At 37.6% G+C, this 72,089-nt stretch overlaps 4 protein-coding genes across 5 annotated transcripts; 3 read left to right on the top strand and 1 right to left on the bottom strand.

Annotated features, from left to right (window-relative positions):
• Positions 1 to 17,083: 17,083 nt before the first annotated feature.
• LOC139114799 (uncharacterized) lies at positions 17,084 to 39,509 on the bottom strand. Of its 2 annotated transcripts, XM_070676731.1 has the most exons (4): positions 39,352 to 39,509; positions 35,235 to 35,396; positions 22,975 to 23,109; positions 17,084 to 19,834 (listed from the first exon to the last, which is right to left on the bottom strand). In XM_070676731.1, exons 1-4 carry the CDS (start codon positions 39,485 to 39,487, stop codon positions 19,686 to 19,688), a joined length of 582 nt encoding a protein of 193 aa, XP_070532832.1. In that variant the 5' UTR covers positions 39,488 to 39,509; the 3' UTR covers positions 17,084 to 19,685. The 2 variants fall into 2 exon arrangements, with proteins under 2 accessions (XP_070532832.1, XP_070532833.1); XM_070676732.1 differs by lacking the exon at positions 22,975 to 23,109.
• A 13,391-nt stretch (positions 39,510 to 52,900) lies between these two features.
• LOC139114011 (uncharacterized) lies at positions 52,901 to 53,437 on the top strand. The gene has a single exon (XM_070675484.1). The coding sequence runs from the start codon at positions 52,901 to 52,903 to the stop codon at positions 53,435 to 53,437; it is 537 nt and encodes a 178-aa protein (XP_070531585.1).
• Positions 53,438 to 53,443: 6 nt separating this feature from the next.
• Positions 53,444 to 54,529, top strand: LOC139114010 (uncharacterized). The gene has a single exon (XM_070675483.1). The coding sequence runs from the start codon at positions 53,444 to 53,446 to the stop codon at positions 54,527 to 54,529; it is 1,086 nt and encodes a 361-aa protein (XP_070531584.1).
• Positions 54,530 to 54,598: 69 nt separating this feature from the next.
• On the top strand, positions 54,599 to 56,275 carry LOC139114009 (uncharacterized). The gene has a single exon (XM_070675482.1). The coding sequence runs from the start codon at positions 54,599 to 54,601 to the stop codon at positions 56,273 to 56,275; it is 1,677 nt and encodes a 558-aa protein (XP_070531583.1).
• Positions 56,276 to 72,089: the final 15,814 nt, after the last annotated feature.

Raw genomic sequence — 72,089 nt, 5'->3', positions numbered from 1 at the left:
CATGGTAGCACCAAGATAATAAGTCCTGTAACTTACCAGGTACGTTCCTTTCTGTATTCTAAACGTTTCTTTCCAGCACAGATTGCAATGTAAGGTTTTTAGTCAAATCCACCTGTACTTTTTCAAAGTCTTCTTCACAAGCAATGTCATTTAAAAGTCTTCCACACCACCTATGTACATTTTGAAGCTTTCAAAAACATTCATCTAACTTCTGTGTACGCTGAATTGAACAAATTCCACTGACAAGTTGTAATGCATAAACATACCGAGATCTGTCTTATTACTCTCTTTAGATGTATACATACATAAGGAAGCTCTAGCTATAGAGCGAAACGCCATACGCAAGAAATACATCTAGGTCTAGACGAAATAACCAGTGTATCAGCGTCTTTTTTTTCAACGTTTATTCATATATTTTATGCAGTTTTCAATGCTTTAAGTAATACAATTTTCAGTAATTAAACATGAAGGGAGCTGATTAACATTATCGCTTTTCCTGCTGTGTAGATTTCAAAAACAAATCCTTGACATACATATGATTGTATATTAGGGAAACATCTGTGTTGCTGACCACTTGATGAAGTTACACGATGACATATTTATCAAAAGCATCAAGAAAAACCGCTGGGTCAGCATTTTTGCAGTTATTTTTTTTGTATAGAAATGAATACTCATTGGATTTTGTCTTTAATCTACCACGGTGACACCACTTTGGAATATAATTTTCAAAATAATTTCTACTGTTAAAGTGTCAAGAAAATTACGATATTGCAAGGATATTTTCTTGTATTTAGACTTGCAAACCCATGGAATTGGCTGTTACTCTATCCATAGGTATTCTCCACCTTAAAAGCCGGGGCGGGGTATACATAATTAGCTGCCCCTGTTGGAGTTAGTTCATGCAAATCGTGGCTTGGGTAGCGTCACGCCCGATCGTTCCGTAAAAACCATGCCAAAATGGTCACAGTTGAAGAAACTTCGGCGGCCATGCACATATACCCTACTGTGAATGTCTTGTGATTGAACGTATGTTATGATTTGAGCATAAAAAAGCTTATTTTCGATAGATGAAGGTATTTCTCTTTGTCTTCAACCAGTGTGGTAAGTAGCCATTACGAAGGAATGCAAGCTGTCAATAAAAAACGATGCGCTACAGGTGTGAATCGGTAAACGTTTGCGATGTCAACATGATGTTAGATAGGGCACAGCATTGTAATTATATGGGGTGACCGCAGTGCTGTTGGAGGGCAGACCCGCATGTATGTCACTCGGTCGTACAGAGACACGCTGCTATTTCCGATCGTTTCTTCCACAGAACTATCATTTAAAGCTCAGATTCAAGTTCTTTTAGTTGTTTGCTGTCGTGAAAAGTATTATTATTATCGTCGTTTTTAAAGATTTTTGGGGACCTAAATGACATCATTTTGCTCCATTGCCATTGAATCCGATGTCAAGGAAAGGCGGTGACTTTTTTCAAAGTTAAGTAAATTTTCCTTTCTGGTTTTGTTAGTAAATCAATCGAAATACTTTTGTTCCCAATTGATCATAAAACCATAAACAGTATCGATTCTCCCGTCTATGATTTGATACTTAGTGATTCATTCTTTCTCTTCTTTGTCGATCGATGAAAGCATTTTCATCTTCTATATTCTGTCCTAATTTGACAGCTGTAATATCCTAACCTATAGGCATTTGTCATTAGTTTCTGATCAACGTGCAAAGACTTGGCCCGTTCGCCAAAGCCCGCATTTGAGATACTTTGCGAAACGGTGAATACGGGGATGTTTAGGCGATAACAGAGGTGATGACTCAGATAGCTGAATAAAACAAAACTTTTCGGACACCATATTTTTATATATACTTGTCGTTTCAATGTGCGACCGTACGCAGATCGATGACCAGTTATTGTCCTCAAAACTAGTCAAAACAATTCTGCGACGATGATAGTGTCTCCTCGTGAACGTCCTTGGGCCGCGACATTGTTTTTGATGTGCTCCGTGGTTGATGATTGGTAGAATTAATTTATCAAAATTTGAAGAGACACGTGACTAGATCCTGTGATTGTTAGGCAACTGACGGTGTGTAGGGGCGAGACGGACGGCAACAGTCCACGGACCAAGGAAGCATCAGCGGTACGCAGTAAATCGCATGCTTTCTGAGAATGAACCGCGTGTTTCCATAGATACCATGCGAAATCTGGCTCTGGCCAATGTTCCTGTCCTGTTTCGGAGGATAACTTTCGAGCTGCGTAGCTAATGTTGAGGTTCAGATATCCGAATCTTTCGTGTTCAAAAGGCTTATTGATTTACAGAGAATACAAAACTTTTGTTATTAGTTTAAAATTACGCAGACTCTCTGAAGTCGGTATCATTGCTTCGTCATGTTTATTGTTGTTTGTACGACTAGTTTGAAAGTCATAGATTTTCTTAAAGTTGAAATTCATGTTGCCATTCAATACTTCACGCACGAAGTTGCCTGTGCATTTAAAATGCGTAAATTTGGAAGAAAAAAAACGTTTACAGACTTTCGATGGTGATGACTAGCTCCAGGCCATGACATGTCTCCAGTTACGAAGTTTGCCCGGTAAACTTCGTAAATCGAAATCGACACCAACATTGAGCGGTGATCGTGAACCGTAAAATAAATGTCTGAAAAAAAAAACATCAAATGGTTAGACTTGTCTCCAGAGAGAGGAGCCGGGGAGGGGGGGGGGTATGCAGTCGCGAACTGATCATGATCTTTAGGATGGATGGATGCAGTGTCGGCTTACACATTTGCGCTGTACTGATACTTTCCCGAAATTTGACTAATTTTATAACAAGAGTAGAACACAACCAAAAGTGTTAAAGTCACTCTTCACATGTTTAATCCGCAAGTTTGCTAAGAAGTTAGTATACCTGCAGAAAATGGCCGCCGTAGTCTTCTGTTCAAAAATATGTTCTTCAACACCATGTTTCTTATGATCGGTGATGTCACACATAACTATAGATTAATGCATCAAACGACTTTGGACTATCTTACCTATCTGTCAATACCATACTATATATAATTATATATTTCCAATGGCCGCACACGATGCCAACTTACTGATCGACTGAGTGACGAATTTGTCGACCTCAAATCTCCATATAAAAACATGTCTCGCGTAAATTTCATGATGGTCCTTTATATTCATTCAATCATTGATTTATTTCAGCGGTGTTAATTTCCGATTAACTCAACGATTTAAAACCGTAAGTATTTTTTCTGGTCGAATTGAGAGGGTTTTTAGTAGTTCTGTAGAAGAAACGTCTGAAAATAGTAGAGTATCTCGGCTATGGTACGACGTCTACGCTATCGTCTAGATGCAATAATTGAACAATTGTAGCCCGCGCCCGGGCCTCGGCTAAGCCTTATTCTGAACGTAATAACGTCAGCTGTAGCGGCGTCGTGGATTGATCGTACCTTTGTCATTACTATCGAAGTACACCTGTTATTACTATCGAAGTACACCTGTTATTGCTACAAGCAATGCGGGATTCATGAAACGTTGTGTCTAAACACTGCACACTACGAAAACAACCATACACTGACACATTACTAGGGTAGCGGTGACTCAGTGATAGACAAATTTATCTAAAGAACGGGCAAGGTAAAAGTCCAGATAGTCTAGTGTATAGACTTCAAAACTAAATGGAAAATACTAAAGCCCTAAATTTTTGGAAACTGACAGACGCCTACATAAAGAATCTTCCACATAACCGTCCTTTGCTGTGTTGGATTTCCATCGTCCGTGGCGCTTCCAACAGCGATCATCAACTCCCGCGTTTGCAGCTGCAGTAGCTCCGCCTGAACGCAAGGAATGCAAACCAAATGACCTTCCCTGACTGTCTACCTCTTTTAGCCTGGTAACAATAGCTGTTTTGGTTCCGCTGTAGCTAATCTTTTTGTTACCTGAGACAAAACCGCATGTATCTCTAGATATAAAAATTGGCTTAAATAAAAAATCTTCAGATTGTGCATCAATCTTTCCAACAGTAATGTACCGTAGCAACATATCATAAGGGCAGGCAACTGAATTTAACTTGGCAATGACTAACTTATTGCCCTGTCGGTACTGGTCTGTTTTACTACTTTGAATAAAAAGAGTTAAGAAATCTGTACTGAAAGATACATCACAACATCTCAAATGACTAACTTCGTCGAATCTTAGAAAACCAGTAAAACTCAACAGAATTAAGGCTAAATCACGCAGAACTAACAAATCGACCGAAAATTGATACTTGCTGCAAAGAGTTCTAAGTAAAACAGCTGAAACTGGGTCCTTCTTTGACCTGTTAACCGAACAATGTCTTTTGGCAGACTCCGCCAAATTTACAACAAAAGGATGAGATGTCGGGTCCGCATGTCCTGCAATGTCATGGGCCCATTTAATAGCATAAATATAAGCTTGAATCACACTGTGTGACGCACTCTGCTCAATAAGGGAAGTAATAAAAAGGGCAACATGAATGGCATTGGCAGAAAGAGCAGATTCACCTTTAGGCTCAATAAAGTTTTTCCATTTCGTGAAGTAGCTGTAATATTTCTTGGTGGTATTTTCACTTCTGACATCTACAAGATAACTAGGTAACTTCTTAGCGAGTTCAAGCAAATCTGGATGTTTGATTGACAAGGCGCACTCACTGGCGGCATTCGTAACTGCTTCGTCCAATTTCAAATCTGTAAGTAGAACAAAATAAACCATCACCTTCATAACAGTGACTTACACAAAGACTGTTTACATCATCTCATTGAAGTTAATTCTTAGAACCACCATATCAAACTTTAAAACACGACTCTTGAAAATACCATTATGTCCCCTCCCTGGAATAACAGCATCTCGAGGAAGGAAAAGAAAATCCAAAATAAATGATGCAAATAGTTTTCCACCTGGACAAATCACAGGCAAAAAGGGAGCAGAGCTCCAATGCGGTACAACTAACGTACCCGTTACCCTCTCAGATAGCAATTTGTTCAATATTTTAACAACTAATTTTAATGGCGGAACCAGCCAATTATTGTCATCCTTCCATGACTGAGAAAAAGCATCAATTGCCTCTGTACCCTCGTTCCAACATTTGGAATTATACCGTGTACACTTAGCGTTAATATCGCTTGCAAAACGATCAACGGTATGTGGCCCCCACATCTCATCTAGGGTAAAAAACACTTTCGCTGCTATACCCAGTCATCATCATCTCCAATTCTACTGAGCAAATCTGCTCTCACATTGTGCTCTCGTGGCACCCACTGTGGAATGAGATCCACATCAACTTCTTTACATAACATGGCTATTTTCAAAGCCTTTTCGTGCAGCTCGGGCACCTTGCTACCGACTAGCAATATTCTGGTGACATTCAGATTGTCGATTTTCAGGTTTACTGTTGAACTTTGTATGTTCAACTTTACACTCTGCAGTACTCTGTACACTGCCTCCAGCTCTCTCCATGTCGAACTTTGTTTACTTTCTATTTGTGACCAGATGCCACAGACCTCCTTACCTGTCTGTTTATCGAGATATCCTCCGAATCCAATATCTGATGCATCAGTGAAAATGGTATGATAGCAACCTTTTTCACTCACCAATGCTGTTCCATTTAATTCCTTAACATTATTCAACCAGAACTGCATTTCAGACAATGCCAACGAATCCACACTTACTGGACTGTTCCAGCTCGCCCTCTTCTCGAGACGTGCATACATGTATCGAGTGCGAAGTCTTACTAAAGGTCCTATGGCCACCTTGCATGGAAATAACTTGACCAATAACCGAAGCAAGATGTCTGGCTTTAACAAATAGGTTACCTGTACAAACTCCGCGAGTCAAGCGAGACAAAGCACTAAGCAGTTTTGCGATACGAGATTCAGATACAAATACCAGACGAGTTTATTAATCATATCAAATACATGTCCAAGCCAAGCCATTATAAGTTGAGGCTCCCAATAACACTTCTCATCGGCCAGCAAGAAACCAAATTCATTGATGTCGGCTTTCACCTTGCAACTTACCTTTCGAGCAAGTTCTTTACCCGAGGCTCCACCTATTCCATCATCATAAAACATGAAAATATTGAAACCCTGCCTGCGCCAACATGCCACCATTACCCTCGATATCTCTTGGCGAAAATGTACGGAGCCGTTGCAATTCCAAAAGGAAGATCATTGAAAACAAAATACCTCAGAGTACCATTTATGGGCCAGGCAAAGCCTAGAAAAGTTCTATGCTCCGAAAAAATCTCAATGTGGTGATATGCCGATTTCAAATCAAAAGAAAACAAGGAAACACCTACCTTGAAAACTTGTCTAGCAAGAGAGACGTCCTCGCAACGAAATTTAAATTTGTAAAGATACAAATTGACTTGTCTACAATCCAAAATCAACCTTTTCTTACCCCCTTCGTTTACCGCAACAGCTAGTGGGTTGATAACTTGTGAAGGCTTGCCTTTTTGTGTAATACAACCCTTTACGAGCAATTTTTGAATCTCTTCAAGGACAAAATCTACATGATACAGAGCTGACAGATTATTATTCGAAAGTAAACTGACAGGCGTTTCTTTTAGAGGCAATTTATAACCAAATTGAAGTACGTCCAAAATATGCGCACTTGCACCTTCCGCTTTCCATTTGTTCAAAGCTTTACGTAACCTGCCTACAGGACTCATTACCTTGATATCTGAAGTGACAACGTTAATATTGCTAGGTTTCACGTCCCAGTCAGTGCAATTATTTTTGCACTCATCTATTGACAAATGTGAAGGATCTAAAAACAAATCCGACGCTACCATGTCCCAATCTACTTCTAAACCTCCACATTGCGAATGTGAAAGCATAGATTTCAAACAAGCTATTTCTAAACATCCAATACTGTTACTTATCGTTTCTCCGGCATTGGTGCTCAGGCCTGCCCTGTTAGAAATCTTTAATGCTGGACAATCTTTCCTCCAATGGCCCAGTTTTCCGCAAGCAAAGCACGACCCCGGCTTCCTTTGGCCTGCTTCTGTCGACGTTACTGTGGAGTCGCTCCTCCCTTTGTCTATAGTGTAGGGATTCCAACGATAATTCCAGGAATTCCATCCCCTTTAGCGCTTTTTTGATTGCTCCCTTTTTCGCCTAGCAGCTCTTGCTTCTGCCTTGTATATTTTCTTTTCATCCTCAGAGCTCGTGGGTTTCGTACTCCTCGACCAATAGCCAACCTTGGTCGGACTTGTCAGCCATACGGATAAGTTTCTGTCTGTGAGCAAGAAGCTCCATACCTTTTATAATACTGTCTTTTGCGGATGAAATCTCCCTAGATAGTGGCTGTGAAATTGATGAAAGGTGCTGATGAGCTTCGTCCAGTTGGTCAGTGACTTGTTGGTTGAAACGATATTGCAGCTCGCAGCCTCTTTTCTTGAATACTGGTCTTTCGCTGTACTTCATATCTTTCATGGCTGAATTTGGCTTTGAGCAAATTCACGTTGGTTTGCCTGAATACCTTGCTCCAAGCCTTGAAATCTGGCAGTCATTAACTTTTCAAGGTTGGAAAGTAGTTTGTCGGTGTTTTTACCAACTGCTTCTTGGACCTGTTCTTGTATCATAGTTTGTAAAGTATGCATGTCGCGTGGTAAAGCAGGCTGAGGTTGAGACATTGTTCAAGAACTAAACTGTTGCTGGACTTTAATTCAATTATTACCAATAGTGGTAAATGTACATGCTTAGTGACAAACTGAATTTTATGTGTTTGAGCATGCTCTAGAAAGACAGCAAGAAAATGTATTTGATACAATGCATAAAAATACGAAAAAATATTAATAGTCGCAGCTTCTGTTCGGTTACGTCTACTTGATTTTTTTATGAAAATTTAATGACATTCATATACATTTAGATTTTCAAAGTAAAGTCATGAAATGCGACAAAAGGGTTCTAAATTTTTGGCAATTATTACTAATAAAATAATCAATACCTTCAAAGTATCTTATACGATAACTATGACAGTAAGACATATTTTTGAATACAGTCAATCTTAAATAAACTAGTCAAGGGCTATTTCAGAAGAAGCTCCCTACATGTTTAAGGGCTGAAATTTTTCATAATAATAGCGTGAATTGCAAAAAAGCAGGGAGGGATAAGCCGTATTTCGATGCAACTTGTCTAAAAAAATAGAAAGAAGCACTACCCTTTTGATCATATTTCTTGTGTGCTCACTGTACCCTATATCATATGCGATTATAAAAATGAAGACGCGAAGCCACCTCATATAAATGAAATATATTGAATAATTTTAATCATACTATGTGGTCGCCATCACAAACATGCATTTACAAAAATAATGAAGTGATGCCAAGAAGTAAAAGTCTGAAAATAGACATGATAACACGTCAATGAATACAAACTAATGAATTATAAGAACGGCCAAAGAAATGCGTTATATTGTTAAAATAAAGTCAGAATTTACGTGTATTTCCGTATGTATTCGTGGACAATTCAAGCACATATGTGAGTATTAGTTGTAGATACACAGCACTATATTCTGTATTTACGTGGCAGGTATATTCACTATAAATTTGGGAATAACAAAGCTCTCTACAGTTACCTGTATTAACCTGTATTGCTCAAACAGGAAAATCCACTTTATAAATTCACGACTGCAGGTGTCCCTAACGAGCGTTTTATGAAATTTTTTATTTAATATTACATCTTTTATCACTGTCAGGTATAGTCATCGGATACTATATTTGTAATAGGTATTTTTCCCTATTAATTGATTTAAAAAACCCATAAGGTAGCATAAATATTGATTTTTTTTCTTTATTTGTTCTTCCAATCCCTTAAACGTAAATAAGTAATTTCAATCATCAAGATCTTAGCGTTCTTCCACTGGTCAAATTCCGCCCTGTGAATTGAAGACTCGTATACTTACCGTGCAAAGTTTTCTTTTGACGGAATCCCAGACCAAGAGCACAGGATACCACATCCTAGTGTAACATCAATTGCAAATGTCACGAGCTCAGGCTTCACCATGAAATCTTTTGAATGCATATCTTGCGGGTCAATGATGGGATCACTCCAGAATGGATTTCTATAAGTTGCAACAACAAAGTTGTTGTCCACTGTTAATCCCACTATAATTACTTTGTCAATACTGAAAGCTACTTTCAAAACGCTACCACTGTTTGGTATCGGCTCTCCCCAAGACGATGTTTTACTCGACCATGTATACAACACATTATCAGTTCCAACCCCTAGCAATGCATCTCCGTTGGAAACCGCCACACAAATCATAAAACAGGAAGCTGGCAAAGTACGTGTCCATTTACCATTTACTCTGTATTTTACCTCGTCTGTTGTGTCTAACGCAACAATATTGCCACTGCTCAAAACGTCCATGTCAATGATTGGCTCTTCATCTTCTAGCCTTATATTAGTGAATTCTTCATTTTCGGGCAATTCAGCCGTGTAGAGCTTATTGTCGTCTTTTATAAGAAGGGCATCATCTTCTGTAGAGATGTAAAATACATATTTTACAGAAAAGTTCTCCCCTTTGAATGATTATGACGATACATCAACATTAAACATTCAAAACGGGCGTTCAGGATGTCTTACCAGTATTATTCAAAACCTACTGGCTTCTTTATAACGCCTTTCTAGTCACTTCAGGTCATAAATTTCAAAATCTCTTTTCATTAATTTTTAAACAGGGAAAAGGTATGTTGTTGGCGATTTCATCATTTCATCATTTATTTAGAATCATTTCTTTCTAACATGCAGATCACCATATGAATATTCATCCACTTTTACAACGTGCCATGAATATTTGACAAAATTACGCTAAACAGCTTCTAGCTTGTCTCAGTATACTCTGCCAAATACTGTTCAAAATATTCAAGTTAAGTTCGATGTTAGTTTTGTAAAGCAAAAGCAGGGCATCAACCAACAACTTATTCCCAAAACTTTTTAGCACGCCAAGCAGTCTTCGAGCATCAGTAATAATGGAACAACATGGATTACAAAAGTTAATTTGGTTTATAGCATCACTCCTAGATCACTATAAACTGTCTCTAATTCTGTTCATCAATACTATAAGCCCTGTCAATCGGCAATTTTTTAAAGAAGGACGAAGTAACACACACGTGACATAATTAAGGTGCATTTTCCATTTCTTAGACCAACGGCACAAGTAACTGGTATGCTCTTGTAACATTGAACAGTCATTCAAACACACAAACACACACACACACACACATATATATATCTATCTATCTATCTATCTATATATCTATCTATCTATCTATCTATCTATTATCTATCTATCTATCTATCTATCTATCTATCTATCTATCTATCTATCTATCTATCTATCTATCTATCTATCTATCTATCTATCTATCTATCTATCTATCTATATATATATATATATATATATATATATATATATATATATATATATATATATATATATATATATATATATATATATATATATATATACTTTTTGCACAACTTTTACGCTCATTTACAGATTAATCACATTATCACATTCTAAGAACCACAGTCACAACGTATGTTCAAGCAGACTTGTAGTTTCCAAGACGCCTGGGGTATGCACATCTGTTATACTCTGGGGTTTTTTTTTGTCTTGAACATACGGTACGGGAATCGTAAGGTACATTTCGCTGTCAGCATTATATTCAACACTTTCTTGACGCCACTACATCTGAGTTGACAGATCTTTAAGTAGAAGTGGAGAGGGCGTTTCATTGTTTTGAAAATTTGGTCTTTTACAGCAGCCTTTGAAAACAAAGTCTCACACTGCGATAAACTTAGGAACGCATAATCAAGGAAATGATTTACTTTGGGTTATGTTTGTATCGGGAACCTAGTGAGACGTAGTTAGGAATAATCGTCCCATGAACCAATAACCGATAGTGTGATTTTTAAATCTTCCTTCATCTGTTGAATCTTAGTCTTTTGATCATGTTATTTTAACTGCACCAAAACGCAACAATACAGATAAATTCACATCAATAAGTTGCCTGTATTATAGAATAATACACTTAAATTCACATGAATCAACATGAATATGGGCTTGCTGAATACAAGCAGTGGATTCTTGACTGTATTCATCTGTATATGCACTAAATTCAGAGAAAAAAACAGACAATAATCCATGCTAATACATGAAGTAGTGTAGCGTTTTCATGCAGTGCTTCTGTCCCACATTTGTAATACCTGGCAATCATTGTACCAGCGCCGATTATCTATGATTGGCCTTATTTGTGACATTTCTAACTACTGGTTAGTTGGTAAGTGTCTGACTTATTCTTAACATGCATGCCCTAACGAAAAAACACTACAGCATGGGCAAGTCAGGAAACTGGGGTTGGTGCACTTTTTCAGACTGGAATCTCTCTATTGGTAGCTATTGTAGGAAATATTCGAACAATAACAAAGATGTGGTAAAATGAAGCTACTGTAAAATATTTTTCTCGAACATAAGGTCAGAAAACGCTTCGCTCTCGATAGCAGTTACAGCTTTGGCTTAACTTTAGATTCAATGTAACGTACCTGATCAGACTAATCCAGATTTTAATGTAAACATGACAACGAGTAGTTTTTCACTTTCAATGCAATCTTAGTAAAGGTTATTCACAGAAACAGTAAACAATTGTACACTAAGGTGAACCACTTTTTGTGCAGATGTAAATATTTATTTTTCTCTATTGATACAAATACTGTATTCGTCACATCCCTTACTAATAATCGTAAGATCTTTGTTCAATGTCGTCGCGATTTCAGAAACAATAACACCATAAATATTTGGATTTATATGGCGTGATGTTGTGAAAATATGTGAAGGGCAAATAAAATTAAGTATCGGCCCTACCAGATGCAATCTGAAAGATTGTGAATACTAAGTCTGGCATAGGAAGTCTATGTACGGGCGTTTGACAATACACTTTATGGTACGGTACAACGATCATACTTTTTCTTTTCTCCCGAAGCTTTTCTTCATAAACAGCACATCAGACATTATCTGGAGTAGTTGTCTTCCTAAGAGATACCTTCTAGAAACGTAGAGTTGTGACGACAGCAGTTCTCTAGGCATGGTACACTTGGTATTTTCAGTTGTTTCAGCAATTGGCAAAGCAGCAGAGTGTTAAAATCGTTCCATTACTGTAACAGATTAGTCTTGTCGCCTCCTCTTGTTGCCTCCTGCCAACAGGTGTTATGGCCGCCTCCAATCAATAACGCAGTATATGTGGCATCACGGTCGAGAGATCAAAACGAGACCCGACAATAATGGACATGTCGAGAGGGGAGCCAAAACCGATCAAGCAAATCAAGTGTCACACACAGTACTATCATCTAGTTCCTCAGTGAAGTCTACTATGTCTCCCATGTGTAGACAAATTCATAGAGTATTTGTAAAAATTCTGAAAACTTAATTTTAAGCACACCATCATGCATGATTGAGAGAGAAGATAGCATTTTTGTAAATGTACTTTTACTAGGTGTAGAAGCGTTAAAATATCTTGCAGGATTTTTAAGTGAAACTTTAAGCACCACTATCAGTTGAAGTGTAGTTTCTTGTGACTTGAAACTTCAACAATAAAAGAAATCAAACAAGTCATGCCGTCATTCTCTTGCTAGGAACAGGTCGACATTCAATTCGGATCGAAATGATCGACACGGCCCGAAAAATATCATCAATGGTATTGTAGTTGACGGACATTAATGTTCGTGGAGCAAGGAATGTTATAAAAGGAACCACATACCTTTAGTATCATGGACTTTAGTGAATCAATGGCAGTGGATGGTGCATTGGGCTAATGAATGGAATGAATGCCGGTAGAAGGCTTGAAAATAACATATTTCACCAACCCAGGTTTGCTTTTTCCACGTTTATTTGCAAGCAAACACATGATAACTAAACAAATCTTACCGATTCGAGATTCCTAGTCACACACAAATATATGTTGATGAGAAAAACACTGTTAAAATACAATGATTGTGACTGTTGTCAAAAAACGCAGTAAATGCTAGAAACTGTCAACAAGATAATCTATTTAGTAAGTGACACTAGAATACCATGAGCTGTGAAAATATGATATACGTAATTTATAAATCGGAATGAATTCAGAGAGATGAAAACTACTGTACAGTATACGACAAGATGAATTAAATAGCTTTGATAAAAACGCTGACCTCGAGTTGACCACTAATCAAAACAAATGAAGCCTTTCTTCATGCCAGTTCATGCTTCACTTATTCAGCACAGCCAAAATAACGTATAACGTATTTTACTTACGTCATGATCTCCTGTACGAAGGTTAACCATTGGCCAAATGTGACTCTCCTTACCCGACGCTTTTTCAACGACAAACGTGCCTTTTTGTCAGAGAATATGTCATTTTTTAATGTCTACATACGTTACATACGTCCTCTGATCGATTATAACAACAAAAGTATACAACCAGATATGAACTGAATATGCTCACGTGTTTTACAACAGTGTTTTAGAACAGTCTGTCCGTGTGTGTGTGTCTGTCTGTCTGTCTGTCTGACTGTTTACACGATAACTCAAAAACGCCTGAACATATTCAAGTCAGATTTGGTACACAGGTACCATATGCTACTTGCAAGAACTGATTAAAGTTTGGTTGGTGTGGCTTGCATATTAATGAAGTTATGCAACATCATTTTTTCCGTACGATGGTTTCCCTATGGAGACGGTAATGACAGTGTAGACATATATCAAGAAATACCGCACAAAATTTCATGAAACTTTTCACAGATGACAATTTCAGAACATTATGATGATACTGTGAATGCCATGTCAATTATCTGCTCATTTGCATATTTAATGAACTTTTGTAGGTAGTGACATAACTCTCAAATTCCTGCACCGAACTTGATGATACGTGCACCAAATATTGATCTGATATATATCTAATTATAATTAGAAGCATCGGGCACTGTCAAGTTAATAAATAGCTAATTTTCATATTTTATGAAGTTTCATAGTTAGTCATATAACTTCGATATAACTGCACCAAATATGATAATGTCTGCTGCAGATACTGATCTGACTAATATCTAAATGTGGTGTAAAGCACTTAGTTGTGTCAAGTTAATTAAGGATTCATTTGCATATTTAATGAACTTTGTAATTAGGTATATAACTCTGAAATTACGGCGCCCTAGTCAGTGAAATCTGGTACAGATATTGATCTGATAAATACCTAATTGTACTGACAAGCATTTAACAGTGTCAAGTTAACAAATAGCTGATTTTTATATTTCATGAAGTTTTGTAATTAGTCATATAACGCCAAATAACTGCACCAAATGGGATGAAATCTGCTGCAGATACTGATCTGACAGATATCTTATTGTTGTGTAAAGCATTTAGTTTTGTTGAGTTAATTAAGGGTTCATTTGCATATTTAATGAACTTTGTAATTAGTAGTATTACTCCAAAATAACAGCATTAAATTTGATGAAACTTGCTTCAGATATTGATCTGATAAATACTTAATTGTACTGAGAAGCATTGGGCGTGTCAAGTTAATAATTAGCTCATTTGCATATTAAATAAAGTTTTGTAATTAGTGATTTAACTCTGAGAGTACTGTGCGAAAGTTGATAAAACCTGCTATATATAATAATATAACAGATATGTGATTGTTCTCATTACACGCCTCACACGGTTGTCGATTATATTTGTATGAATAGGGTTTATTGACACGAATATTGAAAAACATAATACAATTAATCCTCGTCAGAGATAGTTACTCTGGCAGTAGACCGTATACACGTCTACTCTTAACTATCAGTGGTCTGTCTGCCACTGCGCGTCGTGTGCTCAATTGAACTGCTGTCAGAATATACAATGTCTGTCTTTGTTCTTGTTATTTGGTTAGTGGTTATCCTGAGGTCTGCAAATGTTGCGTAACATCTCCTTCCACGTTGATTTGTCACTTTAAAATGAGACAGGTCAAAGGTACAATTGTTTTACCCAACTTCATAACAGTCAAAAAGTATGCAGTTATTGATGTCATACTGTATTATTTCATGCGTCCAGTAGTGGCTGATAAATGTCAATACATGTCGAGTCATAAGCAGTCAATTTCAATGCTTGATAACTAAGTTTGTAATTTTGTCAAAATTTTCTTTTCTGTTTACTGGATATCAAACATTATGTGGAGCGTTAATTAATGAACCTGTTGTAAACACATGAGCATATTCAGTTCATATCTGGTTAAAGTTTACAGACGTTGTCCTCTGATCATTTATATCAACGACAATAAACAGCAAAATCAGTCAGCAAATATTGTCAATTTTCTGACTTTTGCATGTTGTACTCTGATCATTTATATAAAGATAAGATAGGGATATTTATTTCCCAATAGAACAGAAAAGAAAAATAGAAGAATACAGACACAGTAAGGATTAGTAAATTGGATAGGGACTGGAAAATAGTTTCATACTAATCGAGTCCAGCACCCTACCATTCACAATCGCTCAATCTACCATTTTGCCACAGGGCGCCATGTTGAACATTGTGGCCTGCATGAGAGAAAATGCCAAGAGAGTTTGACCGGTTGACCTCGCTGTTAATTTTATGCAGGAAATTACAATAACAATGCTTGGTCGAATGACGCAGTGCCTTGAGGGTGGGATCACCAGTGGTATATGGGGAGGAGTACCTTCCCGATGGTGATAAGTGGTGCAGATTACCGTCGCCTAGGTGACTGGCGTATACGCGTGCCAAAAGACACCTGTGGTTGATTTCCTGTTGACCAGTCGGATGGCAGAGTTGCAAATACCTGGACTGAACCATTTCGTTTTTGTGGGTGTCGGTGGTACTTTGACAATATAAGTAAAGATGCACATATATTGAGTTTATTGTCTTGTTTATGAGCGGCCAGTATTTCCAACAGCATAAATTATGTGCATTTGCCCTTGAAGGAATAAATAATTTTCGAATAAACATCGCGAATGTAACTACATTCCTTAAGCTCGACGTACACTTAAGTGCCCCAAAGAACCATGAAATCGCCCGACTTTCGATTGAAGAGATGAGTTTTGCCAAACCGCGTATACAGAAAAAGTGGCAGATGACTTTATTTTTAGAATCATAGACAGTATAGCGAGATGTAAAAAATGTGAAACAGGCTCCCCACCTAACTATCCTAAATGTTTTTGTGTCGAGTTTGTGTTTGATTCGTTTCGAAAATGTGTTCCTACATTCTTATCCGATTGTTTGTGTTAATGAAATGTTTGTTTCGCTTTGGATATTTGTAGAGAAGTTTGGATTAGTGTGTACGGTAATGTTTTGTTTGTGTGGGGAAAGCTTATGGCGAGACGCAGCCGGACCTATGTTGTTACAAAAGTTGATAGAGTCGCCCTTTGACGCTTGCGTTTCGAAACCCGAGTGTGGTTTCTCATCAGTCGCAGTGTAGATTCTTTCCTTAGTTTGTGTTTGTGAAAATTTATTTTCATGCATTTTTAGTGGTCTTGCTTTCCGATTAGCGAGGCAAGTATATAATTTTGGTCACGTTGTGAGTCCGTTTGGTGGTTCGGTTTGTTTGTTCTATATTCTTTACCTCGGTAAATTTTGTTTTGACTGGTGTGTCTTTTAGATTTTTGCGGAGGTTTGTGAATTTTTAGGCAATAAGTACCACTGCGGGGTACGGATTTTATGTTTATTGGATCAAGATACTTACAAGTATCCTGGTTGATGTGCTTGTTCTCGTACATTTTAATTAATAGTTCGTTTACTTTGTTTACTGTTTGTTCTGGCTTGTTGTGTATAATACTCAGTGTTACGTAATTGCCTTTCGCATTCGAGTACGTAATCGTTTGTGTTGACAATAACGAAAAACCGACCCTTGTCGAAGGGTTATTTTCCCAAAATTTGTCCAATGTTTGCAAGCTGGTTTATCGCGATTTTTTTTTTTTTTTTTTTTTTTTCAGTCCATCATCCAACGGGTGCTTTGCCCATTTACAGGATGAGGTACCCATAAACCCACTACCCCAATGGAGCACGGAGGCACGCGACATGTTTTGTTTCCTTGTTTGAAAGGGTATCTCTAGAAGTGCGAGTTTAGAAGCTTCAGATAGCTTTCAAGTTTTTGTTTTTTGTTGTTCGTGGAGTCCAATTTGACTTTTCTTTGAATTGGTGTTGTTGCGATTGTTTGTGTCTCACGATGTAGCGTAGTCACATTATACGACTTTATTTGTTGAAATCCTGAGGTGGTTTTATTCTGTTTGGTTTTGTTGGTGTCCGAATGAATTTTAAGGCTTTTGCCTAGTACTATTTTTCGGAGTTTCATAGTTTGAGCGATGGTAGGTTGTTGTTGAATTTCATGTTGTTGTCGGCTTTTCTTTGGAAATAGCTGATTTATTTCCACGGCCATGTTTTCTGTTACGTTACTGTGATTGTTTATTTTGTATTCAATGTTGTGTTTCAGTTGTTTGTTATGTGTACGATTTTTGTTATTTCTTTTAAGTGTTTGTGTGTTCTATGTCATTTTATCGTATTTTTTGGTAGTTCCCTTTTTGGAGTATTTGGTGGCCCTGAAAAGGGCCGCTTGGTATGGGTTTTTGTTAGCGCTTGGCGCGTTTGTTTTGGCGATGAGCCTAGCTTTTTTATGCTTCTTTTCGCCGATTCGATGTGCTTGGTGAGTAGGTGTTTGCCGCCTTCTTGTCACTGTGTGTGCGTACATGGACAGTCTGCATCGCCCTTGAATGTGGTCTCGATTTTGATCAAACTTACAATTTAGGAGTATATATCAAAACTGATAAATGATTTATGTGATTACTGTAGCTATAGATAGGCTACATTCAGGACGGGCAGCGACGGGCAGTAATTAGTAGGCAAAACAGGTGGTTTTCACCGTGGGCAGAACTTGGTGCAATGATACTGAACATTAATAGTAAGCCTGTCACCTTGAAGGTAATGCTGTATTTGAAACAAGGACTTCAAACACACGATGGTACAAACAACACCACAAGTGAAACGTACACATAGAAATACACGCGTTCCTACGTTGTGCCCACCCGGGCCACGCGATTAAAATATGACTGATACTGCTGGATAGTGTTAATTGGGTCGGTAAACAGTCAATTAATAGTTTAATTGACTACCTGGGTGATTGGCAGGTCGTGTCCAACGGCGCATATGCAAAGCAGGCCAAAAGACAAAAGCCCCCAAAGTTATTGACAGCTGGCCAGGGGTCACCATGAATACGTAATGAAGCTTCACTACGCAGAAACTGCGTAGTCAAGCCCTTCTTAACCGGTCAAACTCTCTTGGCATTTTCCGGCATGTTCTATATCAATGTAAGTACATAAATTATAAACCTTTGTGGTAGAAAATATAAATGAGAGAGAAGAAACCTGTCAGATAGACAAGAGATGACGTTTCAGGTCTCTTTTAACTTTTGACTTAGAGCTCAAAGATCTTATACTTTCTGGGATTTCGTTCCAGAGTGTAACACCAGAGTATTTCATCGAACACTGTCCTATATTAGTAGTATATCAAAAAAAAAAAGAAAAGATAACGGGGGTTTCTTTTTAGGCGGGCGATCCCAAGTCACCCTACCCCACGTTTTCTAATTACAGAGAGGTCTTATTGTCATTTTCAGAGGTTTCTTAATGCTTAAAATTATCAAGGAATATTGTCTTTTTTCTGATTTCTGCATATGTTGGGCTTGGAATTTTTCTAACATCAAGATAAATAGAAACGGAGGATTCCCGTCCTACTTTTTGATTTAAGGGTACCGAAACACCCTACCCACGCTTTTTCTGCTATGAATAAGCTCTTTTTTGTCTCTTTAAAGTTTCACCAAAACAGACGCCTGTTTTAAAGTTTCAGCAAGACAGACGCCTTTAGCTTGGCATGGAATATATTGTAATTTTTCTGATTTTTGTATATGCTGTGTAGAGTATAGAAAGTAGACAAGAAAAGTGTTAAAAGGAGTTAGTGTACAATCTTGCTTACTGTTAGATTATATGACGTAATTGTTTGTTGCTGACCACTTGATGAAGTGTAAGAATATATACTTATTAAAAGCACACTAAGAAAACTGCTAAAAAAAGTAGACAAGAAAAGTGTTAAAAGGAGTTAGTGTACAATCTTGCTTACTGTTAGATTATATGACGTAATTGTTTGTTGCTGACCACTTGATGAAGTGTAAGAATATATACTTATTAAAAGCACACTAAGAAAACTGCTAGATCAGCATTTTTTGCAGGTTTCTTTTTGTATAGAAAGGAATAATCTTCGCATTTTGTCTTTAATCTACCACGGCGGTACTTTTTGAATACAATTTACGAAATTACTTCTCATTCGTTGTCTATTGTGAAGGTTTCAAGAAAGTGACGATATTGTCCGAATGTTTTATTGCATTTATACATGAAAACCCATGGAATTGGCTGTTACTGCGTCATCCATAGCTAGCCTCTAGCTAAACAACAATCTTGTTCTTAGTAAACTATGTATTGCACGTATGAGTTTTTAACATGTCGTACAGTATACCCTATTCACCGTGTGATTGATATGAATCTAAGTATATTATATGGATTTCAAAAGCGTATATTGAAAAGATATCAGCAGTACATGAATTGCTGTATCTTCACCCAAAATAAAGTGTCGAATGTTTTGTCTTATATAGATGCTATATCTCTTGTGTTTGAGGGTGTATGGCTTCTACTTCTGTCGGTTCTCTTCTCTTGTGACGTCTCATCACTATGCCTAATATCAGTAAGGCTCCAGTAATGGCAGATGCAACTATCCCAAGAATAACAAACATGTCCGCAGCTCCAGCTGAAGAAGAAGAAGAAGATGCAATATGTATTTCAATGGGTATCTTTGGTCGCAACGGACAATTGATAGCAGCTTTAATGCCGCAGGGGTTTTTGGCAACTAATTTTGCAAGGTTGCGGTATTATCGATATGCTCAGAAAAGTCCATGGAGCTACAAAGGATGACGCCCAAGTCCTTTACAGATAGATGTATATCGTGCAATCGGTACAGTATCAATAGAATAATTAAAAGAAAACTTCTTAATTTTATTCGAAAAAGTAATGCAACAACATTTCTCAACATTTAGTTTGAGCTTCCATGTTGAGCATCAACAAGTAACCCTGACCAAATCATCCTGCAACAGTGCGCAGTCATAAATTGACTTGATTGTTTTATAAAGCTTTGAATCATCAGCATATAAAATGACATTCGATGACTGGGTACATTGTGACAAATCATTTATGTACAAGATGAAGCTCCCTGAGGTACACCGGATAAAACCGGACACCATTTCGAATAACTTCCCTCAATAACTCGGTTCCCTGAGAGCGATCAGACAAATATGACTCAAGCCACTGCATACAATTTCCGATGAAACGGAAGGAAGATTTATGAATTAATAATTTACGTAATATTGAATCAAAGGATTTACTAAAGTCAAGATAAATTGAATCAGATTGTAATTTATTGTTGAATGCAGTTGAAATAAAATCTGTATGAGTGACAAGATTAGTCTCAACGCTCCTCCAAAGAACAAAACCATGTTGATAATCGGAAATAACATTAACGACGTGACTACACAAACTTTTTAAAAACTATCTTCTTAAAAACCTTACTGAATAAAGGTAAAAATGAAACTGTCCTGTAATTGTTTATATCCTACTTGTTTCCCTTTTTAAAATTGGCACCACACTACTACGTTTAAAAAACGTTGGGAAAATTCAAGATCTAAGAGATTTATTAAAAATATAAGTGGGAGGAAATACTAGTTCCTCTGCACAATGTTTCAGAATAACGCCTGATATGTTATCAAATCCACATGCTTTGTTGACATCAGTAGAAAGTAACAATGTCAATACGTCATCATAAGATGCATAAACATTACTGAGGATGTCATTTTTAACTGGAATTATGTCAGGTAAGTGCGGATCGTCACATTTGCTAAAACCGATTCAAAAACTCATTAAAACCTTCAGCAATTAAAACTGACGAGTCGTACACAGTATCAGAGTGTTTCAGTAACTTTGGAATAGAGCTTGGCTTTGATTTAGTAGCGACAAACCCTCTCGGACGATTCAATCTCACCTATGTACTCGCAATATTTGATGTTTTTGAGTATTTTAAATTCTGTCCGCAGTTTTGAAAATATTTCATAGTCTACTGGATTTCCAAACTTTATAAAAGACGATTTTTTCTTAACAAGACTTTGGCATTTCGATTTTAACTTGATTAAGTGTTTGGATGATTTAACGTTCGTGACAACAATCTACAAAGATACTGTGTTATGAAGCCAGAGGGCTATGTAGTCCTACATGCCTTGTTGCTTGCAAACTTACATAGGACGTCTATGTGATCAGATGGTCAAATATGCCTGGAAAGACTTGTCAGTCTCTCCGACTTAGCTTTGAGGCTTAGTTAATAATCCAAACGAAACCTGCGTATCCTGACTCATATCATATTATTTTTGTAGAATTGATAACAATTAAGTCTTAATTGTACAGAAGACATTACAAGAAAGAGTTTAAAGAAGAACTTAAAGAATTACGGCCACTCTTTCTTACAGTGAAACGATTTCTTTACTGTACCTAGAAATCTCCAAACAATATTTCTGAAGATTTCCACGAAATGTCATAAGGAATCTTCTGGCCCAAAACAATACCTGAGCTAAACATTACTTCAGCCACCGTGTCACAGGCATTTAAAAAACATTGAACATCGCGCATTTCAAGATATCAAGGTAAACTAATTTACAACTTTGAAGAATACTTGTTTTTACCAAACTACTACTACTACTACTACCAAATTTTAAAGCCTGTTACAGTTCTCCGTTATCATCGAGAGAAGGTGTTACCTGTGGCGGATCATACATGGCGCGTCTCCACTGAGAGGGTTTTGTTCAAAATGGGGTTCAGTGCAAGCTCTAATTGCGTTTTTTGTGGCAAGCCTGACGATCTTCTTCATACTTTTTACGAATGTAATTATAATAAAGATCTTATCTTAGCATTGCAAACATTATCAAAACTTCTGCTGAATGATAACAGTATTTCCATTCCCATTCACTGGTTAATTTTAAACCCGCCCAACAAATCGGGAAAATTTATCTCGAAACAAGCAAATCGTCTCTTTGTCTTTATCAATGCTCTCGCGAAAACGTCGATTTACCTTTGTCGTAGAAATAAAAGAATTATGAATAGTCTCCCTACTGACCCTCTACAAATTTTTAGAACTCGTCTTAAATCGCGGATTCAAATAGAATTTTTGCATCACAAACTTAATAATCAGCTTGCCATTTTCAAGAACACTTGGACGACTAATGACGCCCTTTGTAGAGTTAATGATAATGGAGTCCTTGTCATTAATGATTTAATTTAACCTTGGTTTCTTTCATGTTCCTGTCTTTTTCCTGCACACATATATACTGACAGTTCCTTGTTTCCTGGTCGTTGTCGACTTTTAATCCTGGGCACCGTACTCCTTACGGGATCTTCGGATCGGTTAAAAGTCTGATGGAGGGTCATACATACACTTAACAACATAAGTTCTGTTCTCTCAAGTAGGTAATGTTGAACTGTAACCCGAAACTAGACCCTCGCTTATCATCAATATCTGTCCACGTAGCTGTACCTAAAGTATCTTTCGTCATCGGGATTTCGTCTTTTGTTCTCACTGGTTTTGAATTTTTTCTGTACTTATATTGTAAATATTTGTAAATTCATTGTATTTCACATGCTCTCCTTTTCCGTTTTCTCCTTTTTTGGAAACCAGTCCGTTTTCTGAATTTAGTCCTTGTACAATTTTATGTATATAGTGAATAAACGATGGTTTGAAAACTACTACTACTACTACTACTACTACTACTACTACTACTACTACTACTACTTATACTGCTTCTAGTACTACAGCTAACATTATTAATTCTAAAAGAGTAATGAAGTACTCACTAGGTGTGGGAACGTGTTCGCCATGACTGCCTCCGAATTGGCGTCTTTGAGAAGTGAAAGGACGTTGAGTAATTTGACCCGAAATCCTCACAGGTTTGGTGAATGTGTTATATTCAGATGATATTTGCTCATCGTCTGGTAAATTAAGAAAATAGTGAACAATATGCACGTGTTATAAGATACTACATTACTACTACTACTCTTACTACTACTTATTACTGCTACTCTACGTTGTCTATATTTTAAAAATCACCGAATACGTAGTAATTCACGCTTTGCCTCATTAGTAACATTTTTCATATATGCCATTACTAACAAAAAATTAGACTACTGAATTTAATTCCTGTAAATTGAATTCTTCAGAACTGCATCGTTACTGAGAATTTTTGTTGAATGCTTAATGGGACCAACTCATCTGGACTTTGCACATCCAGAAACATATTTTGCTCATGTGGCATATCTTCTATCACAGTTGATATCATGTGTTTATCAAACTGCAATATTCGGATGACACTTTCCATTGCTGTCAAATAACTTGATGACCCTGATATATTTCGTTACTAGACTATCTAGTTGTTGAAATCAAGGAACAAGTTGTAGATAGTGTTATATTCGTATAATTGTCCATGGTAAGTATTTGTGTTTTGTATTTACATAAGTAACACATTGTGTTCTTGTGCATTTATGGTGTTACGTCACTAAAAGAAAATAATGATCAGTAGTAAGTACAATTCGGCTTTCAAAAAAGATGTATTGAACTACCCCTGCGGTAGGATGCGTTCACAAACAATGATTAGGGGATGGGCTGGAGGTATCGCGATCGAAACCTCTTTTTTTTCAGAGCCCCTTAAATTCCCTGAAAAAAATTCAAATACCCGTCTTTATGAGCAAACATTTTTTCAAGTCCCCTAATCTATCACATAGGGAATGTACGCGCAGCAAAAATAAACATACTGAGCAGTTCTGTCCAACGATGTCCTACGCTACGATTTTTTTGCTCATATCTTCTGTAGAGCCATCCTGATCCTGACCACAGTTTGTCTGACTGGTTGTTTCCTTCTGATTTTCTGACACGGTGATAGGTACAAAATATTATGCTATAATTTCACGATAGTTATACAACATAGCTTGCATTTTGTTCACAGTAGAACTGAGTTTTACATGTAAGATAACTTTCTCGTAAACTGTAAATTCTGGCTTCTGGCAGCTCAAACGTCGCAATAATACATTTTTTGTTATGATATGGAGTGACTTGCACACATATGCAATATGCAGTGACAGTCGATATATTCATAGTAAGAGTCTACTACATTCAAGCATAGTGATGTTGACAACTACATGCATGCCAGTGCACGATTTCAAAGTAGCCAGGAGGAAATTCTAATGGTTTTTTAGTGGAAATATAGGTATTAAACGACGGTGAAACAAACAACATTAGTTATCGTGACCTTGCTAAAGTGCAATCTCGGATCATGTATGATCTGATGATCATGCCAAATTACCATGTCGGATTATGCCGTGATTCTGATGTGCGCGTACTTCTAATAGTAAATCGGTCAACATAAGCACACACTGTCTTTAGCGATCGAAGTCAACAATGATGTCAAAATCAATGTACAACTGTCGAAATTACCCAAAATAAGCAACAGAAAACTAAAAGTTATCGCTGTGTCGAAAGGACAGTACATCAACATAAAACGACGCTAGTTTGTTATGACATGGAGGAAGAAGGACAGAGCGTTCCCTCGCGCTCACCCAGCTATTAGTACGGGCCGCCGGTGGGATTGCCTCGCTAAAGCAATGAATTCGCCGGTACTGGGGAGTACCGGGTACGGAGGCCATCATTCTTCAGTCTATCGAAGGAGCGTTTCGTGCAAAAAAATACATGACAGCAACAAAAGTACCATCACTGTGAACTTCATATTTACAAAACATCATCAAATACACGCTAAAAACTTTAAAACGTCACAATTCGCAGCAGACGCGAGAAACAAGATGGCGTCGTTGATTTTTCAAAGTCCTTGCAAAACAACGCTAACTTGTTACATGCGCATGCGCATATTAAGGGGAGACCCATTTGATTTCGGGGGTACGCAGGAAGTGGGTATGGGAACTTTTTTTGGTCAGAGAGACAGCATTTTTTTATTTCTACTGTCAGACCTGCATCAATTTTTTTTTCAAATGGAGTAGCAGTGCAATTTTTCAAATTTAAGCCAGTGTTTCACATATCACAGGATGGTTTTATGTATTCATTTTACATTCCAACAAATGAAAACAAAATGGAAAGTCTAGTATATATACAACTTTAAATTGTAGAACACTTTTTTGGCAAATCAACTGTGATCAGTACTATACCTGCTTTTCTTTATAACAGTCAATTCCTTTTTAAGTTCTCGGGGGAGATGTTATCTTTTGTGGTCAGAGAAACAAGGCTCACACATTGTATTTCATTATATTTGTTGTTCCTCAATTTTTCAATGTCAACTTGTAATCTTTCTAACATATTTATATTGAGAGAATAATGCATTGGTTTTAACACTAGTTTATTGACTCCTGTCTTGTTTTTTTAAATTTTCACAATTTACAGAAGTCAAATAGTCCCATCTAGATATTGCCTATGCCATTGAGATATTGCAACGGAAATCCTGAAATATGATTTCTTAGGTCAGAAAAGGGAAGGAAAACATCGAGTGCACTGAGGTGTAAAGTAGTGAATGCTTGTATCATAAGTGCTGGAAAAAAAACACATAAAAATTGCTTGTGGTAAAAACATTTGCGCTGCCTATGGCAGCATGCCAGCAAAGAATACATGAGAATGAAGTTTCCAAAATTTTGCTCATTTCAACTGCATTGTGACAGTTCCTTTTTTATTACTGTCTGTTAATATGAGAATTTTTTTTCTCAAGCCAATACAGGCTTAATTTTTTTCTTTTATTTCACCTGGTGACAATTTTTTTTTTCAAAATCCTCCATACCCCCCTCCCAGAAATCAAGTGGTTCGCCCCTAAATGAGCCCCTGACCTATACGGGCCATTGGATTACTTCCTCAGCAGAACTGATATGCCTTCCGGTACCGGTGTTTATCGCCTACGGAGGCCATCATTCTTCAGTCGATCAAAGGCGCATTTCGTACCAAAAATTACACGACAGCCGCAAAAGTGCATCACTGTCAACTTCATATCTATAGAACATACTGAAATACACAGTGAAACGTTTACAAGGTAAAAAATATGCACAGACCGAGAAACAAGATGGCGTCCGTTTCGATTCTTCAAGTCAGATTTTGTCCTACAGTTTTGCGCATGCGAAGACGGTAGCTTTAGCGAAAGCGAATCAAAATCAAGTAAATATAAAATAAAAATGGATAAAAATATTGTTTAAAAATAATACAAGACATGTATCACCAAATTTTGAACATTTCTGACGGCATTCCAACTATACGAACACCCATGCCAAATATCACAATAATCAAATCAGTGGTTTTGAGGAAAAATTGAAAATAGTGGTTTTCACAAAAAAGCTAAAAAAGTGACTTTAAAATGATTCAATCAAAAAAAGAAAAAAGACCGTTTGAGATACATGCCCAAGTGACCACTAGACCAAATTTCAGAAAAAGTTACTGAAGCGTTTCTGAGATACCTGCGTCCACAGCATACGGCCCACTGTATGCGACAACAGAGGCCGCGTCATCACATTAGTACTTTGGGCCAAAGGCCCAAAGGACTAAAAACTGAACATGGTGATCTAGTGAACAAAGCTTTTACAGATATATACGACCTTTTACAACAGGTTCATTAATAGTAGTATTCTTCACAGAATGTTTAATATTCAGTAAACAGACCAGAAAATTTTAGCATTTACTCAACACAACAGCTTGACATGCTAATGTGACCCCTGAACGGCAGGAATGACGTGTTAGCTTCCAGATTTTGAGTTGAACAAAATTACAAACTTAGTTATCAAGAATTGAAATTGACTGCTGATGACTCGAATGTATTGACATTTATCTGACACTACTGGACGCATGAAATAATTATGAAAAGAATTACTGCATAATTTTTGACTGTTATGAAGTTGTGTAAAACAATTGTACCTTTGACCTGTCTCATCTTTAAAGTGATAAAAATAACGAGCAAGGAGATGTTACGCAACATTTGCAGACCTCAGGATAATCACTAACAAAAAACACAAGAACAAAGACAGACATCGTATATTCTGACAGCAGTTCAATTGAGCACACGACGCGGAGTGGCAGACAGACTACTGAAAAGACTTGACGTGTATACGTCTTGTGCCAGAGTAAATATCTCTGACGAGGATTAATTGTATTATGTTTTCAAATATTCCTGTCTATAAACGCAATTTATAACAATACGTGAGCTAAAAATGAACAATACTGGAAGGTTGAATATTCCATCAAATAAAACTCTTAATCTCTAATATTTTGAGCGTAATAATGGAAAATTTGCTGAAAAATAAAAAAAAATTATTTATTAATACATGTTTTTCTTTAAATTAGAATCTTTTCTGTTTAACGTGTTACTTTTGTATCATTGTAAGATGAGAATGTGAATACTTAATTCACTGCATGAACTTGAAATGAATTGCTTTATATATTGACTTTGAGTGTTTTTCATGAAAAACTGTGACTTTTGTTTTACGTATGTAGAAAAGCAAGCATTGTGAACACATCTTTTTCTTTAATATTTGATTATTCTTATATTCCAAAATTCAAAACTCTATAATGCAAACGTATAACATTTGCTACAATATTTCTGATCATACACCCTTTAAGCAAACAATATTACAAAAATTAAAGTTTCATCTTTTTTGGCATTTTTAGCTTACACGTGAGCTAATGTCATAGCGATGTCTATCTGTGTGTCCTTATGAGTGTTTGAGTGTGTGTGTGGTGTGTTGTTTCTGTCTGTCTGTCTGTCAGTTTACTTGATAAATCAAAAACGCCTGAACAGATTAAAGCTAGATTTGGTGGAGAGGTAATATTTGCTAATTTCTAGAATTGATGAGATTTTGGTTAGTGTGGTATATTAATGAAGTTATGCAATATCGTTTTTTATATAATGGTTTCCCTATGGAGACAGTAATGACAGTGTCGACATATATGAATGAATGAATGAATGAATGAATGAATGAATGAATGAATGAATGAATGAATAAATGAATGAATGAATGAATTCACCAGATGCTTCATAGTATGTACAATAATGAAAATGAAAAGAAACTGTGTCTTACTGCAGGTTGTAAAGTCAAAAAAAGGAAAGAACATTGCAGTATTGTATAATCTGGTGGGGACCCTGAAAATAGTCCAATAGGACTAGTCGAGTTCATGGCCCCTGAGTATACCAATAATTATTCGGTACAAGCTTAAGTGTGATGGAGGACAGACACAAACACAGATTCAAATGAAGATTCAGTACGTGATGTTTCAATGAGGACTTGAAAACTTTTCTACTTGACAATTGTTGAGATACTAAGGCAGGGAATTCCAGTGTTTCACAGCTTCATACGTAATGTTATGTTGTGAAGTTGTCAAATTTGAGCCTGGAATACGAAAATTTTCAACTTGTGTTAAAAGTGTTTGATACAAGTGCTTTGGAATCTCAAAATAGTGTGCAACTGCATAAGGAAGATTTTTATTTTTCAAATCATAAACAAACATATAAGTTGATTATTTAGTCAGTTTGTAGATATCTAAAATATTCAACTTGTAAAGCAGAGGTTCGGAATGAGCAATAAATTGAGAAAAGATAATTGAGAGAACAATCCGTTTCTGAAAGCGAAAAATTGGCTCCAAATTTCTGGAAAAAGTGTGTCTCCAGATTTCCAGTATATTATATGAGGTAGGATTAAAGCATTATATAGTTGAATGAGAATGGATTATGGAACATAGTCGTTTATTATACCAATTTCGGGTGTAATTTCTTCAATGACCTTTCGTATATGATATTTTCATGACAAAGAATCTATCGTAACCCCTAAATAGCTGGCACAAGAAATAGTTTTATGGTATCATTCCAAATTGACAGATTTCCGTCAAATACGGTGTTTCGCTGAGTTGTCTTTAGAATCATATTATTGGTTTTGTCAAAGTTGACTTTGAGGTTGTTCGTTCGGCATACGTAAACTGATAATTTCATGAAATTTGGTGTTAATTTGAGTTAGATTTACATTCTGGGTTCGTTAAGATTTAAAAATGTTGGTATCATCTGCAAAAAGTGTACAATTAAAATAGTCAGTTGAATTACACATATCATTAATATATACACTGGACAAAGTGATGATATACGTTCAGTATATTTACGTATATTTACGTATATGGAACACAATATTTATTGCAAACGTAACGTATATCTTTGTATATGGAACATTCCAATATGTTGATATGCGTAGTGCATATCTATGCAGGTCATGAGTATACGTAATGCAGATCTTCACACACCAAGCATACACTGTAGTTTTGCATTTTGTTAGTATACGTACGTGTATACTTAACGTATTTGACACATGTACAGAATCAGTATATGTGTATATATTGTTGTATATCAAGCATTTTGCCCAGTGATATACCAATAATAAAGTGGGACCAAGAATGGAACCCTGCGGTACACCACATTTGATTTGCCTATAACAAGAAGATTTACTATTGGCGATTACAAATTGATTACGATTGTTAAATAACCGCACTCCATAATGATGCAGTTTGTGAAGAAGGATATCATGATCTACAGTGTCAAAGGCTTTTTTCAAATCAACAAATATACATAATATAACATAATCAAGGTCCATGTGTCACCTTTCACTGCATAAAAAGCCAAATAATACTTACAGGATAAGCATGAATTATTGCCTGTATTTTAACTGAAGAGTGCATATACAGATGAATACAGTCAATAATTCATTGCGTGTATTCAGCAAGCCTTTATTCATGTGGATTCATGTGAATTCACGTGTATTATTCTATAATACAGACAACTTATTAGTGTGCATTTATCTGTTTTAATCTGTTTTATTGCGTTTGATGCAGTGATTAGGATTGTACTTTTTGCGAAATCCATACTGTGTATAAATTAAAATATTGTACTTGTCAAGAAAAGAAACAGGCTGTTTTTTGATAACTGCTTCAAAAAATTTACTAAAGACTGGCAAGATTAAAATTGGCCTGTAATTTCCACCATCAAATGGACAACCTTTTTTTAGAAAGAGGAGTAATTTTTGCAACTTTTAGACTATCAGGAAAAACACCATTTAAAATCGAAAGATTGATAATTTGTGAAGGAGGGCCAGCGATATACTCAGCTGCATGAATAGTCAAAAGAGGATGAGTAAAATGATAACCAGGTGTTTTTTAAGAAATCCAGGGAAAAAATAATGCACAAACTTTCATGAAACTTTTCACAGATGACAATCTTAGAACATTATGATGATACTGTGATCGACATGTCAATTATCTGCTCAGTTGGATATTTAATGAACTTATGTAGCATGACATATCTCTGAAATTATTCCACCAAGTTGGATGATAAATGCAACAAATATTGATCTGATGTATATCTAATTGTACTGAGAAGCATTGGGCAGTGTCAAGTTAATAATAGCTCATTTGCATATTTTATGAAGTTTTGTAATTATTCACATAACTGCAATACCTGAATCAAATTTGATTAAATCTGCTACGGATACTGATCCTAAAGATATCTAACTGTGGTGTAAAGTATTTAGTTGTGTGAAGTCAACTAAGGGTTAATTGGCATATTTAATAAACTTTGTAATTAAGTATCTAACTCTGAAATTTCGCCACCAAATATAGTGAAACCTGCTACACATATTGATCTGATAAATATCTAATTGTGCTATGAAACATTAAACTGTGTCAAGTTTATTAAGCGTTCATTTTGCACATTTAAAGAACTTTGTAATTAGTGATATTACTCTATAATTACAGTATTACATTAAATGAAGCGCCTACATATGTTGATGTGATAGATATCTAATTGTACTGAGAAGCATTGAGCACTGTCAAGTTAATAAACAGTTCATTTGCACATTAAATAAAGTTTTGTAATTAGTGATTTAACTCTGACAGTACTGTGCGAAAGTTGATGAAACTTGCTATATAAAGTGATATAACAGATATCTGATTGTTCTGTGAAGCGTACTACTATTAATGAACCTGTTGTATTGATAACTTTCAAGTCTCCCAGTCTTTCATGTGTTGCTCTCTGGCTGATCCTGTGTACAAGTATGTATCACCGTCATGAGCATCAAATGACCAATACTCTTCTTCAACTACATCAGAGTCAAACCTATCTCAGTCACTGTCACTGCCGGTATGCAGTGAGATCGACACTGCTTGCAGGCAGTAGCAGGGCAGTTATTTTTTAATACTGCGTTCTTGTTCTACTCAGTACGGCATGTTTAACTATTTAGCATGCAAACACATCCTGTGTAAGTGTACTATGCATTTGTATTATTGACAAACGAATTTCACTTTTGACTCTAATGATCACCAATAGTGTTACATTTACAGGTTTCGTTGGAAAACTAAATAACGTGTGTTATTATTAGCATACTGTAGGGAGACAGCAAGAAACTGTATTTTATATGTAGCATAGAAATATTGAAAAAAGTATCAACAGTCTCAGTTTCTGTACTGTTTCATTGTCTACTTTTTTATGAAAAATGGCATTTATATTCACCCTAGTGAATATTTACAGTTGATTGAACATGGTAGAAATGCAAGATTCAAACTACATGGAAATGTATCTATTCCGAAAATGCTCACAGCTGCAGGTGAATTTTCTATTCATTATGTAGGTGCAAAGCTATGGAATAAGTTACCAATACATTTGAAAACCCTTACATCGAAATATCGCTTCAGGAAAGGTCTGAGACAATAACTTGTTGATGAAATGTAATAAATTCACCATAATACCTTGGCAATTTTTTGAAAACTTGATTACGCTGCTCATGTATCCTTTCTTTTCTTTGTGTGTGCTATAAATCTATTATGTAAAGAAACTGTTCGCCATCAGTATGGTATTACATGCAAACTAATTTTTGAGATGGAGCCACACTTGACTAGCGAAAGCTATTTTTGGACTCCAAAATTGCCATTTCAGTATTGTGCTGTGCATTTTGGATAAAAATTATAAGTAATTTAATATTATATAGTTTTCTTTGCTTCAAAAATATATGCAACATATGGAAAAGTCTAAATCAATTATCAAATATAGATAAATGCAAAGATATTGTTAGTTTATATTTGAAAAAAAAGTGCATAGTTCTCTCATAGACTACCAGTGGATCAACATTTTAGTGAAATTCAATTAACTATGGCCTTATTACCACTCTAGTCCAATCAAAAACATTAATATCAATAATCAAGTGTACATAAATGCACAGATTCATCTAGTTGCGAATTGGAAACAATTATTCTTAGTTTCATCATAGACTACCATGTAGAGTGACTCAACATTTTAGTCTTATTTCAAAATCAAATTTCTTGCACAACCTTGGACTTGAAACCACTCTAATAAACATTAATACCAATAATCAAGTGTACATAAATACGCAGATTTACGTAGTTTTGAATCGGAAAATACTCCAAAATTAATTTGTTGTACACAAATGTACATGTTACTTTCCACTTCAGGCTACTTTAAAGTACATTTATTATATTATAAAACATACATAATATACGGATATAGTATGTTTTGTTTCTGTTTTGTTTGGGAAAATTGTCAATAATTTGCCTGATAGACTCAATGTATTATGGTTTGATATTTTGGATGAAGCACTGGTCAGCCACATTGTGCCTTCTTATTGTTGCACAAAATATGGTGACCCTCCCTAAAATTTATAAAATACCATATCTCTTCAAAAATGCTTGCCTGATAAATCGCGACTGTCCACCCAAAAACAGCAGCCCACCCCTCAGTAATTTGTCCCTAACTTACACAAACATTTAAACCTATTTTTAATTGGCTGGTACTGTTTCAGGTATTCCTGGGGAAAATACAGCAGTGGATGGAGGAGGGTCCAGTTTTAGAATTTCGGACGTGGGGGCGTCACAGACAGGAGGATGGGGAAGGTTCACATTTTACGGTACGGGTGTGCGTGGAATTCCCAACAGCCCACCCCTGTGACTACTTGAGGTTCCCTTAAAGGTATACTGTCACCTGTTCCAATTTTGCCACAGTTATCATGGAAAGAGAAAATCTAACCAATCACAGATTTTAAGCGGCTGGCCGCTTTTTAAAAACATCGCCCTCACATGGGCATTGTGTATACCAAGGAAGGCCCCTTGGACAAAATATGGACATATTTAGATTACAGGTGACTGTATACCTTTAACGCAAATTTCAATTTCGTTTTACGCGTGACATCGAACGATGGATGTAATGTTTACTCAAAGTAGTGAATAGAACAATTTATTATAGAAATAACGGACGACGCGCCGACCATTAATGTCTATTTGTTGGCAAGGGCGAGAGAAAAGCCAAAAATTAATGCCTAGCCCGTTAATTTTGGCTTTCCTCGAGCCCGCACCCATAAATACAGTAAATGGTCAGCGTTGAGTCTGTTTTTTCCATTATATTATCAACGAACCCCCCAAAACAGTAAAAATTTACGAAAATTTTTCGTGCGAACGACAATAGGGCCCTAGAACTTGTCAGTAAGTAGTGCATGCTGCAAACGTTTTGCAAATCCGGATATTTTTGTGAAAAAAGTGTCCAAAATTGGCCCACAAGTGCTCCTTTTCATTTAATAGTTGATAATGATCAATGTATAAATCAATATTTTCGTTTTACCTTCAAAGCTATTATGTTTATGATATTATCCATATTCATGGGCATGTAAACAGGCCATTACTGTGTATTTCCGGGTAGTCAGGTGGTTCAACTCGACCTATTAAAATGCGATGGACAGGGAATGGTAATATAATGTGAAATATGATATTTCATGGTATTAATTAAAACTTTGTGTAGAAGTGATTGTCTATAAAGTTTAAAAAATATTTTTGAAAAGGTCAATTATTACGTGTCAATTATGATGTTATTAACATTAGGATCACTGTTTTTATTCATGGAAGTTGTATTATTCTCGCAGCATTTGTTTGAACAACACTTGATTGCACTCAGAACCTGTAATTTCTGTCATTGGGCCCTTAAGTCTTAGAAATAAATGCCACATTTTATTCATATCTATAGCACTGCACCTCGGGTTAAAGTTCAATTGGTTGCATATTTTTGTATTTTGCCTTCCACACAAAATAATGCAGTCTTTTGAGGCATGATTGATGATCACTCCTAACATCGGGCAGTTAACTAGGCAAGTCTCTGATACAGTGGCCGCTGATGTATTGGTATACACTGTCAAAGTTGATGAAACTGTGTCTTGACAACATTCTACTCACTTCCAGTAAGAATTCCACAAGTGCCCTGGTTAATGGTGGTCCTGTCTGTCACGCATTTATTTGACCCGATCAAACACAATTTGGTGGATAGCCCTAAACTAAACAAGTATCACTACAAGGTGCCATTGAGAAGTTTCTATCATGTGTGTCATATTTCTTCACTTCCAGGTATTGTCATTCAAAATTTGATATCAGTTATTTTCCTCATAAATTAGGCTAATGACTTACACTTTCTACACGTTTCTTCCCATTTTCTTGGTTTCTGGTTATCTTTTTATTAAATTATCTATTAATATATATTGAAGGGTCAACAGGCTAAAAGACCCAATAACAGACTCCGACAAAAGAAACAATGGAATAGCACCAGACAAGCAAAAAATAACAAAGGATTTGAATTACAATGCTTACAGTATCAAAACAAACAATATTCCCTAAGAAAGAATTATCTTGAAACAAGTGTTTTAAGAGCAGTATGAGGTAAAAATGATATCTACAAATATGTCATAATACAGTTGAATAGTCCTAGGGATAAAAGCAAATTTCCTTATATTTAACCTGTAACGTGGAACTTGAAATAAGATTGGAGTCCTACGGCGTCTTAGTGTCGCATATAAATTGGCAATCGGGATAAAAAATAGGGACAAGAACATCTCCCCGAAATAATTACATTTAAAAAGTTCAGATCTAAAATGTTCCGCCGTAGCAAGAGAGAAGAGTAATTTAAATGCATGCAGGACTCTTTGTAATAACCATTATAGTACCCAATAAACATCAAACACATTTATTTTCTTAATCATGATAATAATAGTGTCATTCAACTTACATGAGTGAAGCCTAGCCGTTGATCTATCAATCTCAATTGGGAATTTTGATGTTCCTGTCCAAGATTTAGCATTCTCTCGATCAGATGTACTGGCTATATGAGAAACTTCCACTCCACTCCCGTATTCCTCAGGCATATTGTGACCACTGAGAGTACTTGCAGCTTTTTGGTAAAATGATTTCATACATTAAAAATAACTTAATGTGATTTGCAAAGCAACAAAAATGACTGCATAATATAACACGGAAATACATGTAAAACGACATATAAAATATACGTATATAGTATGTTTTGTTTAGGAAAAGTGTCAATAAAATGCCTGATAGACTCCATGTATTATGATATGAGACTTCTGATTGAAGCACGGTATCAGCCACATTTTGCCTTCTTATCGTTGCACAAAATATGGTGACCTCCCTAAAAATGTAGGAAATACCATATCTCTTAAAAAATGCTTGCCTGATAATTTGCAACTGTCCCTCCCAAAAGAGCAGCCAACCCATCAGTAACGTGTCCCCTTACTTACATAACATTTCAACCTATTGTTATTTAATTGGCTGGTACTGTTTCAGTTATTCCTGGGGAGAATACAGCAGTGGATGGAGGAGGGTCTAGTTTTAGACTTTCGGACGTAATTACTTAAGGCTCCCTTAACGCAAATTTAAATTTAGCGCGTGTTTTACGCGTGAGATCGATCAATGGACCAAATCTGGGTCTACCATAGCCACCAAGAGCTTAAAAGCATCACGAGCGGCATTATGGAAACTACGCACCGGCTCATTCCAGCCGGGGACTACATAGAAACCCTGTTCGGAGGCCGAGGGCTTTGAATGGCTGGGGAATGCTATAACAGGAATCAGATTTGACCTAAGAAAAGCATTTGATTCCTATAGTTTTGAAGAGTTGCTTTTTTGGGGGGAAATGCTTAATATTTTTTGCAGGGAAACAATCTTCGTATTTCTGCCTTCGAAAAGCTGGGTATGAAAGAATGACGCGTAATCAGGGTCGAAATTCAAACTCAAGATTTGTTATTTATACCCAACACGTTTTGAAGTAATTTGGGATAGTTGAACAGTGAAGAAATGTTGATTTAATCTTCAAATGTTATCTCATCTGCTTTTTTTGTAATACATGCTTGTTTTATGAGTAATTTGCGATGTTGCAACATTCATTTATATGACATCTAACACTTTTGAGAAATTGGCAAAATATTGAAATCCAATTATCCCAAATTAGTTCCAATCGTGTTATAAGTAAAGCTATGACCAAAACAGCTGTGCAGACCTGCCGCTCTTCTAACGCAATCCAAGACAACCAAGAGAAGTCAGTCCAAGCTTTCCAGTTTTAAAATCAAACCAGATCCACTTTCACTTATAAGCGGGTAGACCTGTGGAAGTGTGCTAAAATCTGATACTCTCTACGAGAATTTTGACTTTTCTACATAGCGAAAATGGCGCGTACTCGATATGCACTCATGCAAATAAGGTCTCAATGAATGTCGTTGATTGAAAATTGCATATAATAGAATCCTCTGCTGCTAACTCTAACCCAATAACAATAAAGGACATCAACGTTGCTGAGCGGGCACATGGATATGCGCCAGCTGTTTTAACAGCACTGATGGGCCCCTTAAATGGTCTTCATTGCACGTTTTTACAGCTTTTATAATGTCAAATTTCCGGTGACTGTTATTCAGAAGTGTGATAATATTTGAGGGCCAACAATCCAATTGCAGCAAGTTTATTCCCGCACTTGACAAATGAGCTTCTTGCACAGCTCAATACACTGGCTCCGCAAGATTTTACATCGCTTTGCCTCTCCCATTTTATCAGATTTTGTAGTCCATATATCACTCGGCATTTTACTATATCATCTTGTATTTTAAATATTCTTTTTCATGTCGTTGATTGAAAATTGCATATAATAGAACCCTCTGCTGCTAACTCTAACCCAATAACAATAAAGGACATCAACGTTGCTGAGCGGGCACATGGATATGCGCCAGCTGTTTTAACACCACTGATGGGCCCCTTAAATGGTCTTCATTGCACGTTTTTACAGCTTTTATAATGTCAAATTTCCGGTGACTGTTATTCAGAAGTGTGATAATATTTGAGGGCCAACAATCCAATTGCAGCAAGTTTATTCCCGCACTTGACAAATGAGCTTCTTGCACAGCTCAATACACTGGCTCCGCAAGATTTTACATCGCTTTGCCTCTCCCATTTTATCAGATTTTGTAGTCCATATATCACTCGGTATTTTACTATCATCTTGTATTTTAAATATTCTTTTTCATGTCGTTGATTGAAAATTGCATATAATAGAACCCTCTGCTGCTAACTCTAGCCCAATAACAATAAAGGACATCAACGTTGCTGAGCGGGCACATGGATATGCGCCAGCTGTTTTAACACCACTGATGGGCCCCTTAAATGGTCTTCATTGCACGTTTTTACTGCTTTTATAATGTCAAATTTCCGGTGACTGTTATTCAGTAGTGTGATAATATTTGAGGGCCAACAATCCAATGGCGGCATGTTTATATTCCCGCACATTACAAGTGAGCTTCTTGCACAGCTCAATACACTGGCTCTTCAAGATTTTACATCGCTTTGCCTCTCACATTTTACCAGATTTTGTAGTCCATATATCACTCGGTATTTTACTATCATCTTGTATTTTAAATATTCTTTTTCATTTTTGTTGAATACTTGTACTTTTGCTGGATTTGCCTGGTAAAAAGTGAGTTTAAGTCTTTCTTGTGTATTTTTAAAATAGTACTTTTCATCATATAATTCAACTGATGTACTGTATTTCTATTTGCTTCAGGTTGCTTAAGTCATAATAAGGTTGGATTACTTCAGCGAAACGCCGGCAATGAAATAGAGCTTGAGATTTTCCTGAGGTGTCGCTTATCGACTAATACTCTCTCTCTCTATCGATATTTGCGTGTTGACCGTTGCTGCACTGTCTTGCCAAACAAGGGCTGTGCTCCCCGCTACAGAACTACAAGCCTAACAATTAAAAATGTAAACATTATTGTACTTTTGATTTTAAATAGCCAATTCTACTCAAAGTAGTGAATAGGCCAATTTATTGTGAAATATGATATTTCATGGTATTAATTAAGACTTTGTGTAAAAGTGATTGTCTGTAAAGTTTCAAAAATATTTTTGAAAAGGTCAAACTCAAACTACGTATCGATTGTGATGTCATTAACATTAGGATCACTGTATTTGTATTCTTGGAAGTTATAGAGGACAATTCTGTTTTATTTTTGCAGCATTTGTTTGAAGCAAGAATTCCACAAGTGACCTGGTTAATGGTGGTCCTGTCTGTCATGCATTTATTTGACCCGATCAAACACAATTTGGTGGATAGCCCTAAATTACACAAGTATCACTACAAGGTACCATCGAGAAGTTTCTATCATGTGTGTCATATTTCTTCACTTCCAGGTATTGTCATTCAAAATTTGATATCAGTTATTTTCCTCATAAATTAGGCTAATGACTAACACTTTCTACACGTTTCTTCCCTTTTTCTTGGTTTCTGATTATCTTTTTATTTAATTATCTATTAATATATATTGAAGGGTCAACGGGCTAAAAGACCCAATAACAGACTCCGACAAAAGAAACAGTGGAATAGCACCAGACAAGCAAAAAATAACAAAGAATTTGAAATACAATGCTTACAGTATCAAAACAAACAATATTCCCTAACAATAAAATTATCAGGACACAAGTGTTTTAAGAGCAGTATGAGGTAAAAATGATATCTACAAATATGTCATAATAAAGTTGAATAGTCCTAAGGATAAAAGCAAATTTCCTTATATTTAACCTGTAACGTGGAACTTGAAATAAGGATGGAGTCCTACGGCGTCTTAGTGTCGCATATAAATTGGCAATCGGGATGAAAAATAGGCACAAGAACATCTCCCCGAAATAATTACATTTAAAAGGGTCAGATCTAAAATGTTCCGCCGTAGCAAGAGAGAAGGGTAATTTAAATGCATGCAGGACTCTTTGTAATAACCATTATAATACCCAATAAAATTCAAACACATATATTTTCATAATCATAATAATAATAGTGTCATGCAACTTACATGAGTGAAGCCTAGCCGTAGATCTATCATTCTCAATTGGGAATTTTGATGTTCCTGTCCAATGTTTAACATTCTCTCGATCAGATGTACTGGCTATATGAGAAACTTCCACTCCACTCCTGTATTCCTCAGGCATATTTTGACCACTGAGAGTACTTGCAGCTTTTTGGTAAACAATAAACAAATTATTTCATACATTAAAGATAAATTAATGTGATTTACAAAGCAACAAAAATGACTGCATAATATAACATGGAAATACATGTAAAACGACATATAAAATATACATATATAGTATGTTTTGTTTAGGAAAATTGTCAATAGTTTTCCTGATAGACTCCATGTTTTATGATTTGATACTTCTGAATGAAGCACGGTATCAACCACATGTTGCCTTCTTATCGTTGCAACAAATATGGTGACCTCCCTAAAATGTAGGAAATACCATACCTCTTAAAAAATGCTTGCCTGAAAAATTGCGACTGCCCCTCCAAAAAGAGCAGTCAACCCATCAGTAGCTTGTCCCCTTACTTACATAACATTTCAACCTATTGTTATTTAAATTGGCTGGTACTGTTTCAGTTATTCCTGGGGGAAATGCAGCAGTGTATGGACGAGGGTCCAGTTTTAGACTTTCGGACGGGGGGTCACAGACAGGAGGATGGGGGAGGGTCACTTTTACGGTAGTGGTGTGCGTGGAATTCCCCCGCTCTACCTCCTGTACTTCATTAAGGTTCCCTAACGCAAATTTAAATTTAGCGCGTGTTTTACGCGTGAGATCGATCAATGGACCAAATGTCGGTCTACCATAGCCACCATGAGTTTAATAGCATCACGAGCGGCATTATAGAAACTACGCACCGGCTCATTCCAGCCGGGGACTACTTAGAAACCCGGTTCGGGGGCCGAGGGATTGGAATGGCTTTGAAATGCTATGACAGGAATCAGATTTGAGCTAAGAAAAACATTTGATTCCTACAGTTTTGAGGAGTTGCTTTTTTGGGGGGAAATGCTTAATATTTTTTGCAGGGAAACGATCTTCGTATTTCTGCCGTTAAAAAGCTGGGTATGAAAGAATGACGAATAATCAGGGTCGAAATTTAAACTCAAGATTTGTTATTTATACTCAACACGCTTTGAAGTAATTTGGGATAGTTGAACAGTGAAGAAATGTTGATTTAATCTTCAAATGTTATCTCATCTGCTTTTCTTTTTGTAATACATACTTGTTTTATGAGTAATTTGCGATGTTGCCACATTCATTTATATGACACCTAACACTTTTGAGAAATTTGCAAAATATTAAAATCCAATTTTCCCAAATTATTTCCAATCGTGTTATAAGTAACGCTATGACCAAAACAGCTGTGCAGACCTGCCGCTCTTCTGACGCAATCCAAGACAACCAAGAGAAGTCAGTCCAAGCTTTCCAGTTTTAAAATCAAACCAAATCCACTTTCACTTATAAGCGGGTAGACCTGTGGAAGTGTGCTAAAATCTGATACTCTCTACGAGAATTTTGACTTTTCTACAGAGCGAAAATGGCGCGAACTCGATATGCACTCATGCAAATAAGGTCTCAATGAATGTCGTTGATTGAAAATTGCATATAATAGAATCCTCTGCTGCTAACTCTAACCCAATAACAATAAAGGACATCAACGTTGCTGAGCGGGCACATGGATATGCGCCAGCTGTTTTAACACCACTGATGGGCCCCTTAAATGGTCTTCATTGCACGTTTTTACTGCTTTTATAATGTCAAATTTCCGGTGACTGTTATTCAGTAGTGTGATAATATTTGAGGGCCAACAATCCAATTGCGGCATGTTTATTCCCGCACATTACAAGTGAGCTTCTTGCACAGCTCAATACACTGGCTCTTCAAGATTTTACATCGCTTTGCCTCTCACATTTTACTAGATTTAGTAGTTCATATCACTCGGTATTTTACTATCATCTTGTATTTTAAATATTCTTTTTCATTTTTGTTGAATACTTGTCCTTTTGCTGGATTTGCCTGGTAAAAAGTGAGTTTAAGTCTTTCTTGTGTATTTTTAAAATAGTACTTTGCATCATACAGTTCAACCGATGTACTGTATTTCTATTTGCTTAAGGTTGCCTAAGTCATAATAAGGTTGGAATACTCCAGCAAAACGCCGGCAATGAAATAGAGTTTTTCCTGAGGTGTCGCTTATCGACTAATACTCTCTCTCGATCAACATTTGCGTGTTGACCTTTGCTGCACTGTCTTGCCAAACAAGGGCTGTGCTCCTCGCTATAGAACTACAAGCCCAACAATTAAAATTGTAAACATTATTGTACTTTTAAATTGAAACAGCCGATTCTATTCAAAGTAGTGAATAGGCCAATTTATTGTGAAATATGATATTTCATGGTATTAATTAAGACTTTGTGTAAAAGTGATTGTCTGTAAAGTTTCAAAAATATTTTTGAAAAGGTCAAACTCAAAATGCGTATCATTGTGATGTCATTAACATTAGGATCACTGTATTTGTATTCGTGGAAGTTAAAGAGGACAACTCTGTATTATTTTTGCAGCATTTGTTTGAACAACACTTGATTGCAAACATGTAATTACTATCCTTTGCTCCTTAGGCCTTTGAAATAAATGAAACATTCATTTATAATTATTGCACTACACCTCGGGTTAAGGTCCAATTAGTTGCATATTTTTGTATTTTGCTTTCCCCAAAAAAATCATGCAATCTTTTTAGGAATGATTGATGCTTACTCCTAACATCGGGCAGTTAACTAGGCAAGTCTCTGATACAGTGGCCGCTGATGCAATGATAGACTCCGTCAATGTTGATGAAACTCTGTCATGACACCATACTATTCACTTCCAGCAAGAATTCCACAAGTGACCAGGTTAATGGTGGTCCTGTCTCTCATGCATTTATTTGACCCGATCAAACACAATTTGGTGGATAGCCCTAAATTACACAAGTATCACTACAAGGTACGATTAAGAAGTTTCTATCACGTGTGTCATATTTCTTCACTTCTAAGTATTGTCATTCCAAATTTGATATCAGTTGTTTTCCTCATAAAATATGCTAATGACTTACACTTTCTACACGTTTCTTCCCTTTTTCTTGGTTTCTGGTTATCTTTTTATTTAATTATCTATTAATATATATTGAAGGGTCAACAGGCTAAAAGGCCTAATAACAGACTCTGACAAAATAACATAATTCAAACAAAGAAACAGTGGAATGGCAACAGACAAACAAAAGAATTACAAAGAATTCGAAATACAATGCGTACAGTATGTAAACGACGAATATTTCCTAAGAATAAAATTATCCGGACAGAAATATCTTACGAGCAGTATTCGGTAAAATAATATCTACAAACATGCCATTACACTGTGGAATAGTCCTAAGGATAAAAGCAAATTTCCTTATATTTCACCTGTAACGTGGAACTTGAAATAAGGATGGAGTCCTACGGCATCTAAGTGCCGCATATAAAATGGCAATTTGAACAAAAGACAGGGACAAGAAAATCTCCCAGGAATGTCACGTAAAAAAGTCAGATCTAAAATGTTCCGCTGTACCGAGAGAGAAATGTAATTAAAATGAATGCAGGACTCTTTGTAATTACTATTATAGTACCCAATAAACTTCAAACACATATATTTTCATAATCATAATAATAATGCTATGCAACTTACATGAGTGAAGCCTAGTCGTAGATCTATCAATCTCAATTGGGAATTTTGATGTTCCTGTCCAAGACTGAACATTATCTCGATCAGATGTACTGGCTATACGAGAAACGTCCACACCACTTCCGTATTCCTCAGGCACATTGTGACCACTGAGAGTACTTGTAGCTTTTGGCAAACAATAAACAAATGATTTCATAGATTAAAGATAACTTAATGTGATTTACAAAGCCACAAAAATACATGTACATCGAAATAATACTTAACATTCTGTTTGCGTCGATTAACGTAGTTATATATGACACAGTGTTTGGGATATTAAAGAACATAATAAACGCCAGCTTGTTTCTTCCTTCATGTAAACATACAAATAAATTGTATTGTTCGTTCTTTCGTTCTTGCTTTATTGCTTTCTTTCTTAACGTTCGCTGTCGCACGGCATAAAGTACCCTTTCACCCTAAAAGATGGCATTCTGTGCGTCTGTGAAGAGTAGGTCACTGCTATGCGCTTAGTTTTGGGAGAATTCCTCCCTGTGAAACCACCTACGTTGCAGATTCCGTACAACGAATGATACTGAAACTTAATTGTTGATTGTGATATGTATATATATATATATATACATCGACCCAGTTATCCCTATGATAGGACGTCACACTCTAGGAATACGGTTTACAGGATTTCCGATTAGCCCAACTTCTACGTCAGAAGTAGGGGTATACGGTCGGCACTTTTTTCTACTGAAGCCGTTTGTGGGTACTAGGGAATTTACTGAAAAGTGCGGTTTTATAAAGCGAAGACGTCAAAGACATTAATAGAGATGATTCTGACAGTTTGTCTGGTTTTTTTAACTGGAGAAAACGAAAGCATTTACTTTCGTCTGCTCCCTGCCTGCGCTCGCTACAACTACTGTGCCAGCTCGTCACAAGTCGTGAACAGCAGAGTCATCGCTGAAAATCGACAAACTTATCACCGAACAAGAATACAATAAATATCAAGAATATTATGTATCAAAATCAACAGGGGCCACGTATGACAGCGTTCGAAAATGGTGTCAGGCAGTAACTGTGATCCGCTCGAGGGTCCGCAAAAATACACAAAATAATCATTAAAAAATCTATGATTCCAGTTAGATTCATCGAATCAACTTAATTTGAACAAATCCCCATCTAAATACCTTGAGCCAAGTTGTGGCTATCTGTCAGCAACCGCTGTGCAGGGGGTTCTCGAGTTTAAACTGTTTTCGGACACAGTTTGGTGTTCTCTACCTACCCATCTATCTATCTATCCATCCTTCCACTCTAGTCTACAGACGCACCGGATGCCTAAAGCACAACACACAGTATTCACCGATAATAGATGCATGATTGATTGACTGATTGATTGATTGATTGATTGATTGATTGATTGATTGATCGCTTACCGGCCTGCAGGTTATCTTGGTTAATGGTACTGCTTGAAAGTGTAATTTCATCGTTACTTCGATCTAATTCGGCAGAGGTGTAATCTTCAGTAACTGGTTCACTGGTTCCTTGAATTGATGTATAGAAAAATGTTGAGGCTAGTCTTTGTTTCATTTAATATTTAATCAGAAAATTTATTTCGGGTAAAGAACCTAACCTTTGCATTTGGTAAATGCTGACCTATTCAATGTTACATCGATGCATCACACGGTAAGACTGTCATCTGCGAATAGCTTTACAATCTAACATTAAAATCATAACGATAAATCTATTGCGTCTTATTCATTGTACATTTTAGTACAATGATCAAATCAGCGACTTCGTTTGAACTGTTGAAGAAAAAGAAAACTGTAGTTTTCGAAGATAAAGAAAGAAAGTATTATTTAAATTTCATTGATGTGGAATTTTAGAAAAACGTTGTCTTTCGATGCAATAAAATATTTAAGTATAATAAATTTAATTGAATGATTGAACTTGGCAAGTGACGATTCGGCAATACATTTGTAGACAAAAACATGTTTAGAAAAACACATAAGACAGACTGACAAATTACACATTTACCAAAACAATAATCTTTATTTTGAAGCTTGATGACAGATATAATATATTCACCGAAATATCATGGTAACTATTACCGATTCAGCATGAGCGAAGAACGTACTTAAAGCCTACAGCGCTTGCATTTCAAATCGATCAATTCTTACTTTAAAGATAATGGTAATACTCCTGAAAGCAGTGAATATTCCTATAGCTTAAGATTCCTTCCTTATATCAATAATTAAGGCAGTACGCTACTATTCTATATAGGAGAGCGCCCTTTTTGTCCAGAAGATGTACATGTTCCTTTTAGACTACCTAACCTGGTGAGCGTGAATAACAGGACAAAATGGCATAAAATCATGCTAGCGACCTTATAATATTTCTTTCAGAAGTTTTTTTGAATCAAAACAACCGAAATTATATTTTTGCACTGAAAAATCGACAGTTATTCTTATTTTGAAAGATCAGTAGAGAATAATTAACAATTGTAGCTCTGACATAATATCAGTAAGCTAGAGAGTCAAATCTCAGGTCTAACAAAATTCACCTTTTTTCGTCACTTTTTGCTGTTTAGTAAGAAACTTTGCGTGGTGACTCCAACTTTTTTTGCTTCTAAATCAAAGAACACTCTGTTTGATAGATATTGCTGTACTTTTTAACATTTTGAAAATTATCTTGTGCATTTATATGAAGTTTATATTTTTTAAAAAGACTAATTTTACAGTTACATGATAAATTTAGGGTCTAATATTTAATTTTTTAAGACAAGACATCAACAAATTTTAGTTGATTGTCCTAATTCAGCTGTCCTGGCAATGCAAAAATGTGGTATGCACACTGGGATCTGTTAATCGTTTGCGATAAAATAAAGATTCTGCTGGTAAGTGCAAATTTCGCAAAATGGGAGAATTAGTGGTTTTCTGTCAATTTTAGCATGTGTTTTTTCAAAAACTTTGCATGGGTACCCCATTTTTTTTCATATCTTTGCAATGTACACATAAAGATTATTTCAGAAAAGTCAACTTCAAGAATGTCCCAACATTTTTTGGAGTGGTAGCGTACCTGCTTAAAAGCATTGTCAAGTCTAATAGCATATATCATGCAATTAACATTTACACAGGCCGTCTATGATAAATAGAGCAATATCATCTTACTTTTATGTGCTTAAATGTCCCAACTTCATAAGCTTGTTTTTAAATTAACGTCCTGCCAAAAATGTTCATAATTACGGGTTCCTTGAAAAAACATTGCTTAACCAACAGGCGTTTTCTACTTAAAAAGTGTACTGACAAAATACTTTTGCCCGGGTAGAAGAATGCATACAAAATATCGAAATTTATATTACAGAATTCACCTGCAGATCATCGTAAATATCAAATTGATCTAAGTAATCCCACAGTATTTTATGTTCTGATTTTACAAGGACCTTCGCATGGTTTATGCAGATTTAACCTTTCTGAAGTACGGTCTCCTACTATAGTCAAACACTGCCATGTGAATTGAAGACTTGTATACTTACCATGCACATGTTTCTTTTGACGGAATCCCAGACCAAGAGCACAGGATACCACGTCCTGTGTAACATAAATTGCAATTAGAGTGAGCTCAGATTTTACAACGAAATCTTTTGGATGCATATCTTGCAAGTCCGTGATAGGATTACTCCAAAATGGATTGTTATAAGTTGCAGAAACAAAGTTGTGGTCCATTGTTAACCCAAATAACATTATTTTGTCAATGCTGAAAGCTACTTTCAAAACGCTTCCACTGTTTGGTATTGGATCTCCCCAAGAAGATGTTTCACTCGACCATGTATACAACATATTATCAGTTCCAACTCCTAGCAATGCATCCCTTTTGGAAACCGCCACACCAATCATACAACAGGAAGCTGGCAATGTATGTGTCCATTTACCATTTATTCTATATTTCACCTCGCCTGTTGTGTCTAACGCAACAATATTGCCACTGCTCAAAACTTCCACGTCAATGATTGGCTCTTCATCTTCTAGTCTTATATTTGTTAATGCTCCATTGTCGGGCAATTCAGCCGTGTAGAGCTTATTGTCATGTCGAATAAGAAGGGCATCATCTTCTGTGGAGACGTAAAATAGATATTTCACCGAACAGTTTTCGCCGTTAAATATTACAACGATACATAAAAGTTGAAAAATTTCAAAACGGCGATGTGGATGTTTTATCTATATTATTCCAAGCCAGCTAGTTTATACGTAAACCTTGCATAGCGCCGGGGGGTCACCTGTATGTGACTCAAGGTCGGAAACAAACTATTGGAAAATAGATCACTTCCTTTGCACGTATGTTCAAAAACGTAATGCTCATCAAAATCACAAAAACTCCTCATAATGCCTTTCTAGTCACTTATGTTATGAATTTCTAAATCTCTCTTTATCAATTTTAACCCTGGAAGGAAAACATGCCATTGGTGATTTCAACATATATTTTAGACATTGTTTTCTAAAGCATCACCAAACACAGAAATTTGCCCTTAGACAGTACCATCAACAATCTAGATTTTATTTTGGCTGGACCATGGTACCTCGTTCTACAGTATACGTGTATCTGACAAAATTATAGCAAACGATTTTCATGCTTTTCTTTGACTTTCATGGTTAACATAACTCCTATCCTATCACAGGAGGTGGTCTTGCGCAGTAAGTCCTGCTTCAAAATGATCGGTGATTTATGTCCTCGACAAATGTACCAGCCACGGTATCGGTGTTTGCAGTCCTATAAGGTCCGCTTACAGCTCAATGATTGGCTGGACCCTTTTCTTAGGTCTCATTACCATGTAATGTTACTCTCACAGCACTGTGAGTGATTGCTTAGTGTCCTTTTGTTAGCCTGGTTCTGTAGAGTTCGCTGCCTCGTAATAGAGTCCTTATGTATTTCATGGACATCGTTGGGGTAACCAGTCATTTACAGTTTTTGCACCTGGCACTCGTTCGATAGCAACATACAAAGACAAAGACAGAAAGCCGAGTTCGCCTGAGAAACATTCACTTATTCAAAATATGAGTGTCTATTTGGCTTCGAATGCTAGTTAGTAACGATTCCGTTTTAAGTGATATTTTGACGGTCACTGGTGTGGAGTAACATCTCTTCTATTGTAAATTTGTTCTAAACTGGCAAACATCGAATATATCGACTATTTACCAATAGGGTTTGTGAACCATGTAACACTTATGCAATATGACGGATCGTTTTCAATTCTGCTTGCAAATCAAGCTCTCTGATTCGTTTAGATATAAAAAAACCTTTGTACTTTTCGTGTTGTACCACGGTTGGAACATCACAGATGTTACGCTGCTAGCTAGCATTGCCAGAACAATTTCTACGACATCATCGCCAACTGACTCAAACAGTATGCCTGTTTAATTTACCCTTTCCCATGTTTTGAATGCAATGAATATTTTCTCAAAATGATATTGAGATAGCAGTAAATCCACCATATCGACACCTATCCATCTAAAATAATGATCTTTCAACATTACCATTGAGCATTACCAATTTTTGACGGTTTATCGGTGACACTCGTTGGAGCGACGAAAGTTAAGTGCAGCGCCCTCTCTGGCGGATAGTAGGATCTGTGATTTCAATGAGACGTTTTTTCGCGAGATGAGGGAACTTTTGCCATGTGTTTTCTCGAATTTTCTGTGTTGTTGTAGTTTTATCGAGTTTATCGATATGTTATCGAGCAGACGTCATTTTTCATGTCATTGTCAGTGTTTACAAGGACGTTTAGAACACTCTCAATGAGGCGGACTTCCAAGTTTTAGAAGACTGCGGACTTTCATGCAGGATGCACGGTAAACTGTATGTTTTTTTGGCTGTCCTTTTGCATCGATCACGCGTACGAGCAGTTAGTTGTATTCGACGTCACCGAAATTTGTGTTAGTAATAAATACAGTTCTTTAAAAATTCGTCTATCGTCCTAACACTCGTCGTAAGGGAGGTTGTATTCAAAATGTTGCTAATTTCTTCGCAATGCAAAAGTTATGATTGTCCTAATGACGCGCTTCAGGTGTCTGAAGACTGTTATCTTTGTTAGTGTTATGCAATCAGTTCTGCCAAACTTTTCAAAGTTTACAGAAAAGAATATGCTGCCAACCACATTGAAATATTACTATTTAAATGACTGGTTTGTAGTGCATATTGGAGCCGTAACACTCTAATTTTGGCCTGTGGCGTCTCGCAAAGGCCCCCAAGCTTACCCAAAACTATGACAAAAATATGGTAAAGCCATCCAAGCATTCCCCAAAAATCTGGCGGACCCTATTTTGGGTCTGTGATGTATGGCAGAGCCCCCTAGCTTACCAAAAAAGTGAAAATGTTGCACCTTAGCCCTTCTCTCGTCTGGAAAGGTCACAATTGTGACGCTACCTCCGATTCAGGACTGTGACACTCCGGCACCTGGCACAAAATCACTAACCAATAGACCCTTTTCATAAAGAGGGCGTCCTTTAATTATGACGTCATTTACCGAACGAAAGCGTAATGAAAGCGAGGTCAGTAGGTCCTGTCAGCTGGAGAAGGTAAACAAAGCACACAAAGTTACGAACTATGACGGTGTTACAGCGAAACTACCTGAGAAATTTTCTAGAAAGGTAAGGTATTCAACATTTCTCTACCTTAACATTCCAAGATAGGGCTGTCATGCTGGTTTAACCGCACTTTTGCCACTGTGTGCAGAAAATGTTTGTCATCTCTCTCGCGACGTTGTCGTCTGCAAATAGTGCGCTGAACAGTCGCTCTTGATTTGTGCTGATACCCACGGAGGGACCGTGTGATACCCTACATCTATAAATGTGTCGTAGAGTTCAATAGACGTATGCATCGATGTGAAGTTGTTGGGTCGGCAAATTTCTTTAAACCCCCTGCATTGACGTTGTCGGTGTGTGTGTATACACATAACATCGGAGATACTCCGCAGGACGATGGCTCTGCGTGGCAGCCTATGGCTGTGTGTTACCGGCGGTATAGGGTCTCCCACCAGGCTATATAACGCCGGTAACACACAGCTCTGCCACGCTGAGCTATATTTCTCTGTGACTCGTGATTGAGTCTGAGTTGATTTGTTATTTATTTAGTTCAATATGTTGATGTGTACATTGTAGATCTAATAATGGCGGTAGACACGAACTCTGTAAGTGAAACCAGTATATCCCTGACAGAAGATGACATACCAGGGGCAGCATTGAATGGAAGGGATCCAGCAAGGTTAACCAATGACGAGCTGAGATTCTGGTTGAAGTGTAGAGGAGACAAACCCAGGCAGAGTATGACTAAAGCAGAACTTGTGGCAAGGTATTCCAGCAATGCAGTTTCTTGTTCTGTTTTCAATGAAATACAAACTCTGTATGTTGATACACTACTTGTTATTCACATGATGAAGTAGTTAGTTAGTTAGTAGACATCAACTGTCATTGTGAAAAGGCGGACAAGCTGATTAAAGATTGTGGAAGTCGAACAACATTAGAGAAAGTCGATGCACGACTTGAGAGATCATTGGCAGATCTAGAGAGGCTTGCATGTGATTTGGTGCGTCTTGCTGAGACTTCAGAGTACCCTGAAGAGGAAAAGTTTAAAGTCACTCAACACTTCACCGTTACAAAGGCACAGGTTGAGGATTATCAAGACAAAATTGCTGAACACTTGCATGCCAGAGACAAGGAGACATCTTCAACAGTTGGATCCCCTGCTGCAGAGAGGAAACGGGAATGTCAATCACAAACTACGCTTTCAGAAACCAAAGAACAGAAATACTCTGAACAAACATTATTGCCTCAAAATTCAGAATTTGAGGTGAAACAAGAGGATGAGAGTATGAGTGATCACAAATCTGTTTCCTCACATGCCTCTATGAAATCAGCAGCAGCTAAGATACAAGCAGAAGTAGCAATGTTACGTGTCAAACAAGAAAAGGAGCGATACGAAGAAGAGTGTAATTTGAAAGCAGAAGAGGAGAAATTACGTCAGGCAGAGCATAAGCTGCAGCTGCAGAAACAACAGGACGAAGCAGATAGAGTGGCCCTGGAGGCAGAATTATGGGATGGTTTGAGTAATAATCAGTACATTGCTCCACCATTCAAACCAGGATTATCTACCAATAAGGCGATGAAGGAGGGGACTTCAAGAATCAAAGTCAGAACTTCTGCACACTTTGATTCCCCCATCGCAAAACACCTAGAATCACTTTTCACTGAACCGAAGGTGAAGTATGATACTCCACATATTGACACATCAAAGGAAAGCTCAGAGTACGTACACAAGTTTTTCCAGGGAATAGCAAAACCATCTTTACCAAGATTCAGTGGTGAAAAGGAACAGTATCAGGACTGGCGTGAACAGTTTGAGATATTCATAAATCAAGCACAAGTACCTGTCCGTTCTAAGATGGTCATGTTGAAAAGTTCTTTGAGTGGCCCAGCCATGCAGTTAGTCAGCAGACTAGGCTATAATGATCACCAGTATCAGATGGCATTGACCAAGCTTGATCAATGCTATGGTGGTGAAAAGCGGCAATTTCAACGTCAACTCGATGCGTTAATTGCACAGTCTACCTTAAAGGAAGATGATCTGAAGGGTTTGGAGGATGTAGCCAATCGTCTTTGTGACTTGGTAGCAAAACTGGCAGACTCAGGTCGTGAATCAGAGTTGATTGGTCCATCTACCCTTTACACTCTGGTCCTTCAGAAAATTCCAGAATCTTTGGTGCTACAATACTACGACAGTCGTCCTAAATTGAGAGAGGATGGCTTATCTACATTTGTTGACTGGTTAAACCGACAAGTCTGTGTTCGACTGGAGTTGGCAGAGATCAAAGAGAAAGCCAAGAGGTCGTATACAGACTCAGCAAAGTCATCCGGCACCAGGAGATCACAACGCAGTGGTACACACACTAGTGAAACTTCGTCAAAAAGCCCTAAGGCATCTCAAGTCAGCCCCACTAGTCCAAGGAAAGACTCAGCATTAGACTCAACCACGAAACTGAGTTGCCCACCGTGCAAAGAAGCACACCACATCGTCCAGTGCAGACAGTGGAATTCGTTCTCAGTCGACGAGCGTTGGAAATTTGCTAAAGAGAATTGACTGTGTTATCGCTGTCTAAAAGTTGGGCATCACGGAAGAAAGTGTGCTGACGTTTTGAGGTGCAAAATCGACGGCTGAAAACTCATCATAGACACCTTCATAAGTCTGAACCAGCAACAGAGATTGCAACCGACACAGCTAACAACGCCTTTGGAGTGTCCAAGGACGGAAAGGTTATTCCAACCAAGGTTGCCCTCCGACTTATCCCTGTTTTCATCATTGGAAGGGCTGGTGACAAGAAAAAGGTAAATACCTTTCTAGATGATGGATCTGACTCCACGTATATCCAAAAAGATATTGCTACTGCATTAGGATTACAGATATAAGACAATGAGCTGACGGTGTCGACCTTGGTAAATCGAGGCACGAAGGTCGACAGCGGCTTTGTTGCTGTCACCATTGAGAGTCTAGATGGGCGAGTGAGACAGAGAATCGGAGCTCGAACCCTGAACTCTATGTGTGACAACCTAAGCATTCCAAACTGGAGGAGACACGGGAGGGAATGGTAACATTTGAAAGGAATTGACTTCCCTAAAAGCCCTGGTCGTAAGACAGTAGATATTCTCATCGGGGCAGATCACCCAGAGTTAACACTCTCCCTTGAGGAACGAGCAGGATGCCCAGGAGAGCCGGTTGCCTGGAAAACACCGCTTGGGTCGACTTGCATTGGTGTATACCATAAGGGAGGAGTCCTGAGCCACACTTCACATGTTACTTCTTTCCATTCACAGTCAGAGCAGGATGTCGGCTTGTAACATGTGGAATTTAGATTCGTGGGAGAGTCAGAAAAGAAACGTTCTTACACCTGAAGAGCGACTCGCTGTGAGCAAAACTGCGGGATCGCTGAAGCAGGTCGGTAATCGTTATGAAATTGGCATACCATGGACAGATGAACGCCCAGAGTTGCCTGACAACCGTAAAGCAGCGGAAAATAGACTATTGAGTTTAGAAAGAACTCTGTCAAAGAAACCCACCTTGGCAACACGTTACAGGGAGGTGATGCAGGCCAACATCAAAAAGGGGTACTTTGAAACGGTTGATGGTACGGAAGGGACTGGACCTGATTGGTACCTACCACATTTCCCGGTAGTGCGTGAAGACAAAGCCACTACAAAAGTAAGGATAGTTTACGACTCAGCTGCCAGAACTGAAGGAGTGTCTCTCAATGATGTGATGTTACCAGGTCCAAAATTGCAATTAGACATGGTAGATGTTCTACTACGTTTCCGCCGACGAAGGATTGCAATTGTTGGGGATATCAAAGAGATATTCTCATAAATAGTTATGGCAAAGGAGGATCGTCCATACCATAGAATCCTGTGGAGAGACCTGGATACGTCAAGACCAGCTACAGTGTATCAGGCAGCCCGTCTGACGTTTGGTGATTGTGCCTCTCTGTACCTAGCTCAGTATGTAATACGTACACATGCAGAAAGCAATGAAGAAAAGTTCCCATTGGCAGCAACTATATGCACTGAAAGTATGTATATGGATGATGTAATGGACTCACAAGACGACGATAACGTAGCCATCCAGGCTCGTGACCAGCTATCTAGTCTCTTAGCACCAGCTGGGTTTCAAGTTCGACGTTGGTGTAGTAACAGCACTGCAGTTCTGGAGGGCATCCCAGAAGATGAGTGTGCTACAGGAGTAAAGGTGAAAGAATCAGAACTCCCGAGCAAAAAGACACTTGGAACAAAATGGGACGCGGCAACAGATACGTTTGGATTCGAATTCACCGCACAGAATGTTTCAATCCACACCAAGAGAGCTCTCCTGAGTAGAGTTGCAACCTTGTTTGATCCATTGCAGTTCCTGGCACCATTCATAATTAGAGCTAAGATGATCTTGCAAGAAGCATGGATCCAGGGGCTTGGATGGGATGAAGAATTTTCACCAAATCTGTCCAACCGTATAGCGGAGTGGTGTCTCGAATTACCACAGGTTTCCAAGATGAAGATACCCAGGTGTTATCAAGACCATCAATCAGCAAATGTGTCACTGCATACGTTCACAGATGCTTCCAGCCTTGCATATGCAGCTTTGACATACATGAGAAGCGTAAGTGAGGATGGAAGAGTTGCAGTCACATTTGTCGTCGCAAGAGCAAGAGTTCCACCACTTAAGGCAGTTAGCATTAAGAGGCTAGAGTTAATGGCGGCCTTACTTGGTCTTCATATAGCAAACAAAGTCTCCTGTGTTCTAGAGAGACCGCTGTCTCAACATACCTTTTGGTCAGATAGTATGGATGTAGTGCATTGGGTTCACGTGCCAGGCAAAGTCAACCCAGCAGACCAAGCCACCCGCGGCATTGGGGTACATGAGCTTATAGCAGGAAGTTCATGGTTAAATGGTCCAGAGTTCCTTTAGGGAGGGGAGCACGATTGGCCACAAAACCCTCTCACTGAATTTAGTCATTCGGGGGAAGCTCTAAAAGATATGTCTCAAGCCTGTGCTCAGACTGTCAACACACCAGCTGGGCCCGTTATATCAGAGTGTAAGTTTCCCATTGACGCCAACAGGTTTTCTATCTGGACTAGATTCGTCAGGACAACAGCATGGGTGCTGCGCTTTATCAGTCTGATTAAAGCAAGACGCACTGGTAAGTCCATAGATGTACAGCCCTATTTGGAAGTATGTGAACTTCAAGAGGCTGATAAGCAGATACTCAAGTATATCCAGATGGAGAGATTTGCAAATACAATCAGAGATCTGAAAGTAGGGCGTCTGACAAGAACCAGACCGCTGAAATCCTTGTCACCTTTTTTGGACAGTGACGGAATTCTAAGAGTTGGTGGACGTCTTCAAAGATCCAGCCTGCCGTATGATGCCAAACACCCGCTGTTGGTGCCATGTCGCAATCATATTGCTACGCTGATAGTGCGACACTATCACATCAAAGTTGGCCGGCACAGTAAAGGAGTAAATGCTGTCCTGTCAGAGACCAGACAAAGATACTGGATAGTTCATGGTAGAGAAGAGGTCAAGAGAGTTCAATATGACTGCAGACTTTGTTGTAGACGTCGTAAAAAGGTAGCAGAACAAATCATGGCTCCACTACCATCTCACAGGATCACCGTGCCAGTTCGAGCATTCGCAAAGTCTGGAGTTGACAATGCTGGACCTTTCTACACAAAGTTGACCAGAAGAGTCATTGCGAAGAGATATCTATGTCTCTTTACATGTACTACATCAAGAGCAGTCCATTTGGAGCTCGCCTACTCCATGGACACTGACAGTTTTCGCAACGCCATTTCAAGAATGGTGGCAAGACGTGGGAAACCAGAAGAAGTTATCTCGGATAATGGCACAAACTTTGTTGGTGCAAACAGAGAGCTTGGTGAGCTGATTTGTGCCATGGATCAACTCAAAATTGTTGATAGTGCTGCCAACAAAGGTATAATCTGGAAGTTCAACCCGCCATTGGGGTCACATCATGGTGGATTGTTTGAGGCCCTGATCAAGTCGGCCAAAGTTGCACTGAAAGCAATTCTCGGGGATGCACGAGTGACAGATGAGGAGTTACATACAGCCATAGTAGAGGTTGAGGGATTGATGAACTCAAGACCTCTAACATATTGCAGTAACGACCCCACAGATGAACCTGTGTTGACTCCAAACCATTTTCTGTATGGTCAAGCAGGAGGTCAGTTGGCACCAAGGGTGGTAGATGAAGTAGCTTGCAGTCCAAAACATCGATGGCGCTTCATTCAGGACCTCGTAAACCAAGTTTGGAAGAGATGGAATCGCGAATACCTATCTCTACTCCAGAACCGAGGAAAGTGGTGGACTCGACATGGAAATGTGAAGGTCAACGACATTGTTACATTAGTCGACCCAGCAAATCCACGGGGACATTGGCCTCTAGGTCGAATCGAGGAGGTTTACCCTGGAAGGGATGGGTGTGTTCGTACGGTGAAGGTTTTAAGTCAAGGCCGTCCTCTCATCAGACCCATCACCAAAGTGTGCCCTTTGGAAGCTAAATCTATAAGTAAACAGGAGGTGACCAAACCAGTTTGTTACGGAGGGAAGGATGGAGCGATGAAAGTTAAGTGCAGGCCCACTCTGGCGGATTGTAGGATCTGTGATTTCAATGAGACTTTTTTCGCGAGATGAGGGAACTTTTGCCATGTGTTTTCTCGAATTTTTGGTGTTGTTGTAGTTTTTATCGAGTTTATCGATATGTTATCGAGCAGACATCATTTTTCATGTCATTGTCAGTGTTTACAAGGACGTTTAGAACACTCTCAATGAGGCGGACTTCTAAGTTTTAGAAGACTGCTTGCAAATCAAGCTCTCTGATTCGTTTAGATATAAAAAACCCGTTGTACTTTTCGTGTTGTACCATGGTTGGAACATCACAGATGTTACGCTGCTAGCTAGCATTGCCAGAACAATTTCTACGACATCATCGCCAACTGACTCAAACAGTATGCCTGTTTAATTTACCCTTTCCCATGTTTTGAATGCAATGAATATTTTCTCAAAATGATATTGAGATAGCAGTAAATCCACCATATCGACACCTATCCATCTAAAATAATGATCTTTCAACATTACGATTGAGCATTACCAATTTTTGACGGTTTATCGGTGACACTCGTTGGAGCGACGAAAGTTAAGTGCAGCGCCCTCTCTGGCGGATAGTAGGATCTGTGATTTCAATGAGACGTTTTTTCGCGAGATGAGGGAACTTTTGCCATGTGTTTTCTCGAATTTTCTGTGTTGTTGTAGTTTTTATCGAGTTTATCGATATGTTATCGAGCAGACGTCATTTTTCATGTCATTGTCAGTGTTTACAAGGACGTTTAGAACACTCTCAATGAGGCGGACTTCCAAGTTTTAGAAGACTGCGGACTTTCATGCAGGATGCACGGTAAACTGTATGTTTTTTTGGCTGTCCTTTTGCATCGATCACACGTACGAGCAGTTAGTTGTATTCGACGTCACCGAAATTTGTGTTAGTAATAAATACAGTTCTTTAAAAATTCGTCTATCGTCCTAACACTCGTCGTAAGGGAGGTTGTATTCAAAATGTTGCTAATTTCTTCGCAATGCAAAAGTTATGATTGTCCTAATGACGCGCTTCAGGTGTCTGAAGACTGTTATCTTGTTAGTGTTATGCAATCAGTTCTGCCAAACTTTTCAAAGTTTACAGAAAAGAATATGCTGCCAACCACATTGAAATATTACTATTTAAATGACTGGTTTGTAGTGCATATTGGAGCCGTAACACTCTAATTTTGGCCTGTGGCGTCTCGCAAAGGCCCCCAAGCTTACCCAAAACTATGACAAAAATATGGTAAAGCCATCCAAGCATTCCCCAAAAATCTGGCGGACCCTATTTTTGGTCTGTGGCGTATGGCAGAGCCCCCTAGCTTACAAAAAAGTGAAAATGTTGCACCTTAGCCCTTCTCTCGTCTGGAAAGGTCACAATTGTGACGCTACCTCCGATTCAGGACTGTGACACTCCGGCACCTGGCACAAAATCACTAACCAATAGACCCTTTTCATAAAGAGGGCGTCCTTTAATTATGACGTCATTTACCGAACGAAAGCGTAATGAAAGCGTGGTCAGTAGGTCCTGTCAGCTGGAGAAGGTAAACAAAGCGCACAAAGTTACGAACTATTGACGGTGTTACAGCAGAACTACCTGAGAAATTTTTCTAGAAAGGTAAGGTATTCAACATTTCTCTACCTTAACATTCCAAGATAGGGCGGTCATGCTGGTTTAACCGCACTTTTGCCACTGTGTGCAGAAAATGTTTATCATCTCTCTCGCGACGTTGTCGTCTGCAAATAGTGCGCTGAACAGTCGCTCTTGATTTGTGCTGATACCCACGGAGGGACCGTGTGATCCCCTTCATCTATAAATGTGTCGTAGAGTTCAATAGACGTATGCATCGATGTGAAGTTGTTGGGTCGGCAAATTTCTTTAAACACCCCTGCATTGACGTTGTCGGTGTGTGTATACACATAACATCGGAGATACTCCGCAGGACGATGGCTCTGCGTGGCAGCCTATGGCTGTGTGTTACCGGCGGTATAGGGTCTCCCACCAGGCTATATAACGCCGGTAACACACAGCTCTGCCACGCTGAGCTATATTTCTCTGTGACTCGTGATTGAGTCTGAGTTGATTTTGTTATTTATTTAGTTCAATATGTTGATGTGTACATTGTAGATCTAATAATGGCGGTAGACACGAACTCTGTAAGTGAAACCAGTATATCCCTGACAGAAGATGACATACCAGGGGCAGCATTGAATGGAAAGGATCCAGCAAGGTTAACCAATGACGAGCTGAGATTCTGGTTGAAGTGTAGAGGAGACAAACCCAGGCAGAGTATGACTAAAGCAGAACTTGTGGCAAGGTATTCCAGCAATGCAGTTTCTTGTTCTGTTTTCAATGAAATACAAACTCTGTATGTTGATACACTACTTGTTATTCACATGATGAAGTACAAGTAACTGTTAATTGTCTGCATGTATTTTATCTTGTTATTAAGTTGTATGCAATATTACTGAATTTCAACAAACATCAATCTGGTAATCTTCAAGGGAAGGGATCTTGTTTTAGTCTTGTTTTCAAAGCCATGATTGAATAGGACTTGATTTAAGATGATGTCTACCAAACACACGTACATTTTTATAAAAATGGAAACCCATTGTCATGGTGACTAAATCTCAATTTTCTTAAGACAAAACAATTCACTAGGTTCCATGTTCAAAGGTATACTAAATGGATTATACTATATTTATATTTTTCAGAGTGCATCACTTTATTGCCAACAAAATAGATACCATTGTTGATCCAGATCCAAACAACATATATACAGAGCTGAAAAGGAGAAGCCTGGGGCTAACAAGAAATAATAAATTAGCAACTACTCAACCATCTACATCTATTCAAAGCTGTTTCCCAGTGACAGGATGGGGCACATCACTTGAGAAACTGCCATTGTTTTCCCGAGCCCAGATGGACCGCTATGCAACACAGGGTGGTAAGGTCTTGCACAGACACAAAAGAGGAGAAGAAAGTTCATTTCAGCGTGGTTCTGTATTTCATCATGAGAACTATATTTTTAGCCTACAGACAGCAGTTTCAGAATCCTTCTTTTTTTTAAATCAAAATGTTTTCACAGCTACAGTAAAACCAAAGATCCTCATTCTCTAAAATTAGCTCTGCATTTAGTAACTGGTGAGGTGTTGTATGGCCAGTGTACATGTGTTGCAGGTAAATCTGGTTTTTGTAACCACATGATTGGGCTTATGTTCCGAATTTGTGAATTTTCGCTATATGGATACAAAGATGTTAATGATGAAAATCTACAAAAAAGATTTGAATGGTAATATTCCTGTGACATTAAAGTGGAATCAAGACGGACCGATGGAATTGAACCCACAGCAGCTATGGATGTAGCTGTTAAAAAGCTTAAAGTGGGCCAGAAAAATCAGGGGGATGCAGTGTGCTGTACTTTGTATCAAGCTGTAAGAGCTGATGTGATTAATGTTGACAATGAAGTAACATTAAAAAAGAATTGTGTTGACAGAAACCCAAAAAGTTGTGCAATGTTGATCACTCCTTTGAATGATACTACAAATATGATTGATACTAAAGCTGGTGAAATGCCAAGAGGTTCAGTGTTAAGTTATCAGTTAGCACCAAGTGAATCCAACTTTGCTGTTTATATTTCAACTAACCCTTCAGCAAGAGTTCCAGTAAATACTAGTATGCCACTGATTAGTTACCCTAGATTTCCACTCTCTTCATTGCCAACTGAATCTACAGATAAACAACTACCTGATTGTCTCAAAGCTTTAATAAGTCAACTAAATATTGATGAAAACACTGCTTCAAGCATTGAGGTTGTTACGAGGGGGCCAGGCAGCTTGTGACAAATGGTGGGAATATCGCAAATCAAGGATAACTGCGTCAACATTTTTTGATGTTTGCATAGGCCACCACAGTAGCGTTGAGCTCAATTTTCCTATTTTAAAACATTAGGCGTAGTCAGGTTGCTTAACAAAATATATCGTTACACGGATGACAAAAGTACCAAATTTGCTACAGATGTTCGCATACATATGTAGATCAAAATAAGCTAATGTATCAAAAAAATTTGGGGCACCGGAAAGGCTCGATGACGTCACAAATTCAAATCGCCACCATTATAACGCTTAAAAATGGTAAAATACGTCAACTTCAGGCAGTTTTTCATATTGTTTTGAATAAACTTGCACATCCCAAATTACCAACACAACATAAAATTGATGCAAATCAATTATGATGACGTCATTAATCGAAGATGGCCGATCAAATTCAAAATATCCCCCATAATATCGTCTGATAATGTTCAAATACTGTTATTTAAGCCTGTTTCCAGCATTTTAGTGCCTGAACTGAAATTAAGATCCCAAATTACAGGCAAAACATATAATTGTTGCAAATTCATTATTGTGGTGTTGTCATAAACCAAATGGCAACCGAAAATTACAAAATGGCCTATTATGAAGTTCATTATGCTTAGTTCAATAACCCATTTACAAGACAAAATGATAGTTCAAAGGTAATGTACAATGACTCTTGATAATACATAAACTCAAAATAAATGATATATGTGCTAAAACTTGGTCAATAAGTTCAACACAAATTGCAAACCATTATGAACTGTTTTATTATGTTACAGTGGCCTCTGTCTGAAATTCTGATCAATATAAAGGAAATGAAGGCAACTTTTCCCATCGGTTCTACCTTTCAAAATAATCGCAATCATACCAATCCATAATCCAATGACAGTAGGTCGGAATTCGCAAGACAATAGTTGTAAACATAGACACAAAACAGCACAGAACAGACAGTAAATAGACGGTACACAAACAAAGTCATATTCAAAGTGTTACGTTACAGTGAGTAGATCAATAGTAGTGTGATTTCATGATAAAGAAAATACATGGCGAGAAACCGGTGAATAAATCATGCCTTGACCCTGGTCATTTGATCTTGGTCCCTGAAAAAAGATTTATGTTTGTAATTTTTGTCTTTTGCTTCCTTTGTTTCAGAAGTCTTTTTCTTTTGTTGAATTTTCTTCGTTTTTATGTCTCGATATGTGATGACAGACACATAGTTTTGTGCTACAGCAGTTCTCTTTTTGGAGGATGAAGACTTTTTTTACTTTTTTGCTTAGCTTTCTTTTTTGCAGCTTTCGTGAATTTTATTAAAAGCGTCTTTGCCTTTCGTTTTTGGTCTCCAATGTGACCATTGAATGGAAGGAATGTTAATGTGTGTATGTATGTATGTATGTATGTATGTATGTATGTATGTATGTATGTATGTATGTATGTATGTATGTATGTATGTATGATGTAATGGTATGTATGTACTTATGTTTTATTTAATGTTTTATTTCTATCTGTTATTTATTTATTTATTTATTTATTTATTTATTTAAGTATTCATATACTTATTTTATTTTTAAAAGGTTTACCTGACCCCTCCAATGAAGGTGCTTCAAAAGTGGCTTTTAAAACAACAGAACAGCTGTCATCATCAGAGTTCATGCAGGCACTCACAGAGATAGGTAACCTCCTCAAACAGTGTTCAACAAGCGACAGACACTTTTCCAGAGTACCCGATTTGAATAGTCACATTCCTACAGTTCTCAGTGACAAGAAACATCACATCAAAGACTGTCACCACCACCCAGCTGTCTACAAATGTTCAACATAAGACATGACATTTGACAGGAAAGCTCATTATACCAATCATCTCCCTGACAACAGAAAATTATTAACATCAGTCACACACAAATACACTTGATGCATTCGGCACTTTACATATTTCAAAGCATCGAAAAAGAAAGCCTATATCATCAGCAAGAGCCCCTTGATGGATATGTACTTTCAGAACCACCGGTGGATGAAGTGGAAACATCATGTGGCACATTGAGACAGGAGCCCTGCGGTACTTCTATCCATCCAATAATAACCACCTCTTAGACACACCTTCTTTAATCAGAAATTGACAAGACTTGAACGATCTTATGACCCATCTGCAAGAAAAAAGCAAGTTTGAGCACACCAAACAGAACAAAGCAGACCCAAAATGGTTGATTGAGCTGATCACTAATATCACTATCTACATCGTGAAAATGCCAAAGCATTACATCGGCTGTACTAATGTCACCCTCCCAGTTATAATGACTTTTCGAAGAATAGTACCTTTGATCCATTATCTCATTCAGCTCGTCCTTACAATGACAAGGTCTGCTTTTTCCGCTGTCTTGCTCCTGCCTAGGGGTATGAACAAAAAGTCTTGAAGTTCCGGGAAAGCAATTCACATGAGAGTGTATACAAAACCAGGATCAGGTTGTTGATGTGAACTTTGGTTGTATGTCATTTGAGGATATTTCGACTCTGGAAGACCTATTTTCTATCAATATCAAAGTCTGTGAAATGACAATTGAGGAAACAAAATGACATGAAAATGGTTAAAAAATAGTACAACATGTGGTCAAGTCCATGAGAAAACACAAGGATACAATAAAGATCAATCACTATGAAGGCCATTTTTCATACATTAAAGACCCTGACCACTATTCCCAGTCATAAAGATGTTTGTCCTGCGATAAATTCTTCCGCCCGTCCAAGAATTTTAATAAGCAAAAAAAACAAGTTCAGTAGAGACTAACCACAAGTTCCCAGGTGGTACATTTCAACTCAACCCGACGGTAATTGATGACATGGAAATCGTGGTGTCAGAAGGACTGTGACAGGGCAACATCGGCTTTTTAATGTTTGCCTTCACATGATGCTGAGAAACTCCCCTTCGTTTCAAAGCACGAGTTACTCATTGTAAAGGTCTGTAGCAATGTACCATCCTTAGGAGAGGCACGATGTTTCATTACTGATGCGAACCCAACAACGCCTGGTCTCTGAAATGCTACAATACTTGCAGACCATCAGCAAACAGTGTTAGGAAATCATGATACCCAGATTTCAGGAGTTTTTAGCAGAATTTGGACAAGAAAATTAAGAAAGAGGGAGGTTGCGATGAAGATGATGGTGACCACCCATTGTGTCGACTCAAAACAACCCGCTTCATTCGTTACCTTCAACAACTGCCAGTTCTTGGCTTCAAATCTGGTCGCTATGATCTCAATGCAGCCAAGGCATATTTGTTCCCAAAGCTTCTACAGAAGAGCAAGGTGAAATTCGTCAAGTCCAACATCATCAGAGGCCCAAGCATCATATTCCATCACTACCGTGAAGCAGGTAAAACAATCATCAGGAATGAAAAATCCTGCAAGCTTATTGTAGAATATGATACTCATGCACTGTACCTGTGGGCCTTAAAGCAAGACATGCCCACAGGCTTCTACGTTCGTCGACAAACCTGTGAAAGATTTCGTCTGAAAGCGTCTGGACCCGTACAAACCAAGCCGGCACAAACGTTGTAGGTTCACTCATTCTCACCTTTAGCTATAATCCCCAAAACGGCAGTGAAAAACCGTTGTTTGCCGGATTACAGCCAAAGGTGAGAACAAGTTGATCAACACAACGAACCTCCCGGAGAGAAATTTTGTCATGTAAACCCTGACAACGAATTAAAAGATGGTCACACTTGACGATGGCTATGTTGCTAACATCTTGTCATGATTGAAAATTTTAACGATTGCTCTGCACGCGTCACAGAATGGTGGTATATTGTTACCATCACGACAAAGTGAAAAACGACGAACAATGAATGATAGTTGTTAATGGATAAAATTCTGTGACAAGCGTACAGCGATTTTATCGAGTTTTGCTCCACTGAAAGGAACCTCAACCCGGATGAAATACTAACTCGGTTTAGTGATATCAATGATTCATAATCATGATTAATTATTTTTTTTAAATACGAATTTTAAATAGTGTCATATTTTCAGAGTATTAACTTTCAGTTCGCTTGTGGCCACAGTCGATATCAAAACATCTTGGTGTTTTGATATCGACTTTGGAGTTGGTGTACGTTACACCAACTCCAACCAACTGAATTGAGACAAGCTGTTGAAATACATGGTCTGTAACTATTTAAAAGATGCCGACCCAACAGTCCAGCTATCACTTAACCTGTATACTGTTACCCTAAGCAAATTTGGAATACAGAAATCCTTCTTTGACGAGGTCCGTGAACGTAGGATGGCACTTCCTTGACCATTATGATGTATTTGATGGTTTTTGAGTGAAATCTTATGTTGAATACTCTTTGTTACATCGTAGACCCTAGCAAGTATATTGGTAAAGATACGGTATTTGTTGTGAGTAGCTTCAATTGAATTTTAAAGATGGAGGCATTCATTGATTATTATCATGGATTTATCTCTCTTGTGTTACATTTTGATAAAAACTACAAATATACTGTCTCTGATCTAAGACAGAGAGATATCTGTGCTGCGTGTTCTTGTATCATTTTCATTTGTCTTGTAAAATATATTGTCGGCTACTTCTTGAGGAGCCGGAGATCATGTACTACACTCACATAATTATTGCTAGAACTCATTCTTAAATTTCCCAGGACGAATTCGTGTTTAAGTATAAGTGCACTTATGGCTAGAACTTATTTTGTTCGTTCTGTTTTGAATATGCTCGTTTGATATTTATGCTACGAGACCAATAGAATTGAAATGATCAATGCACTGGTCACATAAAGGTCAATTATTTAGATTTACCTCCGGTCATGATGTCCCATCCTGATATAGTCCATATTCTCTTGTTGTATGGCTATTTTACCCTATTATAAAGGAGTAAAACAAAAATATCGCCCTTATATCGAGCCTTATACTTGTATAATTGCACAAACCTGTAAGCGCGGTTTCCATCAGATTGTTAGTACCTCCTGTTTCTCCTGCTCCTATTAAAGCGCAAAACAAAGTCCATGTCAGTATCTAGATCAAATGTATCCTTGCAGTTGTGGGGCATCGTTTAAACTATATCGTCTATATTTCATTTCCCTGAAGCACACTTTGAAATCAAGATATTCTCATTGACAATTCGATACAGTTTCTTTTAGTAAACCAATACTGGTTGTAGTTGCAAAAACAGTATAATCTTCCTATAGACACTGGTCTTTAGGACAGAATACATTCCAGTGTATACCAGTGCACTTAAACAAAAATAAATTAAAGCTTGGGAGGTGTAAATGCATTAAGTAAAACACAAAGGACAATTATCATTGAAAAGAATACTGCATAGCGGACACGAAGGGACTGGACGGAAATTACAGAGGGTAAGACCAGTGTTTTTTGGGAGTGGGTCGCTATTTTTCACGCAAGCATTTTTGAAGGTTCATGAAATTTCAAGCATGCCTTTGGGGAGGGTAATCATTTTTACACAATAATCGCAACTATAAGGAGGCAAGATGTGGCTGATACAGTGCTTCAACAAAAAATATCAAATCATACTACATTGGAATTTCTCGGACAAACTATTAACAATTTTTCCTACTAGTAGCATAATAACCTTTAATATGGAGTTAAGCAAAATGCAGGAGGGGCCCCTTCACTCAAGCATCCGAGCAAGATGTCTTGGTAACCTCGGGGACAAGGTCTGGAAAAGACGGGTGAATCCATCCTGAAAAGCCAAAATTTGAGCAATTGAAATTCCTGATAATTTGGGTCAGAGGCTCGAACGAAGGAATGACTGAAATGAGCCTCAAAGAGAGGGAATAAAATAAACCTATGTTGGTATAGAGGGAAATTCCAAAGAGATCATGGTACCAAGATGCGACTTTGGAAATGAGGTCCCTTGGGACAGGTCGACTGTGCAAGCCAAGTTAATTGAAGGAAAACATGGTTAATCGCAGCCCAAGGAATCATTGCTGCGATGATGCGGCTTGGGGGTGTGGGGTCCTGGGGTATAGGTCGATTGTGTGAGCCCAGATGATACAAGTATACTAGAGGCAAGAACAGTCGGAAAACAAGGGACGCAACAAGGCATGTTACAAGCAAATGAACTTTAACTAGAGCAAAAACTATAACTAAAGCTGACATGAACTGTTTGTGGGTGTCCCTGTAAGGCATGTCAATGAATCAGACAGACAAGCACTCATTTGCATAGACACTATCAACAAGTCGACTGTGTGCAGTGGCAAACTGAAATACCAATAGACTTTCAAACAAAGAGCCACATACATTTTCATTTATATCCCATATATCGTTTGTTTGTTGTGTTGATCACGGTGCTATCTTTGTATGCTTTACAGACGACATTTTGATAAAATAGAAATTGACAATGTGTGCTTACAAAGAAGCTCCCTTAAATCTGTAAGTAGAATTTGTCGTTTTAAACTGATCATTATCCTACAACTTTAATTTTCTCCCCATAACAGAAAAGATTGTACCTGATTATGCCTATTATTTTGGAATTAAACATACCTTCAATAGCGTCACCAAAACTTGCACTCTCACCATCGAGCTCAATAATACTGCCTGATGATGAAAAAAAATGTTTTTCTACTTGAATAGACAAAAAATTAATAATGAAAAGAAAACACTGAAAGATGCTGTATTTTGTAAATAAAACATTCACTTAGACCTAAAGTTACGTTTGTTTTCGCCGCCCGAATCATGGCTTGTATCAAAAATTTACTTTTAATCCAATTCTTTTCCAAGAAAATGTGTAACACATGTGTTACAATAACATGTGTACGATGTTGCAACCTGTCTTCTTCCCAAAGGAAGAATTTTTACCCTTTTCAGTTCCAACTCGCCGAATCATTCCAACAATCTACCGTCGTTTCACTGTCAGTGGGTGTCGTCGGAGTGATTGCGAACGAAGTGACTTTTTAGATATTCTCGAAAAGATAGAATCAAAAACTACCCTGTCGTAACAAAAAGGGCTGCTAAGGTTTGAAAATTTGGGCTGAAAAAAGGAATAAATATTAAAGGTTAAGCTGCAGGATTTCTTTATATTAGCTGTAAATGTAATGGCGAGAACTATATACCAAATACACTTAACAAGATGACGTGTGGGCTCTTGCGGTATTTAAGAGATAATTTTGGGTGTTTTCGATTCGAATTCTCTAGCCAAAGATGGCGCTGCCTATTTCACAAGTTGTCGAATTCTCGATGGTATGGTGAAAAAGATGCGCGTTGAAGATTTCAACTCAACTTTGAATATCCAAGTTCATTTTGAACAATTTATGCCATATAAAGACCCTAGAGCCTTCATATATAAGCTCTAGGCTGTTTTATAAAAGCTTCGGGCCTTTCTATGAAAAGCCGCGGCCTTGTAGTAGATTTGCACCACGTATAATATGCCCGTTTCTTACGTTATAAATAAAGTATTTTACAAACTCAATATTTTTGCTTTTTAGATTTTTTGCCATAATTTCGTTATGCTTCAGTGCCCTCCCCACCATTGTGATTTGCAGAATGATCGGGGTGGTCTCAGGGACGAAGTTTGATTTGCGGCACGTGGTCCTTGGCATAATGAGATCATAGACATTCCTCACACATTCATCAACGGTACCAACGGCTAGGAAATCGATGCAAGGAATGGCTTCCAGGTTGGATTTTACATTTTGCCAGTTGGTTTTCTTAAAGTTGTAATCTCCCTCTGTGTAATGGCTACTTTACAGGTTTTGTTATGCCTTGCAATAATATCGACAAGGATTGATGATCAGAGATTATGATATTTACTCAAACCGTAACACGTTGTTCTCAATTGTTGGCGTCAAAGAGTACTGATAGATAATGAATTTTGAAATTACTTCAAAAAGAAAATGCTAGTATCATTTGGCGTTACATGTATAGATGTTGATTCCCACGTAATATTTGGAATATTGACAAATTAATTCGAGTCCGGATTTTAATACAATTTGGACAATAAGTTCTACTTGCAATGCATACATATTGCCTTTGTTGAAGAGGTAAACACTTTGCATTTCATCCTGCTGTTGGGACCTGAACATGAAACTGAAGCTGATATAAGCTGATATCAAGAACACAAAATACTGAAAAAGTAAAGCGTTATAGATGGATGAGCATTAAACTCTATAATCTGCCTGTCACCAAACTGGGTTTATGTTATAGCACAACGGGCGTGTCTGTCATTCAGACTAGTCTTTCTAGTCTTTCTAGTCGCGTGATTTCCATATTTTGCACTGGCAACAAGATCTCGTCACTTCAATGATAAGTTTGTTTGTTTACCATTACAACCAATATTGTTCCTAAAGAATCATATTTATGTTGTTCCCGATAAGCCATATTCAATTCTAATTTTTTGAGTTTTTGGTTCTATTTTCGTCATGCCATAGTTCCATCCAAATCGTTTTGTAAAATATAACTACCTTCAAACTCTCTGTTATTAAATTTGATTCCTCCCTCTCCATAGCCGTTTTGTAAAACTCAACATCGTGTTCTTTCATCCGACACCCCCCCCCCCTTAGTAGCCAGATATAAATTGAAAATACTCCAGTGTTTCAGCTTATATCGAGTTGTCCGTGAATTCAAACTTTTGCCACATGTTTGCTACTTTATTGAAAGTTTTATGATGAACGCAATGAACAATATTCAGCACAGATTAATTCAAAAGGTCAATAACTGTATAAATTTGTATTTAGCTGAAATAAACACAGTACATTTCTTTGACTGCTGTCATTGTATCACCACTTTATAAAGCAAGTGCAATAGCCTTTGGGCAAGTCCTTCAAGCTCTATATGCAAACCTGTGAAAGCTCATTCCATATACAAATTATAAATTATTTGACATCAAAATGCAAAATATCTTTCAGTGATACAATATAATTGCCTCATCAATATACATAGCAAATTTCATGAGTCCTTACCAGTCTTAGATCCCTAATCGGGAAAGTTAGTTACATATGCAAATTAGTAACTTGCCCATGTAAAAATGCTAAAAAGCTTTCATTAATATGTTGTCATATTTCTTCAATGCACATGACAGATTTTATCGACTTTGATGAAATAAATCAAGATATATCCCTGATTAGAAAAGTTAGTTTAAATACTTAAATTAGTAATACGATGGTTTACAAAATCAAAATTGACCTTTGGTAATTTTGTAGCATTATATCTACAATATACATAGCATGTTTCGTCAACGTTGATCAAATCAATCCAGATATACTTCCCGAATTAGGAAAGTTCATTACATATGCAAATTAGTGATTAGCTTAAATAAAAATGCTAAATGACATCAATAATGTTATATCGTAGCATCTTCAATATACATACCAAGTTTTGTCAACTTTGATAAAGCCAATCAAGATATATATGTTTAATTAGTAAAGTTCGTTGTATATCGAAATTAGTATTTAGATGTTCTAAAATATCTCAACCAACATTTGGTCATGGTAGCTTCTTCAGTTTACAGAGCAAATTTTGTTTTAACTTAGTATCTTTAATGTTCATTGCAATATCTGTCAAATTTGGTAATGTGAATCAAGATATTTATCCCTAATAAGGAAAGTTCGTTAAATATGCAAATTATAATTAGCATATCTGGCCCTACTACATGTAGCTGTACCTCTTGAAATTTGACCTAAACTATCTTCCTATTCTCTCCTCTCTGAATTCTACCCTGTGAAGAGATATGAGCTTTTACTGCATTAGGAAACCATTCCTTTGCGAAACATTCGACAAGTACACTCAAATTTTAACTGTCATTTTGATTGGTAATATTATAAAAGAAATAGAACATACAATGTCACAGTTGAAAACATTCACCCCTATGAACAAATTAATTTCCCATAACTAATTGTGAATAAGTGATAATTTATTTCGCAATGAAAGCAATATGTGTCATTGTGATGTCTCAGGACTTACGCGCACGCGGCTTGACGTCAATACTCATTGACCCGCCAATCGTTGCAAAAATTGTTTTTACGTTGTTAAGGCGGCGCTATTGATTCAAACATTCATTGTGGAGTCTCAAAATCGACAGAGAAAAAGTTGAAATGAAATAATAGGTGGAAAAAAAAATCCCGAATCTGTAACTTGTCAATTATCGCTGTGCCTGGCGCTCGTTCGATCACAAGATGTTAACCGGGACTGCACGACAGCACATACATGGTATCATGCCGCCCTTTCGGACGGATTTTCATCGGGGAGGTCTAAAATAGGGGTATTATTTCAGTGTAACCGACGTCAAAATTAGGATATGGTTTAATCTGTCACATTTAGTTTAAATTAAACATGTTTTTTCTACAAACGTTTTAGTTTCTTATAAATGTTTCGGCAAAGTAAATGGAATGGCTTTGGAAATTGCTGGTATACATTTTTAAATGACCCGCCAGCAATGGGTGCGCTCAATTGTTGCTCCATAACGTTTTAAATTTCGACGATATAACTTTTAAAGCGGGTCACAGATTGAAGATATCTGAAATCGGATCCCAAAAGAGATTTTTGGCCCATTATTATTATTTTTTTTTTTGAGAGAGAGAGAGAGAGGGGTTAGTGTATTTTTATTCACGTGCGGCCACACAACACTACCATTTCTCCGAACAGGTACCCCGTATTATTGACATAGCTAACGTTAAAATAGAGTAGATATTATGATATTTTCGTACCTATATTGTCATACCAGTAGCCTGAAACACCATGCGATCGTGTTGACTTATATGACAACCGCATTGCTTGACCAAGAGAGAACGGCCAGGCTATTCCCAATGCCATGACATGTTGCATACTTGGTAGGTTTCGCACTTTTTGCCGAGTAAGCACTATACATAATGTGCCTTATTAAAAATGCTTAGAAAATAGTGACGTCAAATTCGGTGCGATACACAATTTAAAGTGAACTACAGTCTTTTGTAAATTTGGGGTTAACACTATATTTTACTGTTAAACACTATATTCTACTTAGGGACCGTTCAGTTTTTACGGCCAGGGGGGCCGGCAGAATCCAGGGGGGGTCATCATAATTTTGGAATCTGCAAAGGGGGGTCATCGCTTTTTCACTGGTAGGAAAGGGGGGGGGGTCACCACATTTTCAAAAACATAATACCAACAATAAAGTTCACTTTATGCCATGGCCATGATCGACCCTCTTTACCGGCGGGCCGCCTTCGGCGGCCCACTACAATAAATATACATTATGTATTACCCATGACCCTCTTAACGGGCAGACGCCTTTGGCGGCCCACTCCAATCAGGTTTACTTCATTCGATGGCCATGATCGACCCTCTTTACAGGCGGGCCGCCTGCGGCGGCCCACTACACTAAATTGACTTAATGTAATACCCCACGGCAATCTTAATGGCCGCACGCCTTCAGCAGCCCTGTCCAGTAAAGTTTACTTTATGCAATAGCCATGATCGACCCTCTTTACCGGCGGGCCACCTTTGGTGGCCCACTAGAATAAAGTTGACTTTACGTAATGGTCCATGACCGTCTTAACCGGAGGGCTGCCTTTGGCGAACCACTCCAATAAAGTTTACTTTATACAATGTCCATGGACATAAGTTGTCTATGGAAATAAAGTTAAAAATTGCCTTACAGTCGTCCTAATTAACAGACGTTTCAATGGATGTGGCTGAGAAGTTTGTGCACTGGCATCTCTGCTACACGAATAAAGTGCGCCGCGTACCGTAGTTCAAATCCAAACCATGCGGGTAAATTTGACATATGGGTTTTGGTTATTTTTCAGCGGGGGGGGGTCATCAAATTTTTTCGTCTGCCAAAGGGGGGGTCATCTTTTTTTCACGAAAAATGCAGGGGGGTCTATATTTTTTTGAACACCGGCGGCAAGATTTTGCCGCCCCCCCCCCAGGCCGTAAAAACTGAACGCTCCGTTATATAGATAGGTGCAACCCCAGCGGCAGCAAAAACGTAAAGATGGTAACTGTTTGCAGCTTTGGTCTTAACAATGCCGTCCGCAATTAATAACACTGTACTGGTGAAATGCATCTAACATTTCTGCATCTGA

Source organism: Ptychodera flava, chromosome 16 (genome assembly GCF_041260155.1).
Source record: "Ptychodera flava strain L36383 chromosome 16, AS_Pfla_20210202, whole genome shotgun sequence".
NCBI lineage: Eukaryota > Metazoa > Hemichordata > Enteropneusta > Ptychoderidae > Ptychodera > Ptychodera flava.
The sequence above is the reverse complement of the archived record's forward strand: the minus strand, read 5'-3'. Positions and strand labels throughout refer to the sequence as shown.

What these genes read in the sequence shown, in the direction of transcription:
- LOC139114799 (XM_070676731.1), bottom strand. Translation starts at nt 39,487, where the DNA reads ATGCCTGAGGAATACAGGAGTGGAGTGGAAGTTTCTCATATAGCCAGT. An exon ending in AACGGCTAGGCTTCACTCAT is followed by an intron (nt 23,110 to 35,234) that starts GTAAGTTGAATG and finishes TTAATTTACCAG; the next exon opens with ACGATGAGCAAATATCATCT. An exon ending in CGAACACGTTCCCACACCTA is followed by an intron (nt 19,835 to 22,974) that starts GTGAGTACTTCA and finishes CTTCTTCTTCAG; the next exon opens with CTGGAGCTGCGGACATGTTT.
- LOC139114011 (XM_070675484.1), top strand. Translation starts at nt 52,901, where the DNA reads ATGTCGGCTTGTAACATGTGGAATTTAGATTCGTGGGAGAGTCAGAAA.
- LOC139114010 (XM_070675483.1), top strand. Translation starts at nt 53,444, where the DNA reads ATGGCAAAGGAGGATCGTCCATACCATAGAATCCTGTGGAGAGACCTG.
- LOC139114009 (XM_070675482.1), top strand. Translation starts at nt 54,599, where the DNA reads ATGTCTCAAGCCTGTGCTCAGACTGTCAACACACCAGCTGGGCCCGTT.